Below are 72089 nucleotides of genomic sequence, written 5' to 3'. Positions count from 1 at the left end.
AAAAGTTAGTTTTTTATTATACGAATTTAATTAAACCCATATATAATGATTTAAAAATTGTTATATGAGCAGCAAAGTAGGAAAAATATATACATCCAAGTATTTTGTTCGATGAAGCATAAACGGACACATATATTAGATAATCCAATATATAATGATATTAAATTCCAAACGACCATTAAATGTATTCGTAGATTCCTATTTGAACAAATAATCAATCATCGAAGATCCATTTATATAAGCAACATCAAAGAATTAATCAATTTAGGAACCATTTACATGTCTGGGTTATTTTTTTTATTACAATAACCGTTATTCTGTCGGTGGTTTTTGTTGCAATTTCATTTAACAACGATGTCCTCTCTTTTGACCTATATAATTAGGGTTCCATAACTCATTTAGCTTTGCCAATATTTTATTTAAACCATCTAGAGGATGGACGAGAAATAGGAACTCAAAAAATAATCAAATTTGAATGTCTTTAACTTTTAGGTAAGTCCGTTAATTTCTCGGTTAGTTGAATGCATTTCTTTAGCGTATAATTCTTGCTTAGTATTAATGTAATTTTTAGGCAATGTTACACACCTTCTTTCCACTTTTCTACACTCCACTTTTATTTTCTTCTCTCCCTCACTTATGGCCTGTTCTGATTGAGTGAAATCAACTGAACTGAAATGAACTGAACTGAGCTGAAATGGAACTGAACTGAAGTGAGAACTTATTAATTAGTGATTTTTAGCTACGGATTAGTGCTCTTTGATTATATATTACGATATCTATGTGTATATTATTATTATTGTAATTATTATTGGTATAGTTATTATTATTATTTAGTATTATTATTATTATAATTAATTATTTATTATTATTATTAGTATAATTGTTATTATTATTATTATTTATTCATTATTATTATTAATAATATTTATTGATAGTAATAATAATAATAATTATTATTATTATTATTGTTATTATTATTATTTGTTGTTGTTGTCGTCGTTGTAATAAGAGCTTAAAAGAATGAAATTTGGCTTTATGTCATTAGCAATATCATTATACATAAGCGCAGAATTGAACTGAACTTAACTTAACTGAGACGAATTGAAATGAACTGAACCGAACTGAATTTCAACGGAAAAGAACAGGATCTTATACTTTAACTCTGTATACTTTATTTTCAATTGTACCTAAACTCCATTGCAATTCCGGCGTCTTGGTACGATTTATCTCTTAGTAAACTCAGTATTTTTATTCCTTCAATTCTATTGTTTAGTTACAATGATTTGTTTAACTTTAATCATGTCTGAGTATTTCTCTTTATAAGGTTAATGAGGATCTAATACTTAATATCATCAAGGGGTAATTTTATGATTAATGGTTGTTAATGCTTAATTAGTTTCCTATTGATTGTTTAATTGCTATGCCCTAGGCTTTAATATTATTGATTTCTTCGTTGTTTATTCTCCTTACTCTTATTATTCGTTGCATACATTTTACTCACAAAAAAATTGGTTACCTTACGAATTTAACTACGAATTTAACAAGTGTAATAGTTAATTAGGAGTACACAGACATGTTTCACTGTGGATTCGACACTACTTCCTTATCTGTATAAGCTAGAGGGCTTAGGTCATTAATTTTGATTAGATCGTCCGACTTTAGCCAGTTAATGACTTTCATTTGTGTGAAACAGCTTTGTTTGAAGTTGTAAAAGATTTAATTTTTGGACTCAATTATCTTTTTTCGATGCAACTGCATTTAAATTTATAATGCATTTCAGATAGTTGTATTCACAGCATTTCACGTTCCTTTGATTCTGAAAGCAACTTTTGAATTCGGTTGCCTCGTACATTATTACACACTCGGTTCGTTTAATGCATTTCCAGTTTACTTTACTACAACAGATTTATTTGACTAAATTTAACTTCCATTTATCTGATTTGGTTTGTTTACCTCGTCTTACTATCGATTGATTCGTAAAGCTCTTTGTCAATGGTTGCGTTATAATTAATGACCTCGTTCCAATGTTAAAATCAGTTTGGGTTTTTTATAAAATCTTGATGTAGATGCAATATAATTATGAATCCGTTGTTGTGATTGTGTTTACGTAATTATTGTTTACTAGTTATTCACATAAGGTTAGTTTGGTTTGTACTACTCCAAAATAAATTTGAGAAACTAGGTTTACTCGAAATTTTTTTTTAAATAAATGTGATGTAGTTAATGTTTTGAGGGGAAGTGCCTTTTTGTCAGAGATTTAGATACGTATCCTAGAAGCTTCAACATACCAGTTTTTTTTTTTTTTTTTTTGCCTTGTTCTTTTATTGGTCAATCCAAATTTTTATGCCATTTTTAAGTAACTTAGTCTATTGCAATCACCCATTCACCACCATTCTAATCAAAAGAAAACTAAGAACTTTAACCAACAAAACCAATTCCTCCCACATCATGCCTAACCACGGCCCTCCCCTAATGTACTGGCAATGCCCTTCCACCAGGCGTAGTGACACTGGTCTCATTCGTGGTGTGAGAATGCACCCGAAACAACCCCAAATGTATTTTAACCCCTTAATTCCGTTCCTTTCTCCCGAAATTGATTTCAATCATACACAATATTTCCAACACGAATTTGAAGCTTGTTTAGAAAAATCAAAAATTAGCGACGATGCCATCCGTGAAGAAATAGTTGCCGGTGATGATGCTAGGGAGCGTTCCCCATATGCTGCGAGGGTTATGAAGCTCCCGAACGGTAAAATTTTACCAGCCTACGTCCCACTTCTTAGTGATCTCAACGGTTATCTGCACAAGGGTGTGGGTGTTTTTGTGAAATGGTTGTACAAAAACCATGTATTTGCGGAAGGGGAGCTTGTACCAAAACCCATTGTTCCTATTTTTGACTTAAAACCCTCCTTTGAGGCTGAAATCACCCCAACATACACACTTCCTACAGAATTGAGACAGATTATGTTTGGAGCAAACACCAATTCAATTCACGTGATGAAAGTCCTCACACGGATTGCTTCAATTCAAATCAATGTGTATTCTGGTGTGACTACAAAAAGCTCAATAAGGTACTTTCGCATTTTCGTTTGTGGGGATGTGGATATGGTTGGACCTCCTACACCAGTGTTCCCGGAGAGGGGACATGTTGTTCTCTGGAATGCACGTGATGTGCAAAGGGAATCCTTCGTGGAAAATTTTAGATCTATTTATGACACTTACAATCCTTTCTTGATTGTGATTACTGAAGCAAGGGCTAGGTATTTTCAAAAATTTGATGTGGTTCGACGTGTCTGTGGGAATTACGAAATTCAGATAAGTGGTGACTGCGGAGCTGGTGGAGCAGTGATTATGTGGAACAAGGTAGCTCGACCACAAATCGTCACAAGATCTTCTTCAATGAACTCGCTCAATTTGGCAGCAGAAATCTTGGTATGCCCTTTAAGAGAATTGTAAATTTTTATATGCTTTTATTTTTTTTAATTAACGGTCTTTTACCACGTGTGACGGACGCTTAACTAAATCGCAAAATAGTTATATTCATTTTTATATCCATTTCTTCTAAATGACAGCCAGGGCCTGCCGTCGCACCACCTTCACCACCCGACAACGGACGATCACCACACTCGGATAGGGAGGGATGGTCACCCGGAACGGATGATGACTATGACTACATCGGAAATTGGTTGGTTAATTCCGGCTTACTTGATGATCCATCCATTCACGACGAGGGGTGGTGCTGATGTACTCAATTTCTACGTAGCGTGTCAAAACCTAGTTGCGGTCTTCTATAATCTATGATCTTTGTTTGGTAGTTAATTTGGCCTTGTTAAAATGTACTGTGACCTAGTAGTTTAATTTTGTGGACTCCTCATTGCATGTGGTCTTTGTTAATCTAATATAAAAGTGTATGTGTTGTGTTGTTCCGTAATTTCTTTAAGTAGTGCTTTTGTCACTGATGTACAATACATATAAAAAACTGAATATAATTGGTGCTAGTCTACACTTTGGTAATTAAAATAGTAATCTATAGTAGTATATAAACTGAAGGAACCTCTTGGTTGATAAACTGAATACAATTATTCATAACTACCCCTTCAATTTTTCTGTAGAAAACAACTACCATCCTTTAAAAAAAGCGCCATCTAAATACTTCCTTTTCCAAAAAAAAAAAAAAATACAAGTTTGATTTTGTTAAATTACATATATGAACATGCTTGAATTTTCGTGAGTCTCTTAACTTATATGAACACACATGAATCTATCTATAGTAATATATAAAGTAAAAGGTGGGTTTTGGGTGATAAATTTGACTTTCCCAAAATACCCCTTTAATAATTTTCTAAAGAAAACTACCATAAATAATTTAAAAAATATAACTACCATTTTTTAAAAAAATAAAAAATAAAAACTTACCATCCATCTATTTATAAACCCAGTAATATGACTTCTCGAGTAGCTTTTTGATGGCAAACTATTAGGTCCAGCATATCTCTTCCACCTCTTTTTGTTTCCACATTATATATGGGAGCAGATGATCCAAGGTTGCACTTAATAGTGAATTAGTTATCGCGTATGTCCTGTCTCCTTCCCAATTGTTGAAGATCGAATTTAAAATCTATTAGTTATCGCATATGTCCTGTCACATATCTTGCTTTAATCAGTTATATATGGCTTAAGTATGTGGTTTTACCTTCTAGTTTCCTAATACTAAGATTATGATTTAGGATATTCCCTCCTGCTCATTTTCATTTGTAAATAGGACCTATGTGCTATGTATTTTCTCAGTTGAATGTAATGAATCATAATTTGAATTAGTTGAGTTTTTTATTAATTGGTTTTAATTGTTTAAGATTTCTTTCATTTCCAATCTCTATCAAATAGTAAATAGGTTCTCATTGTGGTGCAATATGTTTTTATGTTGTGGGATTTTGTTTGCTTCTATGATGTAATTTTCTGATGAAAAGCTATCCCTAAATAGTTGAACATTCTCAGATCAGTCTTTTGTCAATTGTGAAATTCACTAAAACAGTAGCAACAGTTAAGTAGAATTGTCCAACCAGAACGATGGCCATAGTAAAAAAAATTGATTAATATTGCATCCATGCACAATTACATTTGTGCTCATATATAATTTAAGACCTTCCACTAATCTTCAACCCCCTGAACCCGTATCAATTCAACATAGAATTCCTGACATACTCTTATATGACACGTTATCTACGGTAGATAGTTGTGAGCAAGTATTTTCCTATTACTTAAATTTATTTAAAATTTTTATCATTTCAATTTATTCCTATATTTCTTAATAAGGTTTTGTTTGGAGTTAAAAAAATCACAACAAAGACGGTTGCGCGAAGTTCTTGCATAGAGATGGAGTCGTGCTCAATAGGTACGCTATGAGACAGAGTAGTAGGAGGGGGGTCCCGACACAGGTTGGAAACCCACTTTTTTCCCGATTTAAGTTCATACTTTAAGTAAACAAGTCCAGACTTTTGCAAAATAAAAAACCTTGACAAGCAAGCGTTGACTGAATTAAGGAAGCACGTTTACCATACTTAAACTTAAGATAAACATAATACATAAGCATAGCCTACAAATAAAACAAAATACACCAACTTTGAAAGTAAATGCTGTAAAAAGGAGCTGAGTGCAACGAACTTCAACCATCATTGAAAATACTCTTGTCAGTCCTTCAAGATAAATCATGCAGCATGTCCCTATCAAAAAAAAAATTAATTAGGATAGGTGTTAATAAAAGAGTACACTGCTAATAAAGTAATTGGCAATAAATAAAACCCATCTTTCTTTACCATTAAATTGACATCAAGAAGACATTGCACAGCGGGGCTTTGATACCTTGACCTTGCATTCACAGACTCTGCTCGCCAGAGTAAAGCGGCACCTCCGGCGTAACAAGTGAGAGCAGAGCTCACAACACGGTAATTGCCCGGGAGCATTCCTACCACCTCGTTTAGATTGCTCACCGTGTTCCTAATTTCAAATAAAATGACGATCAATGGCCTATACATTCCGTATATTGTGATGAAATTAGGAATGAAAGATGGTCGTGCTATGTCCCTAGCATTGAGACAAACTAGTGAACTATTAGGCGGAAGAGGGGGGATCTGAGGAGCCGGAGAAGTGCTGTAGGTCTGAACAACCGCAGTCTGGTGTTTCGGCTGGTCATTGTTGAACTGACTTAAGACCATGATGTGCAGCACATAGGGGAAGGCTGTGGGTAGCATAACAGCTTGTACGACGTCTGCAAATGACCCCATTTCAATTCTCAGATCACCATCATGTAAGAAGAACGGTGGGGGGGTAAGATCGAGAACAGGTTGAGGGTCAAGTAGATGTAGAAGGTAGGAGGGGAATAACTTGTCATCGTCATCCGGCTTTGCCGTGTGGTGATAGTCAACTAGATTGCTAAACTCTTGTGAAAGAGAAATGCAATCGTAGATGCTAGGGATGTGCCCTGGTCTACATGCACCACGGCCATCAGAACGCGCCATTCTTAGGCTAGTCCCTTCCTCAAACTGTGCGTCTGGGTTTAGGAAAATCTTCCAAAGGGATTCCCTAGTAGCCGGGTATGTGCGTTTGTTAGTTTGCCAAAAATAATCAAATTGGTTTGGGTTCATTTCGGGTGTTATATTTGGTGTAGCTTGTGGTGGTTTATAAAATAAAATACGAGGACTACCACCCACAGCGGTTGTTCGGTAAACAGCCATTGTTCTCTTTTAATTTTTTATTCTATTAGGATAATTTTTTTTTTTTTTTGGGTTTCACTAGGCTAGAGAGGGTTTTCACCGTTGGTTAGTGATATATATAATGTATTGGAACATATGATAGTTAGGTACTCAACCAGTAAATAGTTGACATGTGGGTAAATTTAAGTAGCTAAGATTGAATTTGAGGTACCCTTTAATTTTTATATATTTTTTTTCCCTACTTTTTATTACCAATCTAATATTATTCTACCTTATATTCGGGCGTACCTAAACAAATTAAAGTATTGACTTGATTAATTCTTTTGAGTTTTGACTTGGTTAAGGCCTTGTTAACTTCAGCTCAATTTCAGTTTCAATTTCGGTTCAATTCAGCTCTAATCAGTTTAGTCTAGTCATGTTTAGTTTAGCTCCTATCAATTTAGTTCAGATCCTAATTTCCTTGACTCATAAAATATGCATTTCTCAGCTATATTAAATTACGAAGGCGGTCCCTAACGAGTAGTAGTTAGTCCCAAAGTAGAATGTTGAAAAAGTATAACCTTATTTCAGATAACATTTGAGGTGTAACTATTTCAAGGCCGTATTCACTATAGCTTATTTTCAGTTCAGTTCAATTCGGCTGCAATCAGTGCAGTTAAGGTAAGTTCTGAACAACCAGTTCAGTTCAGGTCTGTTAAGCTCTCACAAAATATTGTGGGTGGGTTCTTAATCTTTGAATAACATATTTTAATTGTACAAAGTCAAGCATCGGATTCGAAAATAGCGATTTAAGGTATAAGAAATAAAAAAATTTTAAGTTTTGAGGTAATATATGTTCGCCATAAAAATCTGAGAAGAAACCGTAACACATTTTTTCTCACAACTTTGTTTGATCCAAAAAATCGAAGATCGAATTATAAACACAGTTTGTGATTAATGTATTGACCCAAATACGAATATGACATAGCCGTAATTGAATTTTATTAATTATAAAAAGATAATGACCAAACGTAACATTGGACATTTCCAATTATTATAACAGAATTTACGTCGATGGCAATTTATAATACGATGAACCTGGACATTGATTCGAACTAATCAATAAACAAAAATTATGGAATCGATATATTTTAATTTTAGAAATTGCATTTTAATATTGGAAATCACTTATTCTAATTATGATCTTTTCCTAAATTTCTATCTTTTTAAATTTTGAATAGATTATATATTGGAAATTCGTTTGCGCAAACTGTGAAACAAATTTGGTTGAAAAGAGTATGCGAGGATGATAGGCATGTGAAGCAAAAAACCCTAACGTTGTTGTTTGTAAAGAATTTTTAAAATTTAAAAGACAAAAACCATTTAACTTTTAAAGATAATAAATTAGGGAAACATCCTATTCTGATTTCCAATGTATAATCTATTTAAAATTTAAAAGATAGAAAATTAGGAAAAGATCCTGATTAGAATAAGTGATTTCCAATATTAAAATGCAATTTCTAAACTTAAAAGATATCGATTCCATAATTTCAAATAATTGATTAATTCAAATCATTGTCCAGGTTCATCATATTGTAAATTTCCATCGAAGTAAATTATATTATACTAATTGGAAATGTCCAGTATAACGTATGGTCATTATCTTTTTAAAATTAATAAAATTCAGTTAAGGTTACGTCATATCGTATTCGGGTCAATACCTTAATCACAAACAAGTTTTATAATTCGATCTTCGATTTTTCGGATCAAAGAAGGTTGTGAAAAAATGTGATACCGTTTCTTCTCAGATTTTCATGACGAACATATATTACTGAAAAACTTAAAATTTTTGATTTCTTATACATAAAATCGCTATTTTCGCATTCGATGCTTGACTTTGTACAATTAAAATCTATAATTCAAAGATTAAGAATCTCTTGCGAGAAGATGATAGAAACCGATTATGTGAACCAGAAAATTGCACAATGGCTGTATATATCTAGCCTATTTTTCGATTTCCACTGATGCGTGATTGAAATTAAAGTACATGGAACATAAATTCGTGGTTGATTTCATTATGTTAATTTGGTGTGGTGTTGTTGTATGGAGATGCGCTGGAGCACCAGTTGTTCGTATGCTAGGATGTTTTATGTTAATTTCCCAGTTGAACTTCTCTAACTACCTACAAATATCGTTTAATGTAGGCTTTAATTGAACTTCACTAATTAGTGATTGTTCTTTGACTATTAGCCACTTTTGTTAACTAAGTAATTGTACGACCTTATTGTTGTTATGGTTACTTTTGGTTATTATCTAATTATTATTATCTAATTAATACCTTGTTACGCTACAAAATTTGATGCTCCTTTTAAATATATTGTCGTCTAGCTTAAATTGAAGATAAAAATTAAGACTATGAAAATAGGTTATGCAAACTGGGAATAATATGCGACAACTACAAGACAAAGGAAAATGTCAACGAATTTTGGAACATTAAATTTTGTTACAATCATAAATATGTTTATTTATAACCTTAAGTTCATTTCCAAATTACCAACTTAAATTTATATGTCATTACTGTTAAGGTGAATTTCTAAGACAAACTACTACCGCTACAATAAATTTTCCTATTGACGGACTAATTTAATCATTCGCAAGTAGTATAAAATAACTTTATGTAGTTACTACACCTATACTGTCGTCGTCTAACTCTAATTAAGTTTAGTATTTCCCTCCGGAGTGGCGTAAGTTGAGTTTTGTAGCGTTATTTTGCTATTTTAATCAATAACTTTATAATAAGTTTGATAGTCAGTTTATTACTATTCGCCAAAATTTCAAAACTGTTGAATTAATCAGCTAGACTCCGTGAGAATCAAGGTCATAAAGCAAACTCAACCTATCTAGGAAACTAATAAGCGTTCATAAAATTACACCCGAAAATTAGGAAGCCTCACACAGAATATCGAAACATTAACCTTTGATTTTTTTTTTTTATAAAATGTGTGATTATTATTATTCGAATTATAAAACGTTTTCAAAAGAAAGGTAATATATAATTTAATTATCATAATTATAACCGAACAAAGTTAACTAGTAATTGCATTTTTTTTTTATAAAATGTGTGATTATTATTATTCGAATTATAAAACGTTTTCAAAATAAGGTAATATATAATTTGATTATCATAATTATAACCGAACAAAGTTAACTAGTAATTGCATTTTTTTTATAAAATGTGTGATTATTATTATTCGAATTATAAAACGTTTTGAAAATAAGGTAATATATAATTTGATTATCATAATTATAACTGAACAAAGTTAACTAGTAATTAAATATGTTAACTCCCTCTGAATAATAATTATTAGCCACCTCCTATTTTATATTCCAGTAAGTGTAGGGAGGTACACTATAAAAGGTGTGATTTGTATTTAAAGTTTTGATTATGTAGATTCCAGAGCACGAATTTTTTTGGTACTTTAGATATTGAAAATCTTTTGTCCAACACACTAAAGACTCTGCTAATTACCCTAAAACCATGGTATGGGTGAGCAAAGTGATGTGATACGGTTATCCAATCAAGGTTTGAATTTGCTCTTGTCAGCAACTTTACTTCAAAGAGCATGGAATTTACTCCAAAAAATATGGTATGGTTAGACGAAAAGACTGCATATGCCTAGTGTAGGGTGGCTGGTTGATGTAGTAGTTGTTCTATATGCATTGAATTGTCTTTTCTTTGAGGGACTCGGTGTTTTTAGGGTATGTACTGTTGCCTAAACCTATAGGTTCTTTAGAACGAGACACTCTTATTCACAGTGGCATGTCAATCAAAATTATATGGGTAAAAGTGTTCTTAACCAATGCAAGTATGATGAATAAGCATGTGTAAAAAATGTTTAATACCGTACTTAAGTCACCAATAGACCTAGAAATACAACACATTTTAAAGTAATGTTTTGGTTATATCTCCTAACAATAAAGGTACAAGTAAAAATCAATCTCATACTAAATTAATTAATTGTGATCACAGCTTACTATAATGCGTATTGGAAATGTAATAATCCAGCACACACAAGGCTATGAATCGTGTGTCAGTTGCTTTTTAATCAAGTAGGACGATTATCCACCTCAACTTATGGTATTGATATAGAATGAGACTGTATTTAGCTAGAGTAGGATTGTGATATTATTAGCTGAGTTGATGTTATGGTGCTTTGTATAGTCATATCATGGAGTAGGTAGAGCTGTTAAGGGGTTCTAGTGTAAGTCTAGTGTTGTGTTTGTAGGTCATTTGATTCAACCTAGGTAAGTGGAAAAAAACAAAATGTAATCGACGCGAAGTAAAATTATGTTTCCTCGGTTCTTTTTTACTTGACTTGTGTTTTTTGTCACGCTTGCCAATGAAAAATTTTAGCGATTAATAACTATATTGCTCCATTAGTAAAAATTACAACATTTGTATATTATGATAGTATTTATTGAGACGAATTATAAAAGATCACACATTAATATTTTTTTCCGTACATATCAGTTAAAAAAGATGGTCAAAGGAGGGGTGATGAATAGTGTACAAGTCAAGGCGGGCCAAGTAAAAATGAACGGAGGAAGTACTCTATTAAGGGTGTTTTTGTTACGAGACAAATACCGACTCACTCAAGGTATACACGGTTAAAACTCGAACAAAACTCGACTCCACTCAGCATAACTCGAACCCTTGATTGACTCGAAATATTTGGAGTTGAGGTGGTCATTACTAAACCCAAAAAGCTCGATCGTAAAACCAAGTTTTGTTATTTTGGCTATAACAAATAAGTAAAGTGATTTAGACTATATAATATAAATTTAGTCCAACTTATACATTGATATTAAAAAACAGTGATTTTAATTTAATTGCATTGATACGTTAATAATATAAAAAGTATTCTTTTAAACTATTTGATTTGAAATATACAATGGTAATTAAATATTTGTAACACCCTTAAATGACTGCTGATGATAATGAAAATAGATGTTAAAGAGAATGAAAAAATGTTTCTCAGACAACACAATTGTAACTAAAACAAATAAAAATGTAAGCACGCCTGTACTAGACAAATATTAGATTGTAAAATTGAACGTATATTAATAAATCTATATGTATCAAAATAACGAACCACATATGGCTAAAATTGATTTATTGTGCACACACTTGGTTGTAGTTAATTAGTTTAAAAACCTATTTCCAATTATTTGATTTAATATCGAAAGTGAGTGTGTTTAATAAATCTAATAAGTCTTTAAACTATGTACTCGTAACACCGTCATTAAGAGCATGGTTGCATATAAATGCCTTATGAAATGATTTGTAACATGGAGGGGTCATCTAATGGCAGTTAGTTATTATATGTCATAGGGTTATGAAATTATGTGTCATGTGGTTATTTATATGATAATTTTAAAAAATTTAATAGAGTTAATGAACTAATGTATTACATAAGACTTGTACATTAATTAATGCATTACATGTGTGTTAATTAATGCATTACATGTAACAACTACGAAAGTGTTGGCGGGTATGATTAAAAAAGAATTGGTGGGAAAAGCTTTTCGAAGGAAAAGGAACACATTTGTTTGGGTTAGAACCTCTATAAAAGGGTCTCCATATTAGCCTCCTCTATCACCAGTAAATGGTTTTACCTTCGCTTAATACACTCTAACACTCCTCTTCCCATCAAAAAAATAAAAAAAATGACCAACAACAATGACAATGGATCGTGTTCTAACCAACCACCCGAAAACACAACACCTTCAAAAAAAGACTATGAGAAGGCAAAAGAAGTTGTAAACAAGTATCGCCGCAAAAGGTCTTTACTTGAAAAAACCGTCACCCGTAACGCAGCATCTGTTCTTAAATTCCCCGACCATAGAAGGGAAATACCTTGTGTTAAGCCCTTTGTGGAATCCAATTTTCACCCTGCCCTGCACCGCACAACAAAGGTCCCATCAATTGAAGCTAATGATGTTTCCAAATACCTCCCTTTTGCCATCGACATTCAAAAGAAGCAGCATGTCCCGGTCAAAGAAGAGTTTCAAGGTCCGGTGGTTGAAGCGGACGTGATGAGTGCTCCGGTCGTGGAAGAAAACCTGAACTTGGTCCCAGTGGACATTGATCTCGATGTTGCGGATCCACCCGTGACTGCTGATGGCCAGACTAATCACTCGGTGGTCGTTCGAAGCCTTAAGCCTGGTGATGTTGGTGTTATGTATAACATCCACAACAACGAGACATTCCAGGCCATTTACTCTGACTACACGTAGAGAATTGATGTGCTACCTCGTGAGATAAGGCTCATGAAGTGGTCTGACGATCTGTTGATTCTTTCAACTGATAAACCGCAAGATGTTGGAATTAAGAGTAGTGATGTTATCTACGTCTTGGGCCAGGTATGAATTAACTCAATTATTATTGGTCTTTGTTGTAATTGATTTAAATTTAATATAATTTTTTTAAATGTTTTTTTTTTTTGGAATTTTAAAGCTCAAAGTACTTTCGTATTGATTGTTTTTTAGGAGTAGCTCTTAATATATTAAGCATGCCATTTGTTTTGTTTTGTGTGTGTGTGTGTGTTTTTTTTTTTTTTAAATAACACACACAGCCTAGTGTACTAAATCTGAACTCAAGGGTCAAATGCTTCTACATCACTGAGGTTGCTAGGGATCCTATTACTGTGAAGGTTTCAGGGTCATTGGATACTCGCTTGGTGGGGTTATTTCACAAATGGGCAGAAAGGGCAGGTGCGGATCCGAGCAAGGTGGTATTCATGCATGAGCGTAGGTACATCAATACGGTTGACACAATTGCAGATGCAAAACTGCAGAATGGAGATGAGGTGATTGCCTTTGTCAACCTCCCGTAAATGTGACAATCTGCAGAATGGAGATGAGGTGGTGATTAGGAACCTTTTGGGTACAGGTTGTTTGTGGTGTTGCACTTCATTTATCTGTTAATGCCGTCGTTATTTTAATCATTTACAACTACTTATTACATAATCCACTTCATTTTGTTGTGATATATATTGGGTTATGTATATGGACGGCTAAGGATGCTAGTATTATGGTAGTATTTTGTCTAGCTACACTTGCAGAAGATTGTAGCGTATAATGGGCTAAGGTTAATGTAAGGAATTTCAAATGGCCCATGACTATGCATTCATATGTGTTGTACTGTTTTAGCCACTTTTCTAAAAGGTTGGATCACCAGCCCACTTTTTAATTTCAAGTATTTTGAAGTTGAGTTAAGTAGTTAACATATCCTCTTAAAACATGTGTAAGGTTAATTAAGATTCTTTAAGATAATTTTGAAGTATATTGAATTTGAGTAAGTGTAGTTATCTTATCTTTTTAACATTTGTGAGGTTTTTTTAAATTAGGTGTAGGTCTATATGATATTCTTAAAAGAATTTGAACTGAATTCAAACTTAGGCCCAATGCAGTAAAGTTAGTCCAAATCATCCGATCCAATTAGAAATTTAGTTCGGTTTACAATTTTATCCAAAATCCAATCCGATCCAAATTTCTATCATTATCCAATCCGATCAAATCAAAAATTAAAATCGGTTATTTGGATCCGATCCGAATATCCGATTATAACACATAATTTTGTAGCCCCTAATAAAATTATTTTAAAAAAATATGTAATACAAATAAAAGTGTTTAAAATACTGAGTAAAATAAATCATTCAACGTCAGCTCATTAATTAATTAATACAAAGTCTCTATAATTTATTTTACGTAATAGTAAGCTTTCGGTTTGGATTGGATCCATTAATTAGGGTAAATCCGCTCCAATCTGAAAATTCGAATTCCTATAACAACTCAATCCGAGTCAATCCGATTTTGAAGTTCGGATACTATCCGCATTACGACACCATTACTAAATTGTAGTGGACAGTATTCAGGTTGGCCCAAAAAGGAAAAAACCTTGACTTGTGGACTAAACTCGCAATTTAAGAATATGTTGTTGTTGTTGGTAAAGCTATTTGACTTGTTGTTGGGCTCGGGCCCAAAAAAAAAGACCCTAAAAAAATTTAGATACATAGAGTACATGTGATTAAGTTAAATCATCTTAGAATTGCAAATTGAACTATCATTCAGTAATTGGTAAAGCTAATTGAGTATTGTGTCCTGCATGATTACTCTTCTTTAATTAAAAAAAAAGGAGGCCCCCATTGATCAGCCTTGATTTAGTTAAATGACTATAACTGACGAGAAACTACATCTCAAATGCGTATGAGTTAGTTAAACGCCCAAAATCACCCAGGAATTAAACATCAATGCAACTATAGTATACATAACCTACAACAAGAAAGGCATAGCTTATCCAATAGCGTTAACCTTCAAAACAAGAAATTCAAAAAAACACAACCATTTCAGTAACGCTTAAAGTCAACAACAGAAATAAGCTCAGTGAAAATTACATTAATTAAGGTTCTGATAACAAGTACAATCAAATGATAACGACTACAGTCTCTAATAACACTTACTGCATAGACCATACATCCCCCGCAAGTAGTAGCGATTAAACTAGTAGGGTCGGGGAACGCTACTAACAACATAACTGATCAGGGGTTTGTTTATCAGTACAGATACAGCAAATATCAAATCAATTGAGACATTGAAGAACATCCAACACCATTCCTGTCGAGGAGGTCTACATCTGCAGAGAGATCAACGCACCAGTCTTCAGGGGTTGGGTTATCATCGGACATTGGCAATTTGCGCTTAACCTGCACAGAAGTAATTGACAAGTATTTCAACTGTTGTTACTGCAATCTCCTTGGCTACAACACTAAATAACTGTAAATGCAATAACCAGAAATTTATGACCACTGACCGAATTCTTTTGAGGCCCAGGGGGGACTGTATTCTTCGGCTGCTTATATCCCATTTCAGCTAATGTTTTGTACCTAGTCGCCTTAGGTCGTCCACGGGGTCTTTTCCGGCTTTTTGGATCCTTGATACTTCCATTTTTCTGGTTCTGGCTTCCGGTCTTAGGGGGCTTAGTTATTGTTGTTGGATTGATCTCCGGATTGTTTGATCCTATCCCTGATGGGGATATGTTTGCATTATTGGGCATACTCGGTGGAGGAAGTTGGTTTTTCTGGAAATCAAGCTTGCTCTGTCTAACATCAGTAGATAGCTGATTCAACCTGGTTAAAACCAGGTTAACAGTTGCCTCATCAGCTGTGGAAGCTTCTTCACAAACGCTCTCAAAAAGGCTCATCATTTTGTTGAACTGTTTAACCTGTATAGTTTCAGTGGGGTCGTAGTATGGCACCTTCACACGTGTGTGTTTTCGAACAACATCCTTTCGCCAACGATCCAGTACATATTTTTGTGGAATCTCATTCACACGGTTCTGGTCTAGAACACGGATGCTATGCTTGCAAAGGATACCAAATGTTTCAAATTTCCTGCACTCACAAATGACTTCCTTTGTGATTGCGTTGAAAGTCACACGGTAGTACCTCCGCCGTTCAGTAAGTTTTTCCTCACCGCTTCCTTCTGAGATTATCCAAACCCTGTCCTCCAACGTGTACTCAACAACATTATCTTCAACCATGCGCTCACCCCTTTGATTAACATACATCATTCGTGAGCACTCAATTTGAATCTCTTGAAACTTGGCGTCCGTATAAATTTTCTGGAAAAACTCCTCCACCTTGAACCCACTAACTAGGCGGCGTAAGTACTTCGAACACCTAGCATCGGCATTGGTTTCATCCTTTACCCTCTTAGTCATGGCCCTTGTGTATTTGATTGGGAACTCGAACATCATCGTGCTCCGATTTACAAAGCCGTCAAAAAAGCTATTTATACTTTCAACACGTTGTGTTGTCTTCATTCCGGCCCAAAAATGCTCTTTCATGAAGCAAGGAACCCACATATGCCTCTCTTCGAAAAGGTTAGTTAACCATGGATTTTCCTCAAGCTTGTGTAATTCAATCAGGGTGTTCCATCGACTCTCGAATTCCTCTATTGTAAAACTCTCATAGACTATAGCCTTCAAAGGACTTTTGAACTTGGCATAACTGTAGAATGCATCCATGAACCAGGTTTAGGAAATTAGATCAGAGTTCTAACCGAATAAGTATTATAAATACACAGAGAAAACAATGCATAGTGATAACCACCATACCAAAAAGGGGTTTGTACTTTAACAGTCAGTTTCTACATTAATTGGTCAATCACATGCTTACATTACAGAAAACCATATGAACTAATTTTCAACAGACATATACGGGTGGCTTCCCTCACAATCGAGCTAGCCAATGTCGAAAACATGATATCAAACAAGTGTCCATAAAAAATAAAAAAAAAAAACAGGTCTGGGAATCATATGTTCAAATAGCAGAAAACCAGGTTTTAATGTAACTTCAAATACCTTTTCCACCATTACAGAGCATCGCTAACATACCACAACTGTCAGGGGAATATATTCAACTGTCCCAAAGTTCCAGAAATTTATACATATAAATTATTAAATACACTAGCAGGTTTATAATAATTCAAACCATAGTGCAGTATAAAACAAGTCCAATACCACTCCCACATGTAAACAAGAACACATAAGGTAATTTATAAGGAAACAAGGGGGAGGCAGATAACCTTAAACAAATAAAGTTATTTGTGACAGTAATATCAGTCCATAAAGATAAAAGTGTGTTGCTTACCCCTCACACTTGCTTAGCTTTTCTGGTATTTTTCGCATGATATGCCAAATGCACCATCGGTGACGAGCAGTAGGCATCTCCAGTTGCAATCCTTTGCGTATAGCAGCAGCTTGATCGGTGAGAATTGCATCTGGTGGCTTATTACCCATGCAAGCCAGCCATTGTCGAATGAACCAAGCATACGTGTTCGTGTCTTCATGTGAAACCAAGGCACACCCAAGTAGAATTGATTGACCGTGGTGATTCACCCCTACAACATTGATGAAAGGCAACTCGTACTCATTAGTGAGATACGTGGCATCCAAGCACACTACATCTCCGAAGTACTCATACGTTGCCCTACTACGAGCATCTACCCACATGACATCTTTCATGCGTCCGTCCGCATCGAGTCGGTGTGTGTGATAAAAATTGGAATTATCAGCTTGCATCTTCACAAAATACTCCATCATCGCAGCTGAATCACCACCCGCTAGCTGCAACCTCGCCTTCCTCTCTTTGTAGATCTCGTGTTGTAGATCCTTGACTGTAGGCATGTTCTCTTCATCATCCTTATCCATTCCAAGGCAACCGTGAATCTGAGAAACCTTAACTCCCTCTTCAAAATAGTCGATCAACTTCTTTTTCACATTGGTGGTGTAATGCTTCATACGGTATTCTTTGACTAACTTTGCTTTACTAGGAGACACGTAGTGGTTATGCTCAACTACAGCCTTTCTCAACACCCAAAGGCCCTCAGGATTCACACTAGCATATAACTTGGCTGCACAATCACATTTCTTTGAAATCCTCTTCCCACGCGCAAGTTCATCATCACCGATAACACCATCAACTGTCCCACCTGTACCACTCACATCCATAGCCTTGGCACGTTTCTTCTCCTCCCTTCTAGCTCTCATGTCAGGATGACCCCAACATTCACACCTCCATGTTGTCCCCCGCCTCTGCTTATCTTTCTTCGAATTGTATCCTTGAGCCCTAGTGACCCCAAAACCTTTTTGCTCGGCATATTGTTTGTAGTAGGATTCAACATCTTCCATTGATTTAAATACCATGCCTACTTTAGGTGTTTCAACCTTAGAATAAATTGATACCTTATTAGTTGACACAATAGTTTCAACGGTCTGTATTGTCTTCGTTGGAGTCATCATACAACTAGGAACACATTCCAGAGAAGGACCTGCCTCAAATACCATAGGAGCAATACTCTCCTCTTGAGAAGGACCAGCCTCACCAACCAAGGAAGGAGCCAGAGGACAATCTGAACTAGGATTAGTCAGAGTATCGTCCCCTGTCTCTTCCAAACTTGGAATAATATTTGTTTGTTCCATGAGGTTTTCCTGTTTTCATAGACAGCCATATTTGAATTTATGAACAAAACAAGAACAGCACAACAATATATCAATAGAATAACCATCAATCAATTATTCAATCAATTCAGATAACCATCAATTTGAATAAGGGAAAATAACCAAACAATTCAAATAACAGTCACTTCAAATACCAGTATACAAATAGTTCAAATAACAAAAACCATAACACCGGATCACTGCAAAATCTACAAATCAAGACAAATATATGAAACAACCAATAGTCCGCCACAGATTCAGAAAATCAATAATACCTAAGTAGAACAAAAACACGATAAAAATCATAACAGTATGAATAATTTTGACAATTTTACCATCAAATTGTCAAATCAACCACATACTAACATAATTATTAGACAATTTGTGAAAAAGTCGATTTCAATTTCGACACAACAAAAGAAGGAGTAACTTTATTGATTTGAACTCAGAGTTTGAACGAATTCACTTACCTTCTAACTGATCAAACAAATGGCGAAGCAACTTCAACTGAGGGAACGCATGAGATCGGCTCTGTAGGTGTAGGTGTTGGTGTTGTTCCAGCCTCCGAGAGAGTAGTGCTGGAAGAGAACTACGAGGACGACAGATCTACAGAAGAATTCCCCAGTTATTTTTTTCTAGGATTTTTTTTTTCTTTTTTACTAACATTGGGATAACAGCGACGTTACTAACTCTTTACTTACGTCCGTCTTGTTTGCCAACTCAGCTAATCTGCCAAACATTATTAAATTAATTTTTATCACTCATGATGGCCCACAACCAAGGCTGATTGACAAATTTTAGTAAATCAGGCTGATCAATGGGGGCCTCCTCCATATGGTTGAGAAGAAGACGCATGCCTACAATAGTACGATCAATTTCGTCTCATTTAATTAAGCCGATAGACACGACGTTGTTGTTAAATATAGATGTTTTTGTCTTGTACAGTCCTTAGAAGAAAGTCCTTGTGGAGAGCAATGCTTCATCAATGAAATTTTTTAGGCCTTATTTGGTTGACACGGAAAATAGATTCCCGTCGGAAGTTGTATTTTATGGAAAGTTATTTCCCTCATAAAATTCTTAAGAATTTCACAAAGTTTTTTGGTTATGACAATGGGAAGTTGAATTCCCATGAATTTTGATTGACCATGAGAACATAGGTAATTTAACTACCTATGTTTTGTGGGAAGTTGAAATTCCCATGATTTACTTCCTCCATTTTTTTTTTTGTGTCAACCAAAGTTTTCAATTTGTCAATTTCCATGATTTTTCAAAAAAAATAAAAGTTCCATGATTTTTCACTTTTTATTTTATTTTATTTTGTCAACCAAATAAGCTCTTAGTGTTACCAATATTAAAAATATATGTGTTTTAAAGGTTGTTGGTACTATCTTAAATGATGATTTCCATAGCTATTGAATTCGATTGAACTAAATCATTAAAATTTTGTTTAGAGTAATTTGTGGGTGGTGCCTCTCAAACAACCATGATGGAGTTTGTTAGTAAACTGGAATGAGATTCTAGTGTGGAGATCCAACGGAGTGGAAGATATCATTGAGAATTATAGTGCTCATATAATTGTGTAAACTATGTGGGATAAAAGAAAAGTTTTAGTTGATTGTTACAAAAAAAATTGTAATTAAAATTTAAGATTGAATCTTGATTATTATATTTACTTTTTTGATTTTGAATACATAAATGAGGTATATTGTACTTTTTGTGTAGGTGTTGAAATAGGTTTAAGGTGTTTAGACTAATTATCTAACATAATGTTGTAATAGCATCATTACAAACTTTTTACACAAAGATTTATACGATATTAAATGTTATGCTTCTACAAGACTACAAATCTACTTGCCTTCTTAGTTGCTCATCTACACAAAATTGACCATGACCTCCTTTGATTCAAATGAGAATACGAGTTCATTAAATTAACTAAATCTAACTTGAAATTAACGAGTACACCAGTTTGACCCAGAATTTTGATGACCAATCTTGTAACAAGGAAATCCAATTAAATATGAAATTATGAACCTAAATATCTATTTATCTAACTATCGATCCAATTCACCAGACTCAAGACTTAAGTTTAGCTAATACAAGCCGTTATCAACCTGACCTAGATAGTAATATACTCTATCTCAAGTGAACGGTAGTAATCCGACCTAAATTAACCCGATTTAACTCGTACCTTGTGTCTATGGGCTCTTTCACTCGAATCGATACCCAAAAACGATACTTACGGGCTGGTTAGTGTCAAGCTTACAACAGGCTCAGCCCAGCAAAACAAAAATGAAATACAAATGAATGAAATGATGGCTTGGAGCGCAATATTCTACTCGTAGTTTGTAGTTAAATTACAAGTTGAGAACTACTCCGGCGAGGCGGTTGTAATCGTCAACGGCGCCAAAACAAAGCCATGAACTCCGAATCTGGGGGAGAGAGAAATTCCATGGAAATTGCATCACCTTCGCAAGAGAATGATCAATCCAAGAATTTCAGAACCCTAACTTTGCTCTACTCCAACTATCTTTGGTCTCGATTCTCCAATTCTCCTTTTATCGGTAAACTTTCCAGTTTTTGTCGTCAATTCGGTCGTGCTAGGTCTCGTCGCCAGAAGTTGTGTTTGCCTCTTCCTCTTCCGTCCAAATCGGTTCATTCTTCACTGTAATTTTCTCTATATTGAACTCAGATTATGCTGAATTGAACTTAATTTTGTCTGTTTGATTACTTGATTTGAGCTAGATTACTGCGAGTTTTTTTTGCAATTTTTTTATAATTAAATGTTTCTGTTGATTTTGTTGTAGAAAACCAAGGATTTTTCTGGTAATTTTAGTGTGATTATGTAGATTGTTTAATTTTGTCTAAGGAGTAGGAATTTGAGCTAGGATTACTGAGAATTGTTATGAGATTGAGATTCTTTACAAATTAAGATGATATTTGAGTGGGAGACGATAGTGCAACATTTTCTGTTGGAAGTTGAGGTTTGCTAAATGTTGTGACTGTATATTTCAATGTTTTTGGAGGATATTGATTTGATTAAATGATGTTTGAAGCTCGAGAAGCTACTAACAATTGAAATAATATGCTCGTAAGTCGTTACTATAGCGTGTTTGTTTTATGTTGATGAATGATGATTATATTTTGTGGTAATGCAGGATACTAACAGAAGCATCTAGAATTTATGATGTTTTGGAAGATGTTTTCGAGCATATATTATCAAATATGCACAATGTTCAGAAGAATTTGCAATATTGGCAGGCTAAAGCAGAGGTTGTTAGTTGTTACATGAATTTCTGTTTTCTATGTTCCTCAGAATGTCAATGGTGTGTTTGTAGTGTCATTTTGTCTGGTTTTTAATGGCAAAAGATTAGATTCCAATGATTAGTGTTTTTTTGTACAGGGGTCTAATGCTCAGAAGGCCTATTTTATGATGTTTGAGAGAGGGCCGCGGGCTTTGATTGGTGAAAGTGTTGAATTTGTGCGGAATTTCATTGCCGAAGATTCTTCGTTTCAAACACTTTGCCATTCTGCATCTGGTTTTATATCCGATAGAGTATCTGTGTTGGATAGCATACGATGTGCACTTGCTGTGTTCTTGTCACAGGTTTGTTCACTTTTTTCACCCTTGCTTGCTTTGTTCAAAATCTGATAAATTTCCGCTCATGCCGAGTAGTATTGGAACCGCTAGAATTTTGGGAATGATTAATGTGGAAGGCATCTGATATGTGTGTGCTGATATAGATTAATGTTAGGTTCCTAGCTTCTTTTGAATGCTATTTTGTTGTTGCTTCTAGAAGTGGGACCTGTTTGGCAGAGAAGCACCTATGTCTTGCTTAATATATTTTCTTGTGTATTTTACCCCTGAATGAGGCTAAGTGATATCTGCCCTTATTTGAGAAGGGCATATACAGTGGCACTTTTGCATCCTATTTAGTACTTGTGGCTTGGGTGTGGGAGAATCCTTTATAGCACTAGACACTAATATATTTAGTGTCTAATACAAAATCATTTAAATTACATATATAAGATTTATTTTTTCTGGTACTTAGGATGGTATGGTGAAGTACCTTTCTGTTTTGAACAATATACTGTTGTTACTCAATACCTTGTTTAAAAATGCATATCTGACAATCTGTCGGCCTATGATTTTGACAGACCAAAGTTAATGCAATGTTTCCTCTGCCTCCTGTTTCTACCTCTCTCTAATTGCTACTTATCTTAGAGATTACATACAACTACAAGTCCACAACACACATGTAAATTATTGGAGGCCCAGATGCAACTTTTCTCTGTCAAGAAAAGGAGTTGTGCAGTTAGAGGTTGCATGAAGTACATGTATGGGACAGAGCTTACATGAATTACATGTTTAAGTGTGTGTCATGAAGTACAAGTCTGGGACCTTGTGGTTAAAGGCCTTAGAGCTTGCATGAAGTACATGTTTCTGAGAATGGAGAGGCAGACTGTCGACTATATTCATGCTCTTGGTTTATTGATTCTAAAAATGAAAGTTTGCGCTGTATGTTTCTATATTTTAATATTTTTGACCTATATCCAAGTTATCATGAATCTCATTCAGGTGTATATGGCAATTGATAAACAAGGAGAAGACCTGGTGGCTGATCCTCAAAAGGCATTGCCATCATTATTGATCACTATCAATGGATTATTTTCAAATCTTGAGAATTCCATTGCTCAATTGCATAATTCTTTGTCCCAGGTATATATTTTTGTTTGTTCTTCTTCCATTTCTTTTTAGCAGTATATTTTTTTGTAAAGAACTTTTGAATTGTCTTTTTATTGTAGTTCTGAATCTCGCTTGTTCTCTCTTTGCAAAATTATACAGATAGATTCATTTGCTGGGGAGAATAACTCATATGAACTCGTATTCAACAGAATGACTGAAGTGCAGTCACAGTGGACGGATGATGAAATTCGAGGTGCAATTGATATAATTTATCAGAACCTCCAGAAGCTCGACTCATATCTCTCTCTCATTGTAAGGCAATTTATGTTGTTTTCTAGAGTTTCTCTTTTCATGTGCTTAGGTCTATCATTTCACACTGTCTAAACTCGTATTGCAACATTTCCCTATTTGAACATGCTTTCTCTCAATCTCTCTCCTCATCACATGGGTCCTATCTTTATTCCTCTCTATCTTTCTCCTCTTTTTAAAATCCGTGTCTTCCCCCCATGTTGCAATATTAAGGGAATGGAGGAAGTGTTTTTTTTTTCGTTGTCTCTTTTGCATGGTGTATTTCAAAAAGTCTTGTTTGTAAAATTGATGCCTGATGCTCTTCATGTACTATGGTTCCCTTGAGCAGTGCATGGCAGATTCTAGTGTATGCTCACTCTGTCTCTTTAAGATGGACCCAATTTCTTTTTTTTGAGTTGTCCCATACTACTAGTGTTCACGAGGGTCCAGTGGTCCACACCAAAATTTTGCTCTTTGTGTTTTACATTTACTGCAATCGATCCGACCTATATTTTCTTTCATCAGCTCCACCCAGCCAAATACTTCAATCATTTCCCGATTCTTTTATCGTGTTATACAATGCATAAATTCAACTGTTGAAATCTATAATATCAAAAGTAAAAAATTTAAAGAGTTGATTTTTTGAAAATACACATTGAGACGATTCTAACAAGATCCCACTTGACTATGTTTGTCCTTATTGATAAATCACAAAGGCTAGTCAAAGTAAAGTTTGTGAATAGTGTCAAAAGTTATAATGTGTCAATTAAAAAAGAATGGAAGTATTAATACGTAACTATAGCCCCAATGGGCCAAACAAAATTGGACTGAGGGAGTAATTATGAACTATGTGCACTTGCATGATGTTAAGCTTGCTTATGGAATTAATCTTGAAAAAAAACTTTGCAGCCAATGTAATCTATTTATAATTTTTTTTTTTTTTTTTTTTTTTTTTTTTTTTTTGAATAGCATCTATTTATAAATTTGTAGTAAGCTAATGAGGTGTTTTTCTGATTGTATGGCTGTGCCTTCATTTTTTTTTGGTTCTCTCAGATTGCTAGGCATCGGAAGCCCAGGAAAATGACTCGGTACTGGATCCGGTATACATGCGGGGCAGTTGGCCTCTCTGTTTGTTCGCTGTGGATTGTACGTCATAGTAGACTGGTTGGTAGTCCTGACATTGATAACTGGATTCGTGAAGCAAAAGAATCAACAATAAGCTTCTGGACTGAGCATGTGGAGCAACCGGTATGACTCTGATGGTGATTTTCTTCTAGCTGACTGTGTTGTTTTGATTGGGATTTGGTCATAAATCTATGTTTGGAAACAAGAGGTTATACTGCTTACAAGATGCAAATGGTACTCTGAGAGTCTGAGAATATTAATACTTCAAGATGTGGTTTCTCTTGCGCCGATATTTTTCAACTTGAAAATGCATGTAAATATGTACTAAGGTTAAGTCGGTAAAAATAAAAATCTTTTTTATTTAGTACGGAGTAGTAATTAGTAAGCCTCATACAACCCAAAAAAAAAAAAAAAAAAAAACACTTATAGAAAAATTCTGTTAATTAATTTCAGTATGTAACAATCAGTGAAAAGAATAGGGCCTTAGCCATATCTGTCTGGGACAGTAGGCATTGGGAGAGTACAACTAAAGATGATACTTCATATATTTCTCAAAGCATCATTCCCCATGATGTAAATGAGTTTGTATTCTGTTGTGTGAAGTTGTGGAGGTGTAGTGCTTCAGAAATGGCATGCCATGTAATGTTTGAAGGTGTCATCTCTTGCAGTATATATAATTGTGAAGTTCTGCAGTTGTTGTAGGCATAGCTGAATTGAATTAATAATATTCCTAGTGAACCTTTGAGTGTATGGATAACTTATTGTTTTCATTTCTGTCTTTCCATATCTTTTTTCGTTTGATGGCAAACTCATCATCTTCTTAAATAATTACGTTGAGTGTTTTGTCTCCTGTAAATCTTAAATATTCAACTTAAATTACCTCATTGTTTTGACAGCTTATGTCAATTAGGGATGAACTTTTTGAGACGTTCAGAAAGAGACATAGAGGGGTAATGGATTCAGAAGAAGTGCAATTAACCGCTAATTCGCTGCATAGGTAAAGTTTCTTGACTCAACTCTCAAGTACAAGAGATTTAATCTAAAACTTTTATTCCTTAGATATGATCATGTTCTGTATCATGCCATAGACTTTGCAGGTTTTGTTACCATTTTTTTTTTTTTTTACAGAAATGATCCTTTATGTATATATCATCTTCTAATCTTCCTCCGTTTTTTCTTAAATACCAACTTAAAAAATTCTGTCATTGTCAAGCAAAATCACCCACAAGCAAATGAGTCAACCTACTACTTTTTTAAAAAAAATATTTTTCTTGAGAACCAGATATATGACTTTTTGGCCAGTTTCTGACGACAAGGTGCTAATGCTAATAAAAAATTGTCAAAGGTACTTAATCACCCAAATGAAAGATGCTATCTCAGAATTTTTTTGGTATATAAAGGTCTTTTTTTTTTTGACAATTTTTTGGTTTATTTTTTTTTAAACTTATTGTTTCACAGATGACAAGATGCTAAAGATTGGAATTTAATTTCTAGTCACTTTATGAGATTGCTATTTAATTGGAATTGGAACCAGGCCCTCGTAATGTCCATTATGCATCAGATCTATGAATTTTTGAATGGTTCTGAGTAATCCTGTTACATAAGACTCCTAAGCAGTTCTCCAATTCATCCACTCCACATTGATTCTGTGTATTACATTGCTCATTAATCTAAATTCTACAGGATGTGAGGTATTTAACCGCTTAATTAGTAACCACTCATCTTAGCCTTTATAGGTGATGTTGGACAAATTTGTTGGCGAATGAATTGTTACACTTGATCTATGAAGGGACTATTTTACCTGTTTTAGAAAGCTGTAGTGGCTTATAAAACGTTGAACCAGGTATATATGACTTGCATTCTATTTGGTGAAGAAAGGTATCCCACGAAGGTATGTGGACCTAGTTAAGGATATGTATCGGGAGGTGTCAACAAATGTGAGGACATGTGGAGGGTTGATAAAAGATTTCCCTATTACAATCGGATTGCATCAAGGGTCTGCATTAAGCCCTTTTCTTTTTGCAACGGTTTTAGATGAAGTAACTAGACCAATTCAAGATAAGGTCCCATGGTGTATGTTGTTCGCGGGTGATATCGTTTTGGTGGATGAGACTAGGGATGGGGTTAATGCCAAGTTGGAGCAATGGAGGCAAAGGTTGGAATCTAGAGGGTTTAAGCTAAGTCGGAGTAAGACTGAATATTTGGTATGTCGTTTTGGCACTCAGAGGGGGACAAGCAATGAAGTGGTGAGTTTGGATGGAAAGGATTTGACCATGAGTGAATGTTTTAAGTATCTTGGGTCGATCATCCACAAGAATGGTGACATTGATCAAGACGTGGCCCACAGAATTATGTCAGGGTGGCTTAAATGGAGAGCGGCCACGGGAGTGTTATGCGACCGCAGCATTCCCTTACAGTTGTAGGGAAAATTCTACAGGACTGCCGTAAGACCAGTGTTGCTCTATGGTACAGAATGTTGGGCTTCTAAGAAAGAGCATATTAAAAAGATGGAGGTTACGGAAATGCGCATGTTAAGGTGGATGTGTGGAAACACTTTAAGAGATAGAATCAGAAATGAGGTTATTCGCAAGAAAGTGGGTGTGGCAGGCATTGCAAATAAATTAAGGGAAAATCGTCTGCGTTGGTTTGGACATGTAAGACGGAGACCCGAGGGTGAACCAGTGCGAAGAGTGGAAGAGTGGGACCATGGAGGGATTAAACGAGGAAGAGGGAGACCAAAAATGACTTGGTTGGAAGGAGTGAGGAAGGATATGAAGTGCATGGATTTACGTGAGGATGAAGTTTTGGATCGTAAGGGATGGAGGAGAAAGATTTATGTTGATGACTACACGGAATAATCAAATTTGGTTCATGTTAGCCGACCCCACTTTTGGGATTAAGGCTTTGATTGATTGATTGATTGATTGATTGATTCTTCAAGATCTTCCCTTGAATTTTACTTGTGCTTTTATGAAATTTTATATGAGAATCTTTTGCAAATCAAATTTTTATTCACTTAGTTGTCAAAGCATAAAGTATGCACATTTCTGGTTAGAAATTGAATTCCTTATTGTCTGTTTAACGGTGCTATCTTTCTAAATTCTCTCTTTACTAGCTGGTTTGGTTTCTTTCATGCCTTGGTTTTTTTTTTTTTTTTTTTTTTTTTGGTGAACAGAATGTTGGTGGCTTTCTGTGAGCAGGCAAATGGCCAGAATTTCCCAAAGAATGCTACAGATCTAGAGCTTCTTCAGATAGTTATGGAGAGGTACATTTTTCCATTGTTAAAATTGCAATTGTATTTTTGAACTTTTGAACTGAGTCCCTAAGACAATTCAAATGAATCAGTAATTTTTTTAGCAATGAAAATCGATAGGCAGAAACAATCCTTATTCTTCGTTACTGATGTACCTGATTTGGATGAAATGAGGATTTTATAGTGGATACATCTCTGCTCTAAAAACTAAAGTAAGACTGCATTTCTTCTGAGTTGAAATAAATCAATGGTCAGTGCATAAACTGAGAGGAAGGGCATTTTGAGCTGTCTAGAGCTTGCACTTAAACCAAAAATGATTTACTGGTTAATTAAAGCCTGAGGACGAAGAATCAGCTAGCTGCTTTCATTTGGTTTGGAGTCAAGACTTAGCCATTGCTGCATTATTCAAGAAATCAGAAGCAAATTATACTCCTCAGATAGTCATTAACTTGGTATAGTTTACAGATAGATGGATTTATGTGTAGGGGGCTTGGGTGGTTTTCAGTTATTGAGGATGTTGGCAAGCCTATTTCTCGTCAGCTATTGATTTGCTTTCTCACCTTCGATATTCTTTTATGGGTTCTATGTGAATCTTAGATCACTTCATCACTCTATTTTTCTAGAAGTAGATCTGGCTAACAGCGTATTAGATAAAGAATTAGGTTACTATTGGTTATGTAGTTGCAGAGCCTTATCCCGTTGATGTGTATTTCTCATCTGTACTTGATTTTCAGATGGGCTTTTCTTGTCTGTAAGTGATAATGACGCTGATATCTGATGCAGATATGAGAAGGAGATGGTGCATCCCCTAAAAAGCGCTTTTGGTGGAGAGCTTCCTCGTGCTATGCTCATCCAGGTTAAATGTTATATATTTGTATTATCTTAGTGAAATATCTATAGAAAAAAAAGATGTCATCTTCACCTTTATTATAAAGCTCTAAATTGAGACTTGATGCTTTCTTGCAGGTTCAAAAGCTGAAATTAGATATTGAGACGTAAGTATAATCATTTTTGCAATCATGTGGTCTGCTAAAATCCAAGGACTCAAGGAGACTAATCTTGGTTACGCTGACAATCTACTATTTATAGGGCAATGCTTGAATTGAACCAGATTCTTAAGGCAAATGAAATCAACTTTGCCATTTTAGCTGCGTTACCTGCTTTCGCTCTCTTTCTCCTTTCAATCATGTTAGTGCGTTCTTGGGTTACACAGGTAATTTATTCCTTGACACCTTTATCTACATCGGGTTTGCATACATGCTTGACTGTCCCTATTACATGCTAACTTAAGACGCATTGAGATTTATCATTAATTCAAGAGGCTACTTCCATAACAACCAATCATTTCTTCTTTAGATGATTTGTATTGACCTATGATGTTTTAACCTAATTGGGTAGGTTTGCTGAACCATTTTGACACTCTTGATCTGATTATATCCATTTTATATCTAATTAGGTGTTCATGCTGCTAGATTAATTTCTTTGCTGTTTACTTGTGTTATATTAGGACAAGGGAGCAGAAGGAAGGGGCAGACTTGCTCGTCGTCAGAGGAGGTTGCTCATTGTGGAGATTGAGAAAAAAATCATGCATTATCAGTCTTGTATGGAACTGGGACAGGTATCATCAGTTAATTGGCTTAAAACACACTGCATGTTTGAGTTTCTATTTTTGAAAGTTATGACTTCAATATATTTTGGAGGTAATATGCCTAAGTTAAATGTGTTTGTTTAGAAAATGATAAATACATTGTACCTCTTTTATGTACTGATCATATATACACTGGAAATTCTTTAATACACAAATTGCTACTCGTATCATAAACATGCCCTAGTGTAGACACTGAACACCTATATATGGTAGTGAATCCCCAGTATTATACATGGTTATATCGCATGCTTATGTGTGTCTAATAATACGAATGAATGAATGCAAGGAAGCGAATAGCCAGTGAACACAAAAGGAGCTTTATTTGAGAATGTCTCAATTGGACTTCCTTCCCTATATTAACCATTCCGTACCTTCTTTCTTCTGTTTTTAGCATTATACCCTTTGTCTGTCATTTCTTTGTGTTATTCGGTCTTTGCTCTGTTTAAGCTAATGGCTTGTTGATAGGCAATAATCCTCATTCAGTCTTCCCCATTGAAAAGAGAGATTGAAATGTACAAGGCATTATAAACACGTAAATTTAGGCAGAGAATTTTATTTTCAGATAATAAATTCAAATTTAGAAAATGTGGTGATCAGTTTGTGCCTTTACTGTTGGATTATCCAGCATTCCAAGACTAAGTTTTGCTGAAGAAGCACTGTAATTGTTGTGAGGTGGTGAACCCCACAACAAAAAAATTGGTGAATAATTTTATTCAAGTCCATGATGTGCACAATAAAAGAAACTTTCCTAGTTATGATGCATTATAAAGCAAAAATCTTGGAGGTATGAGAGAGCAATATAATTAACACAACAATTTCTGAATCCATTCTTGGTTTTCATCTTATGGTTGTATCTATCATGAATACCTATGCTGGTGCATGCAAGCTTCATTTGGTTCTTTTCAGTTTGCAATAGAAAAGTTGACCGTTGCATTTTTCTGCAGGCACAAGATGCACGATACAGCTTCGGCTTGGTGTTATATACTTTAGATCGTCTATATCGTGCAGTAGAGAGACATGCAAAGATGACTGGAGAATGGTCATGGTAAGTTCCTTGGTACTTTGTTCCTTTCTGTTCAGTTTTCAATCTTTTCATCCATGCATAAATCAATATGTTGCATCCATGTACGGGCTACCTGGTAAAGCTGGCAGTACCGATGGTCCTTGCCTGGGTCACATTTTCTGAGTTTGGCATGGCACGGCATGAGGCGTGATAGATGGCCCCTGGGCCATGCTATGGAGTAATCCCTTGAAATGGCAGGCGTGGCATATTATGGCAGGTCATATCATGAGCTTTGCCTGCCTGGAGTTCAGGGCTCTCTGCCAGCTTGATGGAGAGGGATGGAAACTGGGAATTCCTTTCATGCAAGGTATTTTATACTATACTATTGACTAACAGCTGAATAACGTGTTTGCAGCTTGAGACAGGATATCATTGATTTGGCGAAGCCAGACCTTCAAACTACCCACAAATTGACTATCACTTCACGCATGGAACGAGTTTACGAATGTTTGCTTCCTTCGTTGAAGTAGTAGATTCAGCCATTTCTAATCACACAGTTGCATCCCCCAGTTTTCGCATCATATGTTTAATGAAAAATTGATGCGGAAGTTTTTGCTCATAGTTCAAAACTTTAATAGAATTGTTTTTGGTCATATTACTTGTTTGGGGACTAATCACATTTTTGTATTAGGTCATTGATTTACGAAATATATACTGTATAGAAAAAAAAAAAAAAAATACTGTTTGTATTACCTCCCCGTCTATAAGAATAAGACCATTATTGTTACTTAGATGGTCTGATCCTATGATTTGGTTTCTTTTTAGTTGAGGCTGATATTTTAGGCTTATTCCCTCTGGATTGTAACATTTACCCGTTACAAATCATGAAAAAGTCATTTTTCCAGATATTTCAAATATGGAAAGACCGCAGTGATCGAGGCTCTTTAACAATGGTCCATGAGGCCGCATTCAGTGAGTAGTTCTGGGCAGCAAATAGCAATTAACTATTATAATGATCACATTCACAGGGTTAAATCATCGAATCATATTTTTGGAGAACTGTAAATACTTTTTTAGCGATTAACTATTATAATGATCACATTCACAAGGTTATGTGAATGTCAACTACTTTCTCTGGTTTTTTTAGTTGCAAATCTGTAATACTTTTTTTCACATTTTTCTAGGCAATTTTTGTAGAACTGTAAATACTAAATATCAATGTTAATTGTTTAAAGTTTAGATGGCAATGTTTATGAAATGAATCAATCCCGTTTACATTTCAGCGATTTGGAAATAATAATTTCAATTCATATTAACTTGTTTATAGCTTTATATTAGTTCAATTGTTGATTGAATTGTTAAATTTTCCTTAGTTTGAAAGATAAAGTTTGCTAGCATTTGTTTTTATAACTTCCAAAATGTTTTCGTAAATCTTATCAAGTGTATTAATGGTAAAAGATATACATTCATAAACAATAACGTATTTGCAACAAGAGAATCTTTATCAATTTTTAAGATGAAATCATGTGCTTTTCCTTTAAATTACCTTAATTAATTGGGAAAACTCCAAGTACACCTACACCCAAAATATGAAAAAAGAACCAACATCACAATATAGCCTTCGAACCTTTTGATTAGCACATTATTTTACGTTAAATATAAGATTCAATTACATCATAATATACACCCTAATTTAATTGGTCACTTTATTTTGCGTTAAATATAAAGTACTAGTACATTATAATATACACCGTAACTTAATTGGTTAAAGTATTGTATCGTGAAAACATATGGTAGTCGGTAAGTGACAATCTTATAGCCCAAGTGCCCACCCGGCTGTAAGCGCATCTTTAACTCCCACCCCACCTCTTTAGTCTTGCATTTAGATGATTCAAAGGACTCATAAACATGGTTATGAAAGGTTTAACAATGAACCCTTCAATTTCCCACAACAAATTCAGCTCTTTTGTACCATTTGGTTCTCGCAAATACCCATTATTTGCTTCTTCTTGTCGTTGCCTTTCAACTTCAGCTTCAATTTCTTTGGAGAATGAATCTGTTTCACTTGGGCACTTCACCCGACCCGATTTTCCTATCCTTCATCAGGTTTATTTTGCTCAAACCTTTTTTTTGCTATTTTAATTACAAGTTTGATGATTCATTTTGGGAAATAATTCTTTTTTTTTTCTTTTTTTTTTTTTTTTTTTTGTTGGTGAATTGATTTCTGGGTTATTTGATTTTAGCTTTGTCTTTATCAAGATGGATTTGGTAATAATGGGTTATTCTAGTTTAGATGTTTTTGCCCGCTTTGACCATGGTTGTAATTGAGGGAAGCAATAATCTGTTCTTGTAACTTTGGTCTTTGGAAGTGATTAGGAAGTGGCAATGATATAGACGGGATTTATTGCTCGGTCTTAGATATCATCCCCAACCAAGCTAGTTGACATCCATGTTACGCAATAATATTTTGGAGTATTGCTAACCTTTTTAGTAGTAGTGCTTAATTAATTATTTAGTTAGGATATTTCTGGAACATTTTAATAGCTTTGTTTGGTATGACTTCATAATTTTCAAACTTTGAAGCTAGCTTCAATTCAGGAAGAAAGAAAAAAAAAAACTAGATTTTTTATTTTGGTTAACATTTTGCCATTTGCAACACCCAATATAACATGTTGAATTAGTGCTTGGTTTTGTTTGCTCTGAACTAGTGTTATGCTGTTTCAATTTTTAAGTGAAATAGGACAAGATTTTGAAGCGAAATGTGACAATTATTTAGGGACATAGGGACTGAGGGAGTATGGTGCATTTATCCATTTGGGGTAAGGTTATTCTTGAGGTTTACATGGTAATTGATTGAGGAGGATATGTAGTTTAACCAACAAACAATCCTAGACTAGCAAGCTGGTGCTAATATCTGACATTAATATACGCGTTTGATTTATTGGCACTTGTTTGGTGACGTTAGCTTTCACATCTTGATCTCAAGGTGATATTTTGGGCTGATTCTTGTTGATTTAGTGGGATTTACCATTTATACATCATGTCATAGTAAGACTGATGCTTTTGGATCTTATCAGCTATGATTGCAAACTCTGTAATCTAAGAGTAGTACTTTATGCCACAGGAAGTAAATGGTCACAAACTTGTCTATTTGGACAATGGTGCAACTTCTCAGAAGCCATCTGCTGTAATAGAGGCTTTAAAAAACTACTATGAAGCTTACAATGCAAACGTGCACAGAGGAATACACTTCTTGAGGTTTTGTAACTTAAAGTCGATTGAATTGTCATTTATGTTTCTTATTCTGATAAAACTTTTGTAAATTAAAATTCAGTGCCAAAGCAACTGATGAATATGAGTTAGCTAGGAGAAAGGTGGCCACGTTCATCAATGCCAAAGAGTCTGGTGAAATTGTATTTACAAGGAATGCTACTGAAGCAATTAATTTAGTGGCTAATTCTTGGGGCCTCTCAAATTTGGAACCAGGAGACGAGGTTTGTACTTCTTATACCACGAGTAGTTTTTTTTTCTGTATTATTTCATGCTCCTTAAATGTCAGAATCATCATTATGGGAATATGCTTTAATAAATGACAGCTGAATTATGACTACAATGGAAAAACTGCTTCCTGCTACCCCTTTACTTGAGATCGATGTAAATAAAAACGATAAGAGCCAAGTGTTAATTATAGAGTGACAAGACAAACAATTCATTACAGGTGACAAATGCTTGTGCACACTTAAGTTAGGTACTGCACTTGTCTTGTGCAAAAATATCATATACTAGCAAAGCTAGAATACATCATGTTTAAATTAATGACATATACTAGTTGGCTGGATTTTATTGTTTGTCCAATAAACTACATAGTCTGGCTTAACAATACCTTAGCTGGAGCCTGGAACACCTGGACCGCATTTGGTGAAAGTATATATGGCTTGCTTGAAGTAGGCCAAGCTTGGGAAAGAGCATTTCCTTATGCAGAAGCCTAATTTTTCAAATAAAGTTGAAAATTGGAGCTTTTACTACTGAATAAGCTTCTTGTCTTCTTGATATTGGGGTATGACAGGAATAATTTGCTTATTAAATATGTTCAAAACTTAATTGGATAAGTTGGCCTCTTGAAACTATATCTTATAGAATTAATTGTAGGTATTAAGATATTGAATTCTGTTCTGGTGCATCAAACAAACAGAAAACTACTGAATTCTGTTCTGGTGCAAGAGGAGTCTTTGATTATCATTGCCAATATTATCAAATATTAAAGATGTGTTATAGAGCTAATTGAAATTCTTGCTACTAAAATTGGTGGTCAAGTCTCGAGATAACAAATTCTAGGCCAATTGACATCTTTATGCTTCATAGAGATTGTCCTTTTTGGTTCATATTTTTTAATTTACATATCCGTAATTATTGCCTTTAACTCTCAGCATTTAGCTAGTTTAAGTAACTGCAAAATTGAAAAAGCTTTGATTATCATTGCCAATATTATCAAATATTAAAGATGTGTTATAGAGCTAATTGAAATTCTTGCTACTAAAATTGGTGGTCAAGTCTCGAGATAACAAATTCTAGGCCAATTGACATCTTTATGCTTCATAGAGATTGTCCTTTTTGGTTCATATTTTTTAATTTACATATCCGTAATTATTGCCTTTAACTCTCAGCATTTAGCTAGTTTAAGTAACTGCAAAATTGAAAAAGCTTTGATTATCATTGCCAATATTATCAAATATTAAAGATGTGTTATAGAGCTAATTGAAATTCTTGCTACTAAAATTGGTGGTCAAGTCTCGAGATAACAAATTCTAGGCCAATTGACATCTTTATGCTTCATAGAGATTGTCCTTTTTGGTTCATATTTTTTAATTTACATATCCGTAATTATTGCCTTTAACTCTCAGCATTTAGCTAGTTTAAGTAACTGCAAAATTGAAAAAGCTGTTTCCTTTTGCCCACTGAAAAATCTTCCCAAGTATGTTACCTGCTAAATTGCTGCTTGACATTGAATGCATGCAGATCATCCTCACTGTTGCTGAACACCATAGTGCTATTGTCCCCTGGCAACTGGTGGCTCAGAAAACTGGTGCCCAATTGAAATTTGTCAGTTTGACCAAAGATGAAGTTCCTGATACCGGTGCATTGCTGGATATGCTATCAAGAAAGACAAAATTGGTTGTTGTTCATCATGTCTCCAATGTACTTGGTAGGGCTGATTTTTGGGTTGATGGTTTTTTAATCGAGTTGTGATTCTTGAAATTGAGTGTGCTATCACGAAAAATGTTTTCTTGTGAAGTGTATCACAAGTGATGCTTTTATAATAAGCTATGAGAACTCTGTTTGTTGTTCTGAACTTTATTTCCCTGATACTTCCTGAAATCTCATCTCTTAGATGATTCTTTGTGTAGCCTCTACTCTACCAATTCACGATATTGTGCACTCGGCTCATGCTGTTGGGGCAAAAGTTTTGGTTGATGCTTGTCAGAGTGTCCCACACATGGCAGTTGATGTACAGAGCCTTGGTGCTGATTTTCTTGTTGCTTCGTCTCATAAGGTTAGGTTCTTCCTTTGATTATTCTTGAACAAATAGTATGAGCTGGTGTTCGAAGTCAAGGAATGAACAATGCTTCAGATGTGTGGTCCTACAGGAGTGGGATTCCTATATGGCAAAGAGGAGCTTCTATATTCAATGCCTCCTTTCTTAGGTAAAATTTGTTCCTTCTTTGACAAAGTAGTTCTATCTTGTCTGCACTAGCTTTTCATAGAGACGGGTTTATAATGCAAGAAAAGGCTAATGTTTGCTACTGCAAGTTGGAACTGGTTAGAAAGCAGATGCGTGTTTAACTTGTAGTACATGCATGATTTAGCCACATAACATCATACCAGTAATTATTCAATTTCATTTCCATGTATTTTCTTTCAGGTGGTGGGGAAATGATTTCTGACGTGTACTTGGATCACTCCACGTATGCAAATCCTCCATCCAGGTTGGTACTTGGTAGGCATCAATTTGAATGTCTGATAAGTGTTTGTTCATGTAAGATCTTGATTTAGATTCCATTCTGTTGGATCAGATTTGAGGCTGGAACACCAGCTATTGGTGAGGCCATTGGATTAGGAGCAGCTATAGATTATCTATCTGAAATCGGAATGCAAAAGATCCACAACTACGAGGTAGATTGTCTTACACCTGATATCTTCCTGTCTCTCATAGATTTCTGACATTGAACTCCAATCTCAATGTTCAAGTAGCTTCAATTTTTGAAAATTCAATCTTCAATATCGGTAATTATATAGAGCAGTATTGCTTTTATTTAGTCTGAATTATCCTATACTATATTATTTCTTCACATAATTGTGGGTACTGTTATGAACTTCCTCTAGGCTGAATTAGCTGATTATTTATACGAAAGGCTATCTTCAGTCCCTAAGATTCGGATTTATGGACCGGTGCCTTCACAAAATGTTGGTCGAGCTCCTCTTTGCTCATTCAATGTAGAAAATATTCATCCAACAGACATTGCCACGTTTCTTGATCAACAGGTATGATATGAATGTTATGCTACTATCTACCGTCAAGTTTATTCTCTAAATAGCAATTTTTATATATAAATTGCGCTGTAATAGTTGCACAGCTAACCATGTATACTCTTGAATCAGCATGGAGTGGCAATCAGATCAGGCCACCATTGTGCACAACCTCTGCATAGACATTTGGGAATGAATGCAAGTGCACGGGCTAGTCTCTACTTTTACAACACCAAGGACGATGTTGATCACTTTGTTCAGGCGCTAAATGATACAATCTCTTTCTTTACTTCATTCATGTAGATTTTACATAAATATTGTATGAGATACAAATTATTTGATTAGTCAGCCAAAAATAAAGGCTTGTTTAAATGCAGTTAATTGTAAGATAGTTGATAAATTATTATTCTAAGTAATTAAATGCAAATTTTCAAATGCATCCTTATTAATCTACATCCTGGACCATTATTATCATGTAAGTAGATCCAAAATGCCCTTCCTCTCAGTTTAATTCAACTCAGACGAAATACAATTCTAGTTCGATCAGTTCATAGAGCAGAGATATATGCCTACTATAACATCCTCATTTCATTGAACTACTTCTGTTATGGAGTAAAAGATAGAATCCGAATCATGTACATCAATAACGAAGAATAAGAATTGTTTCTAACTATTGAGTTTATGGATAAACATCGAACAAAGATGCACCATTACTGATTCATGCAGGACGCAGTTCAGAGGCACAGTTGCAAATTAACAGCAGAGAAATCCACCTTCCCTTAAATATTTGAAGATCGAAGCTCCGTATCAGTAGCATTCTTCGGGATGGAGCTTTTATCCATTTGCCTGCTCACAGAAAGCCATTAACATTCTATTCAGCAAATCAAAAGAAAGATCAAGGCATGACATACCAACCAAATGACGCCGTTTAACAGACAATAAGGAAGAAATGTGCATATTTATGCCTTGATAACAAACTGAAGAATGAAAAATGAAGAATACAAGTCATATACCTGGTTTCGCAATAAAAATAGAAAAAATATCATGATGTCTTTGATAAATCACCCCAAGTATCTAACAATGAAGAATGATTCCCATCCATCAGGAAGCTATTTGTGGAAGCAATTTCGTTAAAAGGATTAATAATCGAAGGGCTATTATCAAAGAACTCGTCGTGAACTTGCATCTTATTATCTGACTCGAAAAAATTTGTATGCAACAAACCAAAATCTCCATAAGGTACAAGTTGTTGCGGTTGTTGTTGTTGCTGCTGATGAAGATGATAATTTACTTGAGGTAATTTATTGCTTCCCATCAAATTCCTACCATATGGCATCATTCGAGGTTGTTGCATAATCACTTGACTAGGCCTAACTTGCAAAGGTTGAGGTTGTTCAACATGATTATTATTAATCATTGGAAAATTATTCATTTGCGAGTAGTTTATTTGTGGTGCAATTCTTGCTCTATCAGATGCATTCGCGACAGGAAGATGATGTTGGCGATTTGCTATAGAACTCGAGTACTGATGATTATTAGAAGAAACATGAGTCGGAACCATGAATGAATGACCATCGATACCTTTGTTGTTGTTGTTGTTGTTCTTCTTCTTCTTGTGCTTAGAAAGAGCTTTTCGATACTTTTGAAGGTGACTAGCAACTTGTTCTCTAGTAAGATTATTATGCCTTTCACTCAACACCTCTAGAATCTTCTTAGGTACCGCCTTATCAACCCCTCCAAGACTCTCAACCACGCCCACGAAATTGAGGTGAAGTTCATCATTCCATCGAACCCTACTCCCAGCTAATTTTTTGCCTTCCTTAACATTAGTCTTAGTCTTGTTACTTTGATCCTCGTTCTCATTATTATCAAACTTGTTACCTCTAGTACACTTTTTGAGATTATATCGAAACACATGTTGCCAAATAACTTCAACATCCGATAAACTAATAGGCTTAAGGAAGTAGTTGCAAGCACCATATGTAACACCTTTCTTGACTATCGCTTCATCACCATACCCTGACATCATTATCACCGGAATGTCGTGTTTAACACCAGTTTCGAGTAGCTTAAACCCGTCAATTTCCTCCATACGAACATCCGTTAACACTAAATCGAATTTTTCTTCATTTTTTTCCAATAGATTTAGTGCTTCAATTGGATTATTCTTCGAAGTTACTGCCCAATCAAATTATATTAGTATAACAATACAATCCAACAATAAATTTGCATTAAAAAAAAAAGCCATCAATTGATCAACTATTAATTAAGCATCATCACATACGTAAACACACGTACATAAACATTTAAGTATCATCACATAAATTAAAATCACACGGCATTAATTAATTAAACTACAGATTTGTAAAAATTAATAGCATTACTATTAATTTTTTAATATTACCAAAAATTGATAAACCCTAATCACAAAAGAACCACGGCACAAGAAAACAAACAAAACCCTAATCAGAAACTAAAAATAAAAAAATAAAAAAAAAAAAAAAAAAAAAAAACTTTATGAATAAACCCTAATGATATATTGATATACTCACTTCATCACTATACTAACCTTTTTTGTTGCTCGTAAAGATTCTGAATTGGAAGAACAAATAGAGACGAAAGAAGTACGTAATACTATACACACGAGATTAGGAAATTTATGTACAAACCTTGATATTGGCAGCGACTAAGCAATTTGGTGATGGTCGTAAGACAGGTAATATCATCATCAACAACCAAAACTTTCAATCCTTTTGAATTCGAAACAGTAGGACTAACAACTGAATTATTAGCCAAATTGTTGTTTTCTATTACGACTTTTTCTTCGTTCGACATGTTCACTGGAAAATCAGGCGTAGGAATAACGAGTAAAGGGTTGTTATTATCTTTTTGACGCCTTCGTTAGACATTTTACACAATAAAATTTAGCATAAGAGTAATGTGAGTAAAGGGGAGTAAACTGAGGGTTTAAAAGGGTTTTTTTTTTTTTTTTTTTTTTTTTTGAAAGAGAGGAAAAATAAAAAGGGAAGAAAAAAAATTAATGAAGGGTTGTATTATGGAAAGTTTGGAACTATAGTTGAAATTATGGGACTAAATTTGGAAATTAATGATATTGAGGGTATTAAATTCGGCAAGGTTGGATTAAGGGTTATTATATTCCTCAATTTTTTTCCTTGTGAGATGTAGTTTTCCATTTTTGAGACATGTGTCGACTCTTTCCTTAACGTGGTTTCGTTTTGGTACTGTTTTATTTAATAGTGATAGCAAGCTTAATAGTCGCTGTGTTTGATAAATAGCTCATTTGAGCAAATTGAGTTTATTTGACCAATATTAGCTTATTAACTATTAAATAAGCTAATTTAAGATGTTTATTGACTACTATTAAATAAGCTAATAAAATAAGTTAGTCAAATCAGTTAATATAATCTGCTAGTCAAAATTAAAATTGCCCGGCTAACGTTTCTTCAAAAAAAATCTGCTAGTCAAAATCAGCTAACACAATCAGCTTTTAGCTTTTCACCAAACTCCGTCAATAATAATAATAATGATGAAAATTTGACAAAACTATCAATTAACCGATTTTTTGTGAGACGCAACCTAATAAAAAAAATTGTTGCATAAAACCACCTAATAAAGTAGTTTCGGCTAGTGTGGACTCTGGATTTGATTTTTCACGAAAGGTGATCAATGGTGTGGAGCTGAGGCTCAATTCATGTGCTTCAATAGAGCTAGGAACGTGAGAAAAAAAAAGAGGTTTAGATGAGAGAAAGAGAGGATTGAAAATTTGCCTATGTTAAAAGTTCAAGTGACAAACACAAGACGCTTGCTGCGCCAATTGGTGATTTCCACGTCCTCTTGATTAGTTTATACAACTATTGCAAGCTAAGTTTTACTCATTCAAGTAAAATGGACAAGAATTACATGGAGTTGTGCTAATTTAATGATAGTGAAAATTTTCACAAAACCTATAAAACAAATCAGATATCTGTGACACAGGTAGAAGAATGATCTAATATATAGAAGCAAAACCTAAGCACAATTTGTGGATTATGGAGCAAAATTGATACTAGCTGGTATTCAGTTTCCTATTAATACAACAAAACTTAACCAAGCCCCCTCGCATTTGCCTCTGCAACAGCCTAGTATCTTAGTTTTCTAAGACAAGTGCCCAAAACAAAACTTGGGCAGAGACAGTTATCTATTTCTTTGCCAAAGACTCCCCTTTGATTTCGCTGCCTGCAGTGACCACGTAGCCTGCTCCAACCTATGACAAGTTCAACAAATTCAGAGTTAATAATTGAGAAACTGGTATAGTATAGTATGGGAAGTTCAAAGTTAGATGTGAAAAGAGTACAAAGTATGATATGAGTAGATGATAAGGAATACAAAAATGAGAAGACAAAGGCCCTTACTTGGCAGTCTTTCAAAACCGCACGCTCTTGTAGTTGTACATTACTGCAAATAACAGAGCTTTGGATCGAACAGCCATCACTGATAGTAATATGGTTCAAAACCACTGAATTCACGATCTGCAAGGGATGATGATTAAATAGATAAAAAAACATCATACTGTTCCAACTATAACTCAACAATGTGGATTATGGATGCATAAAGATTCTCACAAGACACTTCCCCCTTAAGGCCTTGTGGGATGTAGTCATCTAACGTGATACACAGCTAACTAATAAAAGTATGAAAAAATAAACAAGCATACCTTTACGTTTGAACCTATCCGACAATGACGACCGATGACAGACCGTTTTACACTACATTTATCACCCATTTGTGAACCTTCACCAATTATACAATATGGTCCCACCTGATTTCACAAAACAATATTATAAGCGTACAGGCAAATGACAATTATATATAAAGAATAGAAAAGAGAACAAAAACAATCATTCTCACTGTAGTCTTTGATCCAATCTCAGCAGAAGGATGAATGCTATTGTGCTGAGGAGAAAATGTGTACCCTGATAGATGGCTAGCCTCTCCAATGACCTGAAATTATCAAGTCAAGACCATTGAACAGAAGGTAAGTAACACGAAATAAATAAATTATACAAGCATTGAATGGAAAATTTTGGTGCTGTGTGGATAGAGTCTCACATCGCGATTGATGTCACTGTAAGCTTGAATGGAATTCAAGCGTGCACAATACTTGTCATTGCTGGCAATGTAAACACAGCATTTGTGTGTTTTTCTAGCAGTGCGAGCAAAACCATTAGGGCCCAAAGCAAACAGTTCATGGAAACTTGGGGTAGAAGCATTAGCCAAAAGTTGGGAGAGCATAACTTGGTTTTTATTTGATGGGAGCATCCCATTCCCATTTTCTTCTGCTTGCAGAGTCACAGTTGCCAAAACATCTGATCGCTACAATGTATCATCAAACAGCCATGTGTTAGGACAACTGGACAAACAATATAGCATGCGTCTCATGGCAAAATACCACACTCACCAGTTGTGTCCGGACAAGATAGGGCAGCACATCCTGCTTTAGGCTTCTAAATTTCTCTTTCTGGTCAAGATCCCTATCAAGAACTTCTTGAAGAACAGATCTTCAACAATAGCAAGGCAAAGATGATAAATGGACAGTCATTTAAAGGAACGTAATACAGCCTATTTAAACCCTCCCCCCTCCCTCCTCTCTCTCCTGTACAAAAGGAAAAGGGATGAAAATTGCAAACCTCTTGAAAGCATATAAATGGGCGTCCATAAGATCAGTTCGGATCTCCATCTATTAAGAGTGGAAGAAAGAAGAGAAAAATATTAGACAGAATCAATTCAATCAAATGTATATTACCAGAAAATATTTACTGTTTTTCTAATTTCAAGAAGGCAACAAGTTCTGAGGGTTCCTTGGCCAACATGTTTAGAGAAAATAACCAACAGTATCACAGGGAAAGAATACCTGTCCAGCTGCACGTAGTATGCTCTTCTGAACTCGCATATCTTTATTGACCTCAGTGCCTGAAAAAAACCACCCAGGACTAATGAACCAATATAAAAGCAAAATCTAACTAATATATAAGTGATCCAAGCAAGTAGACATCCAAAAGTCAAACCTGCAGCTATGTGCAGTAAAAATTGTTTTGTAACATCCAACCCTACAATATTACAACGTGCTGGTTTCTTTGCTTTATCCTTTCCGCTGGACGATACAGATTCTGTAGATCCACTAACAGGGGTTGAGCAAAGCATTGCAGTCACAACCGCATCATGTCGTCTATGAGCAGCAGCCACAGCCCCCGGAGGAACATCACAAACAAGGTCCCCACTTACCACCTTCAGAAATTAAAAAGTGAACAAAAGATTAACAACATTAAACAAAAACATTTTTATTAGGGAAATAATATCATACTAACAGAAAAACCTTTACAATATAACAATAGGGTATAGGTCATTTCGACAGAAAACTAATGTAGATCTCAGCACTGCAGCTAAAGACTGTCACAAGACTAATGCTTACCAAAATGTCACTGGCAGTCAAGTAGCGTGAAATAGCACGAAGAGCTCCAGCAGTTCCTTTATCCTCGGGAACTGCAACAACCTGAATAAGATCAAAATATCACATAATCTACTTGTTGAAAATTTGAAACAAACCACGCTAAGGTTTTCTTTTTCTTTTTTTTTTTTTTTTTTTTTGGGGGGGGGGGGGGGGGGGGAGGGAGGTGGGGGAGAACGGGCATTAAGGTGATCTACTTACGAATGCTAAATACCTTCTGTAAGCTGGAAAACTCAATGATGTCATTTACCAAAAATTTCTTCCCTATAAAAGAAAAAAGAAGGGGAAAAGGAAAAGAAGAATAGAAAGACCATTTATCAAACAACATAGATGACTCTCTTCCAACTGATTAAAAAGAAAGAAACTGGCAAACTGCACTTATGATCTGAGCCACTAAAAAAGGCTTGGAGAGATACACATTTGTTACACCTCCCCTCTAATACACACAAGTGACACAACCCTCAGCCAAAGGTACACCTTTCCACCCCCCCCCCCCCCCCCCCCCCAAAAAAAAAAAAAAAAAGTTTCTGGGAAAATCAAAATTCCATCGAAGAGAAGCTACCAGCCTCCCATGTACAATGTTTGCCATGCCTTACCAATATATAAAAAGTGCAAGGCTGCACAAAGGCGATATGCATCTGGAACCTAAGCGGCATTGGGGAGCGGCAGCTAAGGTTAGACAACGGTGAAGGTGGCAGCAGCTTAGGTACAGAAAAAAGGCCAGGTGGTGGTGGCCTGGTGGGCCTTGGTTGCTGGTTCAGTTCATTGAACAAGGAGAAGGGTAGGTGGGATAAACTATAAAAGTGGGATAAGGCCTTTGCTTTTCTCTCTCACTCCTCCTTAATATGTGCGCCAAAAGGAAGTCTGTCATCTAATAAGAAATGGAAGAAGTATATACTTGTGAATATTTTTTCTATCTACCAATTTCTTTTTATATTTTCCCCATAGAAAACCAGATCTGCAGCTCAAAGAAAATGAAAAATCAGGCAAAGGCTATATTATGAGATGTTTGAGTATCGAAGCAAGCAGTTTAATTGTTTGCAAAGATTTAAAGGAAATCAGTATGTCAATGTTGCCACTTGCCAATGTTTACCCAAATATGCCATCTGTGTGAAAAATGACAAAGGGTTTCATAAACAGATATACCAAGATATCTATAATGAACATCATCATCATCATTAACTGCATACAGCATTCAATCAAGATGTCTCAATGTCTCACGTGCATCACATACGATTATACTTGTCATTTACATTGCCAACAAATTCACTCTAAGATTTGATTGTCCTTTACCTAAGAAGTGGCACCACAAAATCTAGACATCAAGATAATCAAGATTATCCACCAATCACGTCCAAGAGCCTAAAATGATGAATTTGACCTCCAGTATCAGCAAACTGTCAAGCTTTCACCTCTATATCCACCACTAGAGTTGCAATTCTCTTCTTATCCCTTCATCCCACCCGTAACTTCTAAGAAAACAAAAAAGGAGGTCAAACCCTGAAAGTTCCACATTATAAAAAAGGGAGAAAATAGAAGCCATTTTTAAAATTTTGAAATCCTTAATAATGCTTGGATATTAAGAACTAGATAAAGCCATAGAGGGGACCGTATCTCACAGAATCCAAGCTAATAATTCCCTGATTCGCCTTCAAGGCTTCAACTCCCGCTAACCCAATGAATCACACAGATAAAGTTGTCTGTTGTAGTAGCATTATAATTATATATCAGATTAATCAGTGTATCAGACTGCTACTCCATTATTCTCATAACCTCAAACATCAAATGAGAAGAAATTGATGCTGCTCAGAATGTTCCCTGCATCTTAACGACCTCTGTTCAATTTAGACTTTAAAGAATGAAGGAGATTCGACCTTGTATTATAATGAAGGAGATACAAACTTGTAGCTCCAATATATATTGCAAATTTAGAATTCCTTAATGTCAGCCAAAACAGAGCTGTGTAAAAAAACAAATGACCCTTTTATTCCATTTCTTCAATGACTAGGTAACCAATAATCCAAATTTCAAACCCATAAACCAAATGCTCTACACTCCTCTTAGCCTCCATACCTACATCACTACAGAGATTCTAGAATCATGTTCGATATCAGAACCAGGGCGAGTATGTCAAAAGGCACCTTGTTATTACTCTCATTGATCTTATAAGATCAAGTGATCCATAAATTCAATACCCTCATGGAACATTCATGACATTCACAAGCATCCACAAAGAACTGAATTCTCAATTACCTAAAACAAATAATTTTAAACCCTAAATTGAAAATTCAAAACCTCACTAAACTGAAAATCAACACAGAACTATAAAGCTACTTCATTCATTCACATAAAGCTTCCACCAATACACCAGAAGGTAACTTTTGGCAACACTACAAACTGTCTAAAGTAGCATAATCACAAGCAAACATGAACAAAACCCAGAAATCATTACACGAGTCAAATGCATGATTCGGAATTAACCTCGACACGAAGACGATCAACATAAGCACTCGAAATCCATCCACCAACTTTAACAGCAGCATCTGCACCTCCAACCACCTGAAATATACAAAATCACCCTATCATTACAATCAAATTAAAGACAAACACAAAACCAAACATTTTGCAAACCCCAATTTCGCCAATTCCCCCAATTAATTTTGTAAACAAACAATCAATCAATTAAAGTTATAAAAACAAACCACAATAATATCCTTGAGATTGCTTTGCTCCAAAAGGTCCAATACATAAGACACTACTGGGCGATTCCCAACTGGAAGCAATGCTTTGGGTACCTCCTGAAATTGAATTTACAGATAAAAATTGAGAAATTAATCAAATTAAAAGTCAAAAAATGTGATTAAAAGAAAAGGGGTTAATTGAAAAACCTTAGAAACAAGAGGGGCAAGGTTTTTGGAAGTGCCACCAGCTAGCACAACCACCTGGAAATCCATGGTTGTTGTTGTTCTGAGGCTTCTTCAAAAATGGAGGAGAATTTATGAGAGAGAAAACAAGGGTTTTTAAGGGTTTTTCGATTTTTCAATTGAAAGTTTCGATTTTTATTGAAGATGATGATGCGAATGTTGATTAATGAATTCACGATCCCACCCCGAAGGTTTGGTGTTCAGGTTGTGCGACTTTGATTTGTAATTGTAAGGTTTGATTAAAAAATTTGTCGAGTTAAATAAGGTTATTGATCTTAGGACTCTAAAATTGGTTCTTTGCTACTTTATTGAGGGTAATTTGAGACAAATTGTCAAAAAATGCATTAAAAGAGACAATTAATTTCAAGGGGGGGAAAATATATATATATATATATATATATATATATATATATATATATATATATATATATATATATATATATATATATATATAGTTTCAATACTACGTATTAGAAGGCAGAACCAGAACCAATATTTAGATCAGGTGATGCCTCGGATCATTAAATTTTTTATAATATAATCAATCGCTTCATATTAATATTTTGTATTCAAATGAAATGATATAGCATGAAATATCACGTGAATTGATGGTAAGACACTTAGTTCTAAAATTAGAGATTGTATGTTCAAATCTTACATGTGGCGTTGAAGGAAGAGTCACGCGCCCAAGTGGTGTAATGAGAAGTTGAGTGAGGTTGGGCTAGCACAACTTTTGTTGATTGGAACTTGGGTTTTAGGTATAAAAAATGCAATTTTTGACAATATAATGGTAAAACCTAATTGCTTGTTCTCAGTCTTAAAAGTAGAAATCTATACTTAGTAATAAGTGGTTCTTTAACTCAATGTAGATATTGCTACGAAAGTATATACTACATACTCCGTAATACGGAGTACATCATATTATCACTCCTTCAATAATACTCGTATATACAAGTATGTTGCTTTTGTTTTTATGCAATTCTAAAGATGACCTATTAACATATCATGAAATAAATTAATAATTACTCGTCATAGCGGCTAATATTCTAATAATTACTCATTATAGCGGCTAATATTTAGTCATTATAGTGGCATTTAGTCCATTTGGATTTACCTTTTTGCAATAATGCAAAGGCTGTTTTAGTATATCAAGCATACAATAGTTCATTTAGTTGTACTAAGCACTTTTATCATAAACATAGCTTACGTAAAATGAAAAAATAGCATTCGGTCAACAACTTATAAAATCTATATCCGAGTAGTAAAACACGTCACTCCATAATATTATTGTGCAAATAAGTTACGGGAAATGACAGTGTTTAATTATACCCAAGGTGTTAAAATGGAAATAACGTCTACTTAAGTTCCATTAATCAACATTAACACTTAAGAAATCAACCAATGGTATGAAACAGTCACACTCGATTCAATTCTTACAAGTTACAATATCAATCAATCAATCAAAGCCTTAATCCCAAAAGTGGGGTCGGCTAACATGAACCAAATTTGATTATTCCGTGTAGTCATCAACATAAATCTTTCTCCTCCATCCCTTACGATCCAAAACTTCATCCTCACGTAAATCCATGCACTTCATATCCTTCCTCACTCCTTCCAACCAAGTCATCTTTGGTCTCCCTCTTCCTCGTTTAATCCCTCCATGGTCCCACTCTTCCACTCTTCGCACCGGTGCACCCTCGGGTCTCCGTCTTACATGTCCAAACCAACGCAGACGATTTTCCCTTAATTTATCTACAATGCCCGCCACACCTACTTTCTTGCGAATAACCTCATTTCTGATTCTATCTCTTAAAGTGTTTCCACACATCCACCTTAACATGCGCATTTCCGTAACCTCCATCTTTTTAGTATATCAAGCATACAATAGTTCATTTAGTTGTACTAAGCACTTTTATCATAAACATAGCTTACGTAAAATGAAAAAATAGCATTCGGTCAACAACTTATAAAATCTATATCCGAGTAGTAAAACACGTCACTCCATAATATTATTGTGCAAATAAGTTACGGGAAATGACAGTGTTTAATTATACCCAAGGTGTTAAAATGGAAATAACGTCTACTTAAGTTCCATTAATCAACATTAACACTTAAGAAATCAACCAATGGTATGAAACAGTCACACTCGATTCAATTCTTACAAGTTACAATATCAATCAATCAATCAAAGCCTTAATCCCAAAAGTGGGGTCGGCTAACATGAACCAAATTTGATTATTCCGTGTAGTCATCAACATAAATCTTTCTCCTCCATCCCTTACGATCCAAAACTTCATCCTCACGTAAATCCATGCACTTCATATCCTTCCTCACTCCTTCCAACCAAGTCATCTTTGGTCTCCCTCTTCCTCGTTTAATCCCTCCATGGTCCCACTCTTCCACTCTTCGCACCGGTGCACCCTCGGGTCTCCGTCTTACATGTCCAAACCAACGCAGACGATTTTCCCTTAATTTATCTACAATGCCCGCCACACCTACTTTCTTGCGAATAACCTCATTTCTGATTCTATCTCTTAAAGTGTTTCCACACATCCACCTTAACATGCGCATTTCCGTAACCTCCATCTTTTTAATATGCTCTTTCTTAGAAGCCCAACATTCTGTACCATAGAGCAACACTGGTCTTATGGCAGTCCTGTAGAATTTTCCCTTCAACTTTAAGGGAATGCTGCGGTCGCATAGCACTCCCGTGGCCGCTCTCCATTTAAGCCACCCTGACTTAATCCTGTGGGTCACGTCTTGATCAATGTCACCATTCTTCTGGATGATCGACCCTAGGTACTTAAAACATTCACTCATGGTCAAATCCTTTCCATCCAAACTCACCACTTCATTGCTTGTCCCCCTCTGAGTGCCAAAACGACATACCAAATATTCAGTCTTACAAGTTACAATAAACTTCCAAATTTTCATTCTATAAATGGAAAAACAATAGTAACATCATCAATTGGTTACCAAAAATGATCAAGAATTTTCATTCTATAAATGGAAAAACAATAGTAACATCATCAATTGGTTACCAAAAATGATCAAGAATTAGTACTACACACATTTACTGTACCACATAATTTAACATAGAATTTATGTAATTAATACTAGATTTTATAATTTAATTAACATTCAACACAAACACAAGCTGCCCTTTGAACCAATTCAGGTAAATCAGGCCCTCTACTCCACTCCTCAGTCACACAATCAAATATCAACACAATCCCTTCTTTATATCCTCTTACATTCCTCCCACTTCTCCTCAATAAATCATCTATACACCCCATCACTTGGATCAACACCACCTTATCCTCCACCCCTACACAAGTAAACTTCACGGTCCCGTCGAGCCGAACTTGTGCCGGTAGCGGCGGGCTCCTCATCCGACACCATTCTCCGAACCCGCCACCTCCTTCGCCTCTCCTCCGTCCATTAAACCGCCAAAATGACAACTCAACTGCGTGGCTCGCCAACACGTAAACACAACCATCCGCCCCACAAGCCGCCACGACACACCCACCTCCTGGGACAGCCCGGCTCCTCAACCACCCACGAGCCGCCACATCATACAAATCCATTGAGCTAGCACACACACGCGCCTCCGCTGTGCGTAACTCCGACGCGCCACCAATCATCAGCCCACCAATGACGTAAAACACGCCATCCACCCCAACACCAACACACCCATACCTCCTCCTCGGCGCGTGAGCCACAACGCGCCACTCATCCGCGTGGGGATCATACTCTTCCACGTCAGACGCCCTTAACGACCCTCCTGCCACGTAGATTCTCCCACAAACTGCCGCAGCAGCAAACCGTTTTCGCGGTACCAACGGCCCAGACCGGCCCTTCACGAGCCCGGTCCACGGGTCAAAAACCAACGAACTAGACCGAGTAATAATAAAAATCTTCCTCCCAATAACAGCCAACCGCGCGTGTGAGAAATCCGTGTGAAAATGAACACTACCACCACCCAAAACGGCGTCGTTTTGAGAAGGGAGCTTCCACTTCTGATCAACAAATGGACGAAGGGTAGAAACGGAAGACGTAGAAAACGCGAAAATGGTGCGGTGAAGAAGACGGTGGTTCCGACGGAGGAGAGAGAAAGAGGGGGAGTGAACAAGGTGGGCCCAACGACGGCAGACGGCGGAGATAGCAGGAAGAGAAGAGAGCGGGATTCGAGATAAGATTTCGTAGAGAAGATCATCTGGAAGAGAAGAAATGGAGGTTAGAATCGAATTTTTGGGGGATTTGTTGTTGTTGTTGGAAGGAGGTAAAGGGATGATAATGGAGTGAGAAGGGTTAGTGGGATTTGGGCAGCAAGATTTGATGAAGAGAGAGAAATGGCGGGAGTTGCAGGTGGTTTGAGGGTCTCTCTCAACGGCCGCCATTAATGGAGGAGGAGAGAGAAAATGGAGGTTTTGAGAAGGGGGTGGTGGTGGGAATTGGATTCGAATGAAGAGAAGGGAGTGATTTAATTGGGTGGAAAAAGAAAAGAAGGATTAATTATAATTATTTATAGATGTGATGAAATGGATGGTTGTTTTTGTTTGTTTGTTTGTCTCGTGGATTACTAGGAGGCTTTTTTTTTTTTTTTTTTGTTTTGGGGAAAAATAAAAATAACATGTGAGAGAGAGAAAAAGTTGTCAATGGTGAATTTAGATCTTTGAATTTCCAAATAGAGTGTTTGTTGTATTCGATGATTTTAGATTTTTGGATTTCGATTATTATTTTTCTTTGTACGGGATATACGTAGTATTAACTATTAAGCATAAAAAATTACAGTATTAATATTGACTGAATTTACATTGTACAAAGTAATATTATTTATTTTTACTATAGGTTGTATTAAATGGAAGTGAGTTCGTAGCAAAATTTAATTTTATCTTAAATTATTTGAACTTATTTTGTATAACGTAATTTGAACATGTTTAGATGTTGATAGCCTTGATACCAATAGATATCATTGATTTTTCTTAATGATCTTTTGACGGTTAAACCAGTTAGTTACTTGCATATCTTTTTGCATGACTTAATTGAACAAAGTAGAAAAACTGAAAAACACAATAAATTTCTATCTATACACCGTGATAACATGACTAGCTAAAACCATTGGCGGATCCAGGGGGGTACATAGAGTTACAGCTGTACCCCCATTCCGCTGAAAAAAAAAAAAAAACTGTTAAGCTTAGAGACCGCCTTTATGTAATAGGCGGTCTCTTAGGTACTGTTATGTAACACCAACCAGCCCCGCCTTTTTTTGTTTAATTTAAAGAGACCGCCTTTGTCAAAATTTGGTCTCTTAGGTTATTTTTTATATACCTTCCATGCTAGACGCCTAGGAGTTTCAGAATAGTACTTTTGATCAAAGAGAGCTACTGTTACAAAAACAGGTCTCTTAAGTGATATTGTTTATTTTTCCACAAGAAGATTTGTACATTTTATCAAAGAGACCTACTGTTACAAATAACAGGTCTCTTAGATAAAAAAATTCTCCTCACAATTTTATTAGTTAATTTTAAGTCTTAGTGTCGGAAGATAGGGTGTATAGTACACACAAATATTAATACAAATATACAATAGTAATTTTAATTATTAACTCAAAATTTATTAGTTAGGAAAAAATTATTACGCTCCACATATTACTTTTTATTTTGTAATTTGTTTTTTTTATTAAACATAATTTCGTACCCCCATTCCCCAATTCCTGGATCCGCCACTGGCTAAAACACTAAAAAAAAAAAAAAAAACTCATTACTACTTGGCTATTTGCTATGATTATTGTCACTTATTATTATAACTTTTTTATGAATTTCTAAACACTTTCAAGATAAGTAACTTTAAGTATTCTCTTTTTCCTTTATTCTATTTAAATTTGAAAAATATACTTTCTTACCATCATGTTTGTGATAGAGGTAACTAACCCAAAATGTCAAAGTTAGATAAAATGTTAGTTATGGCAAGATTAGAAAAGTTTATTCTACAATTATATCTAACACTTCAATTTATATACAAGTAATTGAATCATCAATTACATTATACTAAAGGCGAAACTTAGATAACGCAAAATATTATAAAAAGTTTTCCCTCCAAAACCACTTACTAAAAAAAACTTATTGTAATTAAATTATGACTTTTAGTTTGTATAAAATCTAAAATAAATGTTCTTAAATATCAAATTGCCCATTATAACTATTATATGTTTAATTAATTTCTTTCACAATATTTCATACTTTTTACTACTAAGTCTATTTATAATATTTATATCCATTATTTTTGGTAAAATTTATTGTTATTAGAATTATTTAACAACCGTGCATTGCACGGGGTTAATCTAGTTATATATAAAACATATGATTTAACTTACCTTTTCAAGAAGTAATATTTTTTACTCAAAGTACTACTCCCATAAGCTATTAAGATAGTGTTTAAGAGGGAGCCATCACTTAACTTGGATTAACATTTCTTGCATGCATGCACAATTTAAGTCAAGGCTTACAATTCCCATTCGTGGATGACAATAATATTTAATTATAAATAATATTAATTCATGCTTTCCAATCAAATAATCTGTGGAATAAATTGTTGGATTAGCCACCAACCAAACACAAATTAATGATATCCCATATATATATAAATAAAATATAATTAAGGAGATCATAGAGAATTATTTTTTTTGTTAAATAATAAAATAATAAATCCGATATATATTAATTTCTATTAGAGTATATAATAAGAAATGTTCTTGTACCAATCAAATTAATTTTGATCCTTTTAATTAAAGGTTTAATCCTATTTTTTTAAGGGCTTGGCCAATAGGAGTGCGAAGCTTGATTATTTAAATGAGTGATAGATTTTGTTGGCGAATCAGCCAAAATAATTAACATGGATCACAAGCATACATCAGATACATGCATGCATGTCTGCTAGGATTTTTTCAAGCTATGATTCAATAATCTACGGATTATTAAGGCATCTAATACGAAGTATAAAGTAATCCCTCAAATCAGAATTGTAGTAGTACTCCGTATAAACGAGTGTTGGCCAAATCGTCAAATAATATATTACCTCCGTTAAATGTTATGTGTAAGTTTGGAGTATTATTTATGAGATATAAAATATTTTAAAGTTGCACATAATATTTAACTTAGGTAGTATGTGTAGTTGTAAGCTAAAAATGACAATCGTTTGGTAGTCAAGATTAAACTTATGAATGGGCCGAAAGAAGCCAGTGATATCAATAATTGTGAATGCACTTTGCGTAAAAAAGCAGCATAAGATTGGAAAAAAGTGCCTTCTTTCTAGAAAAAAATAATTAAATAAATTAAAATTTATCAAATTAAATACTTTTATTTGCCCCTATATGACATACTTTTTTTGTCCCAATTTTTTTTTTGCCCTACTTAATTTTTCACGGTCACTAACATGCGGTTTAGAATTCATGCGCGTACTAATTATACAAAAACTCAAGTCTAATAAAATATATAATAAGATGAATCCAACAAGATTGACAATGAGGCAATTGTTGTCTCTTACAGATTAATGACAATTACGGTCAAAGTTTACAAGTTTGACAAAAAATCATATTCAACGATTCCAAAAGTTAAATCACCATTTAAAGAAATAATAATTGACTCACCCATAATTAAATTATGCCCCTCTTAATTAACTATAAAATTATGGACATGGACATCAAAATAATCAAATTATTATGATCAAATGTATTATGTAAGAGGCTATACCACTACAAGGATCTAGTTATTATATTGTGTAATTTCACGAATCTTGTTCGTTCGCACCTGGATCAACATGCATAACATAATACATTTGAAGCGTGAATTCCACGTTACAATTAACTACGAATTACAGGAGAAATAGAGCCTTAAGCGTTACTCCTTTACTCGGCACACATATTTCTATTGAACGTCCATTAATACTGGATTAGTCGGGTGAGAGAGGTAAACCACCGTGATCACCAACTTCCATGGACAACCAGCCACCACACGAACCACCACATACACGTGCAGTTAGACGAGAAGGAAAGAGTGAAAGTTGATTTTGTATTTGTTGATTAGGGTTTGTTGAATGATCAACCTTATTTCCAATACTAGGCACCTAATCTATCTATATATTATAATTATATTATATTTAGACTAGAAAGCAAGCCCAAACCCTTCAAGCTCCATATGGACAACCACTTAGGGGGAGGGCCCAATATGGATCTTTCTTCTTATGTTCAATAAACCACATAGTAAGAACTTATAGGATCCGTTTTAATGGGTGTTTTGGCCTATTTTACTAACTCAAAGATCATTAATACCTCTAGTTATAATATAACAAAGACCTAAAAGAATAAATTTAATTATCTCCATAATTCGATCCAATACATATATTAATAATTGCACTTGATGAAGACACAATTCCTTCAAAATCACATCCAATGAACAAGATAGATCATTCTTAATGTCGATCTTAAAACAACTTCACCATTCTTCCCTAGAAAATGAGGAGAGGAAAAGCCTTTTTCTTCGCTCTTTCGAAACCTTTCCCTCAATGTTTGGCTGTTTGGGGCATCCCATAACTAGTATTTGAAAAATATTCTTTCGTTATCGTTATGTTTGTGGTAGACACAACTAACCCCTATATATAATTTATTATAAAAACATAATAATAATAATAATAATAATAATAATAACAACAATAATAATAAATATTGTTTCAAAAAAAAAAAAATCGAGTGTAACACCCCCAAATCTCCCTCTACGGAAATACTAGTATAATACGTATAATTATACCGTAGACATAGAATTAGGCGTATTACTGCCGCGTGATTACGCAAGGCTACTCAAACTCACTAAATAAACCAATACTTTGCAGCGGAAACTTCAAAACTCTTCTTTATTAATAATAACTATAAATAGAAACCAATGTCATGAGTACTCAATTTAAATACAAGACCAAAACTCCTAATTTAGATGAAACCAAATCCGGGGACTCCAATGCATCAATTTATTGACTCCACCTGAAATTCGTCAACACTGCTTACCATAAGGTAAACAGGGCGAACCAAAACAAAATAAGAAATACGGATTAGCAAAATATACTAAGTACGATAAGTGCAAGATAATTAAACTCAATTTATTTGCAAACATGCTTTTTAAATCAATTCCAATAATTAATCCAATAATTCCAACTCATGATTCAAAACCGATTCTCAATATTCCAATATCAATATTCAATAAAATCAATACCAATTATTTTAAAACCAATTCCTCATATTAAAACCAATTCCTCCATATTAAACCAATGAAACCAATTTGTTTCGGGGTTTTTTGTGATTCCCTCGGATACTGGTCACGCTCTGCTGACAAAGACTCGGACACCTGCAAAATAACGAATATTCCGGTGTTCGGAATATTCGCCTCCGACGCTCAAGTTAGTGAACGGAAACGGAAAAGGCTAGAGAGAGAAAGTAGAGAGAAGTTGGAGCTCTTTAAGGCTCTATATTTATGTTATGTCACCATCCACCCCTCCCATCATAAATGATTGGGGTATTTATAGGGGTGGAAACATGTACCCCTCTAGGGTTTATGCCCTAGGATTCCGTGACATGATTGGCTGCGCAATCAGAGGTCGCCACGTGTCGTGGGGGGCGCCGTTTTACGGCTTTCAAGGTTTTCTCGGGATTTGGGCCTGAGGTCATTAGGGCCCTTTTCTCATTCTGATTGCAGCATTGGGGCATTTAGAGATGGCTGACAGGTGTCACCATGACAAGTGGACACGTGTCCCACTCTCATAGGTCCACGTGTCGCCTGTTTATTGGGCCACGTGTCACCATGATATTGGGCCACGTACCTGGGGTATTTTTACCCTAAACATTTGCCCCTCAGAGGGGGTGGCTCGTACATTTACTGGCCGCCTCCTCTGATCTTGCGCTCTGGACGTCCTGGTACTCTGGGTTGGGTTTGCTTCCCATATGCCCTGGACGTCCATATACTTTTGGCTCAAGGCTCTTTTTGCTACGTGGACGTCCATATATTTTGCCCTGGACGTTCTCGTAGTCTGGAATGAGCTTGGCTTTTTGCTTATCTGGACGTCCATACTTTGTACTGGACGCTCTCGTACTCTGAGAGGCTTAACCTCTGCATTCATGTGGTCGTCCACTTGTTTCAAGCTGGACGTCCTCATACCCTGGGAGGAGTTGATCTCCTAACTGCCCAGAACGGCCACATCAATGAGACTGGACGTTCTGATACTCTGGGAGGAGTTGATCTCCTAACTGTCCAGAACGGCCACATCAATGAGACTGGACGTTCTGATACTCTGGGAGGAGTTGATCTCCTAACTGTCCAGAACGGCCACATCAATGAGACTGGACGTTCTGATACCCTGGGAGGAGTTGATCTCCTAACTGTCCAGAACGGCCACATCAATGAGACTGGACGTTCTGATACCCTGGGAGGAGTTGATCTCCTAACTGTCCAGAACGGCCACATCAATGAGACTGGACGTTCTGATACCCTGGGAGGAGTTGATCTCCTAACTGTCCAGAACGGCCACATCAATGAGACTGGACGTTCTGATACTCTGGGAGGAGCTTATCTCCTAACTGTCCAGAACGGCCACATCAATGACACTGGACGTTCTGATACTCTGGGAGGAGATTATCTCCTAACCACCCAGAACGACCACAACAATGAGACTGGACGTTCTGATACTCTGGGAGGAGATTATCTCCTAACCACCCAGAACGACCACCTATCTTCTTTGGGGTAATCTGGGCTTCCATGATTTCAGACGTACTTCCTGGCTTTCTAATCATGCTTCGTACGTCTGAATTCCTGTTTTAGACTAAACGTCTGAGAACTGGGCGGACGTTTTTCCTCTTAGATTTTCTCAAGTTTTGGAGACTAAGTGTTGAAGGTGTAAAATTCTTGAATTTTCCACTTATTTCAATTCACTTTAACGTGCCGTTAATTGTCCGTCCGATTTTTTCACAAGTTAACAGAACTCTAACGTCGTTCTGTCCCTTTCTTCGAGTAATTTTTTCAAGAAATTACCGTTTGAATGTTTAGGCGGGAAAGACGGTTTTACCATTTTGCCCTCATGAATTCACTCTATAAATATGGGAGGTGAATTCTCATTTTCACACTTTACCCAATTGTGAATTCTAGAGAGAAGTCAGAGCGTTCTAGTGAGAGAAAGTTATTTTTTCCTTAATCTTCAAGAGCGCCGCCGTGAGTTTGAGTTTTCCGGGCATTTTTGAGTTTTCCGGTCAATCTTCAAGAACTTCACCACCACACTCAGAGCTTTCAGAACGTACAGAGGTAAGTCGTCTACATTTTCTCTTTTACTTTTACTTGTTTCCTTTTTCTTTTACTTCAATTCTGGATCCATACTCGGCTTCGTCCGACTCTTCTCATGAGGCCGGCCGTTCGCCTGGGACTGAGGAATCTAGAGTGGACGGAGAAGAGTTGTCTCCTCCTTGGAGTGAGTCTATGTCTGATGCGTACATACTCACCCCCACTTATTCTTCTCTGTCCCAACAGGCAATGGCAAGAACCATGCGTACGCGTGAGCTTCACGCGGCCAGGAACCCAGACGGAAGTATGGTTCATCCTAGGGTCCCTTATGACCCTAGTAACCCAAGTACAATGGTGGAGACTGACTCCACCACCCAAACAACGATCGCCTCCACTGGCTCTCATCATTTGGCCGTGGAGGTCACTTCTTCCTTCGAGGAACGCCTGCGAGCTGAGGGCGCCTCGTCCGCACCTGCTCCGGAACTTAGGTTCCCTCAATTTGCCAGTTCAGTCATGGATGGGGCCGAACTGGTAGCCTGTAAAGACAACCCTTCCAATCCTGGGGCGGACGCTTCTGGTTCGTCCGTCCCCTCTTCTTCTCAACCTCGGCCTCAACTGGGTGGGGCGGACAGACCCTTAACAGGAATCTCAATCCGCGAACCGTCCGCCCTGCCTATTCGCAACGCCCCTCCTTCGGGAAATGAGGTGGACACTGCCAAGGATAAAGGCAAGCGTCCAATGTTCGAGGAGGACGTTCCTTCTTCAATGGGCGTTCCAAGCTCAAGGGGCCGAAGCTCGGCCGAGGCAGCAGATTTGGACAGAGTGCTATCTTCAGAGTTTGGGAGTGCCCCTTCTCACCAAGTGGAAGAAGAAGAAGTTGAGAAAGAGGCCGTGGGTGAGACGGCCGAAGGCGAGGCGGCGGCCGAAGAAACTGTCGCCAACATAGATAACTTCAGGGACCCGTACGCCTGTACAGTTGGGGAGACAGCCCTGAAGTTTTTAAAGAAGGATTTTGAGAAGTACAAGGAGTCCCTCCATTTGGGGGAGGGGTTCGAAATTCAGGTCCCCAGGAAGGCCATTGCTGTGGCTACCTGGGATGAGGAGAAGCCGCGCAAACGAGCGTTTTGCGTCTACAGGGCCGCCTTGGATGTGGGGCTCCGCTTCCCTCTTCACCCATTCGTCCGGACTATCTTGGACGAGTACGACATCGGCCTCTTCCAACTGACGCCAAACAGTTGGTTGAACATTTTTGGGTACTTAGTGACGTGCATCGCTAAGAAATTTACGCCAGACTTTGCGGTCTTTTGTGAGATGCACTCACTCACCCGGCTGGAAAAGGAAGTGAATGGTTGGCTCATCTTGAGTGCAACCAGGGATTACATGGTCATGGTCGACCGTGTCAGTAAGTGGAGGGACTGGAAGCACCGCTTCTATCGTATCAAAACTCAGGACGCGGAGTTCAACCTCCGCATGAACAGGTGCCGTCCAGAGCCTATTCAACTCGGACGCGGAGACCTCAAGCCTGACAAGCCGCCCATCCACCCAAGCCACGAACACCAGCTCGAGTACTTCAAAGTTAATCGAGTCAGGCGGGGCAACAAAACTGAACGGGTCCCTAGCCATTGGGTTCCTCTTGCCAATTGGCTGAGGGACCCTATCTTCATGTCTGCGTACGGCCTGTACCAGAACATGCCCCAAGGTGGACACTTAGATATATAAACTTTTTTGTACGCACATAGAGTTTTTTAGAAAAATATTCTAACACTTTTTTGCTTTTTGTTTTTGCAGTAGAGGCGTACGCTATGCTTGACTCGGCCCAAAAAGCAGAGGTTGAGATGTCCGAGGTGGACTTGGCCAGATACAAGGCTCGTTTCGAGATGTACGAGCAACTCAAAGAGGTAAACACTTAGTTTATTTTTTGAATTCCTCATTCCTTAATGTGGTCGTTCTGCTATATTGGGAGGAACCTACTTCCTGAGTTTGCACGGACGCTTTATGTCCGTTCTCATTCCTTACTGTGTCCGTTCTGCTATATTGGGAGGAACCTACTTCCTGAGTTTGCACGGACGCTTTATGTCCGTTCACGCATGCTGGAAGGGAGCTCCTTTCCCAAATCGCACGGACACCATCAAATTTGTCTAACTTGGTATTTTTGTAGACCTCCTCCTCTACCCCGAAGGCTAGGCGGAAGCAGCCGGCCACGTCCACTCCTGATGCGAACGCATCCAAGAGGAGAAAGACGGTTGCTTCCAAGCCGTCTTCTCAGGCAGCGGCAACGGCAAAGTCGCAGACTGTTACAACGCAGTCTAAAGGAGAACAACCCCGGCTGAAACAAAGCGGGGCCTCCAAGCCCATGGAACCTGTTGCTGATCAGGTCCATGAAGAGTCCGTCCCTTCGGACGGTGGGGATAAGTTAACCCCAGAAAAAATGACCGGTCGCTGGATCGGAACGATGCTGGTCAACCCTCCGTCCAGCGATGCTGATGAGGGCCGTCCGGATGAGGGGGAGGCTCCTTTGCCGCCCCCTCCCATCAATCTTTCTCCTCCAAGCTTCTCCACTGGTTAGCCTTCTTTCTTTCTTTTTTACATCTTTATTTACTTGTGAATTTCAGCTAACTCTTCTTACACGGTCGTTCGCAGATATCTCAGAGGAGTTGCAAATGAGGCTGCCCGGCCAGTCACTGACTGGCGCGGACAGGAAGGCCATGCGCGAGGCCATGGTTCGCGCGGTTCCCCAAGCGCAGCGTGATAAGCTGCGGGGAATCAATAAGGGCTTCCTCGGCCCTATGCTCAACTGTACTGCTGAGGTACGTCTCCTTTTCTCTATACCTTATCTTTCCAACATTTAGCAAATTCTTCTATATTTGACTAAGTTTCCTTCTTCTGTCCGCAGCTCTTCCTCTGCCTGAACGCCTTCCTTGAATGGAAGGATAAAGAGAACGAGCGGCTGAAGTAGGCTTGGATCGAAATCAGGAAGGCCGAGGATGCTGTAACTGGGACGGCCGCCATCCAAAGGGTACACTTTGAGACCCAAATAACCGCGCTGTCCGACAAAGCGGCGCGGCAAACAGAGGACCTGGTCAAACTGGGCAAGGCACTCGAACAGGAGTCCTTGGCCAGGGAGGCCATGAGGGTTAAAAGGGATGAGGCCGTCCTGGAAAAGGAGAAGTGGAAGCTAGGCTTCGAGGCGTCCGAAGCCTTGAAAAGTGAGCTGAAGTTGGCCCAAGCCAACCTTAAGTCTGCCCTCTTTCAGGAGTTATACATTTAAGGTAAGGCTTCACAAAGGCTCTTTTGAATAGCTCCCCATCCTTCATCTCAAACCAGGCCGCCTTCCTCTTCAATAGCCAACTCTCTTTCGGATCGTCCGGAAGTATCCCATCCCTTAAGTAGGAAATAATTCCGTCCATCCAGGTTGAACTTCTATCTATTATCTGAACGGGCTCGGCATCAATGCTCCTTTTTTCTTTTACTTCCCAAAACACTGATCTTGGAGTATCACATGACGCCGAGGAAGCCAATTTGGAGAGGGCGTCCGCTTGATGATTCTCTGAACGGGGAACTTGATTGAGAGAAAAAAGCTCTAGGCCTTCGGCCTCATTTTTAACTAGCTGCATGTACTTCATCATGGCCGGCTCCCTGGCCTCAAAGCCACCATTGACTTGGTGGACTATTAGCCGGGAGTCCGAACATACTTCAATTTTGGTTGCCCCGGCCGCTTTACACATCCTTAGGTCGGCCAACAATGCTTCGTACTCAGCTTCATTGTTTGACGCTTGGAACTGAAACCTCAACGCGTACTCATACTTGTCTCCCTCAGGAGATTCAAATATAATACCAGCGCCACACCCGGTCGCTGTTGCACTACCATCCACAAACACTTTCCAGACTTGCGTGTCATTTCTGCCAAAAAATCCGCAAAGGCTTGCCCCTTGATTGCCTTCCTTGGTTCAAACACAAGATCAAAACCTCTGAGCTCTAAGGCCCACTTGAGCATGCGGCCACTTGCCTCTAAAGTTGAGAATGGCTTCTTCAAGGGTTGGTCTGTATAGACAACAATTGAATGTGCTAAAAAGTATGGCCGCAGCTTCTTCGATGCCATGTACAAGGCCAGGCCAAATTTTTCAATTGGGGGGTACTTTAGCTCAGCATTGTGAAGTACATGACTGATAAAATAAACCGGAACCTGATGGCAGTCCCTTTCAGCAAGAAGGACGACACTTAGAGAGTGTTCGGAGATGGCAAGATAGACATATAGCTTCTCATTCTTGAGTGGACTGACGAGGCGAGGCAATGTATGCAAGTGATTTTTCAACTGTACGAATGCTTCCTCGGCCTCCTTTGTCCACTCGAACATGGATTTCTTTTTAATGGTTTGAAAAAAGTAACGGCACTTATCCCCTGATCTTAACAAAAATCTTCCAAGGGCTGCTAAACAGCCGGTCAGTCTTTGCACTTCCTTGATTGTTCTTGGAGACTTCATGTCAAGGACGGCTTGAATTTTTTCAGGGTTGGCCTCGATTCCACGTTGATCAATCAAAAATCCGAGAAACTTGCCAGACTCAACACCAAATACACACTTCTTTGGATTTAACATCATCTTATGCCGCCTGAGTTCGGCGAACGTTTCTCGTAGATCCTTGAGATGGTCGGCCGGCTCTTTTGACTTGACAATCATGTCATCAATATATGCCTCCATGTTCCGGCCGAGCTGGTCTCTAAAGACTGTATTAACAAGCCTCTGAAATGTAGCAGGGGCATTCTTGAGGCCGAATGGCATAACCTTGTAACAGTACAACCCCTGCTCGGTCACAAAGGAATTTGATGGAATCCGGAGTATGCGTCCATGAAGCTCATAAGGGCGTGTCCGGCCGTAGAGTCAACCAAACGGTCAATCTTAGGCAAGGGGAGGCTATCCTTAGGACACGCCTTGTTCAAGTCCGTGTAATCCACGCACATCCTCCAAGTCCCATTCGGCTTTTTCACAAGAACTACATTGGCCACCCAATCTGGGTAAAAGCATTGCCGAATGAAACCGGCGTCCAGCAGCTTTTTTACCTCTGCTGCGGCCGCCTGATTCCTCTCCTCCCCGTGATTTCTCTTCTTCTGGCGGACAGGCTTTATCACAAGATTCACGGCCAACTTGTGCACGGCCAGGTCAGGGCTTATTCCAGGCATTTCACCTACTTCAAATGCAAACACATCTTTGAATTCCCTTAACAGCTGAACCAACTCATCCCCAAGCAATTCCAAGGCTATAGTGCCGACACTAACTGTCCGTTCTGGGTGGTTGGAGTCAAGCACTATATCCTGGTGGCTGCCGGCCGGCTGGGGCCTCAACTCATCTGGTCGGCCGACAGTCATTAGTTGCTAGGCTTCTTCTGCCCTGGTCGCCTTACGCTTCTGGCCGACCTGGTATGCTGGGAATGAGGTTCCTTCTTCCTTAATCTCGGACAATTTTGGGCCGCGTGCTGTTGGCTTCACGGCCAGCTGATTACATTCCTTAGCCATTTTCTGACTTCCTTGAATTGTTCCAATTTTTCCGTCCGACCTTTCAAACTTCAGCAACATCAAATAGGGCACTATGACTGCCTTGGCTGCATTGAGAGTAGGGCGGCCAAGGATTACATTGTACCCAGTCAACTCTTTTACCACAAGGAAACGGACAACCATGTCTCTTCCTTCTCCCTTCTGCCCGAAACGGATGGGAAGGTCAATCCGTCCGACTGGATGAATGATATTCCCCCCAAATCCCACTAAGGGGTGAGTTATATCTTGGAGAGCATCTTCTGGGAAGCTTAAATTCCTCAAGGCAGAGAGACTTATGATATCGGCCGAACTGCCCGTATCAATCAATATCCGTCCCACCTTCAAATTTGCTATTTTCATTACAAAGACCATGGGATCATTGTGCAAAGCTCTGACCTCTCCACGGTCAGCCTCACTTATGGTCACTTCAGGAAATGGCTCGGCCTTAACAACGTCCGTTTGCATCACATTTGACAGGTTTCGAGCGTCCTGCTTGATTCCTTTCATGGTAGGGCCGCCTGAAGCAAAGCCTCCTGATATGACGGCCACAAAACCTGAATCAGTGCTATTCCCATCATCTTCCTTGTCATTCCTCTTTTCACTTTGTTGCTTTTTCTCGGACGTGTTGTCTGTCCGCTTGAAGGTGAATTTGGACTTGGTCACATAGGGTTTCAGCAGACCCTTGTCGGCCAACTTATCCAACAGTCTCTTCAAGTTGATACACTCATTCGTGTCATGACCCACATCCTTGTGGTAATGACAATACTTGTTTTTGTTTCTGTACTGGGCCGAGCCTCTCAAAGGCTGAGGCTTCTCAAACTCAAACTTGTCTTTTATCTCCATCAAAATGGAGTAACCATCCTTGTTGAACTCATACTGAGGCTCGTATGTCTTGCTTTTCTTTGACTTGGGTTGCTTGTCATCAGCTACCCAGATTTCTTTTCTTTTGTTTCCTTCTTTCTTTCGACCGGCCGAGTCTTGCTGAGAAGATTGCTTCTTCTCATCCCCCTTGGCCGGCTGTTCTGATTTGGTGAGCGAACAAAAATCCGCGGCCTCAATATAGGCTTCGGCTTCCCGCAATACACCTGCGTATGACCGAATCTTTTTTCTTACCAAATCAAACTTAAAACCATTATGCCTTAATCCCCGGAGAAATTCTAAGTAAGCCATTTCGTCCGGAAGATTATGAATTTGGGCTTTTTCTTGGTTAAACCTTTGGACGTACGAGCGTAGTCCTTCGTTCTTTCCTTGGACAATTGTAGCCAAGTTGAGACTTGTCTTTCTTGGTGGGATGTTGTATGAGAAGTTTCCCACAAACAACAAACTGAGGGTGGTAAAGCAATTGATGCATCCGGCTGGAAGGCTGTTAAACCAGTCCTGGGCCACCCCTTTGAGAGTGGCCGGGAAGCATCTACACCATGTAGCATCATCTACACTTTGCAAGTACATCAAGTTCCTGTACGAGGTAACATGCTCTTCTGGGTTGCCCGTACCATCATAGGCACCCACTAGTACGCTCTTCACTTTTGCTGGTTGAGGGGATGCTAGTATATCTTGCGAAAACGGAGGCGGCTTATCTCCCAAATTCAACAAACGCATTTGCCAATCAATAGGCTGAGGCTGAGCGGACGTTCCAGCCAGGTAGGGAGTCTGGCCGAACATCTGACCATACGACCCATATTGCCCAAAAACTTGGGGAGTTGGTTGTATCAACCCATTGAGTACTTGAGGGGGCTGATATGGCAATGGCTGAATTGGACGGGGAGTAATAGTATGACTCTTGCTGGAAGCAGCCGTGTTGGTGTATTGGGAGAAAGATTGGTTGGAGACTTCCTCCGGCATGGTTGGGGTAGAGGCCGTGTCCGAGTATGCGGCCCTCTCCCTTTGCCTGTGCCGAATGTAATCCCTTGCGTCTTTGAAACGCTGTGACGGCTCAGTCTCAACTCTTTTTGGCTGTCTGCCCCTCCCCCCAGCCGACTGTGTTTTCGCCAGCAGGCTAGAGAAGTTGGTCCGTGGGACTCGGGGAGACCTTCCATGCGGACGGCGGAATGGGGTGTTACCAGCATCAGTTGCGTTGGTCTTGTTGTTGGCTTTCTTGGAAGTGCCTCCTCTCCCCTTTTGCTGGGTAGCCGCCAACTCCTTGCGGAGCTTAGTCAGCTCGGCCATTAGGGTAGCTGGGGTGACAGGAAGTTGTTCGGCCTCTTCAAATGAGGCAGTCAAAGGATTGCTTGAGTGTATGGTAGTACGTATGTCCTCTACATATCCATCCTCGCCTGGACGAGGTCCAGAATCAGGTGTCTGACCATCTATTGCCATAACGGACGAGTATCCCCACAGACGGCGCCAAATGTTTCGGGGTTTTTTGTGATTCCCTCGGATACTGGTCACGCTCTGCTGACAAAGACTCGGACACCTGCAAAATAACGAATATTCCGGTGTTCGGAATATTCGCCTCCGACGCTCAAGTTAGTGAACGGAAACGGAAAAGGCTAGAGAGAGAAAGTAGAGAGAAGTTGGAGCTCTTTAAGGCTCTATATTTATGTTATGTCACCATCCACCCCTCCCATCATAAATGATTGGGGTATTTATAGGGGTGGGAACATGTACCCCTCTAGGGTTTATGCCCTAGGATTCCGTGACATGATTGGCTGCGCAATCAGAGGTCGCCACGTGTCGTGGGGGGCGCCGTTTTACGGCTTTCAAGGTTTTCTCGGGATTTGGGCCTGAGGTCATCAGGGCCCTTTTCTCATTCTGATTGCAGCATTGGGGCATTTAGAGATGGCTGACAGGTGTCACCATGACAAGTGGACACGTGTCCCACTCTCATAGGTCCACGTGTCGCCTGTTTATTGGGCCACGTGTCACCATGAGATTGGGCCACGTACCTGGGGTATTTTTACCCTAAACACAATTAAACCAATTCCTCTCCCAAGTGTGCACACCCCCCAAGCTAGTCTCCTTATGTAACAAGGCTATTCTTGAGGAAAGACCCGGTCATACAAAGTCCAAGGCCTTATCAATAAACCAAATCCGCATAGTGGGATTACCAACATGCTTATAAAGCATAAATAGTAATAAATCAATGATTCAATAAATTCTCTTTTAAAACCAATAATTCAACCTTTAATAATAATAATCCAAACCTTTTTTTTTTTTTATAAATCCAACATGCTTTCAAAACCAATCCTTTTTTAAACATGAATAATAAATTAATTAATCAAAACATGTTATAAAAATCAATACTCCTATTTAATTATTAAAACCAATCTTTTAAACATACTTTTATTTCATAAACCATAATTCAAGTCAATTTAATTCAATCACCATAAAATCATTCAAACATGCTCATTCAAATCAATCTTTTTTTTTCAAGGTATCTAACCACCTAACGTACCTTAATCCTCGCTTAGCCAAAAACACTTCAAAAGAACTCTCAAGTAGCTTGATCAAAAACACCCTACAAATAAATATAACCTTAATTAATATAAGGTTAACAAATAATCACAACAATGAACACTAGTGGAAAAAAGTCTATTTCTAACGGGTTAATCGTAACGGACATGTTGTTGCCCGTTACAATAACATCATTCGTAACGGGCAAAATTAATGCCCGTTACAAAAAAATTTCAATCCGCGTAAAAAATGTGTATTTGTAACGGGCGGTAAGGTGTCCGTTACAAATAATTACTTATTCGTAACGGGCACCTTACTGCCCGTTACGAATAAATTTTTATTCGTAACGGACAATTACTGACAGTTACAAATAATAAGTTATTCGTAACGGACATTTTCTGTCCGTTACAAAAAGTAAAGTCAACACGAGATTGACCAACTTATTTGTAACTGACTTAAATTGTCCGTTACGATTAAATAACCCTCAAAATTAAACTTTTCAAGCCCTAAAAAATTTTCAATCCCCTTTTTTCATTTTCCCTCCCTCATACTCAGCTCGACTGTTCCCCATTGAAGCGCAATCTCATCTCCTTGAAGCCGGTCCTTTGTTTCTCCGTCGCCGGTTATTTGTTTCTCAGTCGCCGGTCTTCTGTTTCTCCGTCGCCGGGCCTCGTCTCTTCTCCCTTTCTCCTTCCAAGCTCCGGTGGCCGGCTCCTCGCCATTTCCGCCGTTTGCTCTGGTGGTTATCTCCGTTCGTTTTCTCAGGTGGTTTACTCCGGTCGTTTTCTCCGGTCTCCTTTGCAAGCTCTCTTCTTGAAACTCAAGAATCCAGGTATTTTTTTTTCTTTTTTCTTTTTTGAATTTGAGCTTGAGTTTTTGATTTTGTTTGTTATGAATTTGAGTGGATTTTTGGATAATTGATGTTTTTTTTTTTTTTTTAATTTTATTTTTAAATCTGATTTTTGAGTGAAAATGATGTCAACCCTAGGTCCCAGTATCTGATTTTCAGAGGATAAATGGATATTGAGTGAAAATAAAGAACTAGTTGAGAATTTCCTTAATTTATATTCTCTGGAAATTAATTGGGATATACCCAATTTCACATTTGGTTGCTGCATTTAGGATGTTTATAGCAAATGAATATGTACAATTGTAAAGTTAGATGCTGGCTTTTTACTCTTTTAAATTAGAACTGTAATTTTTTTTCTTTTTTTTTTACTGATAAATAGATTGATGGGTGTTTATGGTGACTTATTTGATGGCTTGTAACTCTGTAAGTCTTCTTTTTGGTGTATGATGACAAATTCGACCTGGTACGCTACTCGAATTTAGTTCGGCCGGATAACTATTTTCAGTAATTTATTTACTTAACTCCAAATTTGATAGATGCTTATTTGATGGCTTGTAACATGTTTTTTTTTTTTCCTTGGCTGATGATGATTTTGACTCTTATAGTCAATAATCTGCCCAGTTATCGAATACAGAGTATTATGGAGTAGTAATAATTCTCTTTCTTATCGAATCACATTTCTCTTTATGAAGTGCACTATTGTTGTGTATTCTGCTTAGAAGCTATTTCACTGAAGTTCATTGCATTGGTCGTTCAGTTGCCCCCTCTGGCAACATTGTTTGGACAAATATCAGGCGAATGCTCATTTCCTCTTTGATAAGTATGGACACGAATCGTATCTTCATTGCACTTACCTTGTGGGCAGTATATCATATATTCAAAGGGGGTGGAACGCTAGAAAAAAAGAGCCATTGAATAAATTGAAAAGTATATCATATAAATAAATTGAAAAGTATATCATATAAATAAATTGAAAAGTATATCATATATGTGACCAACAAAAGCTTACAAGAATGAAGTTCATTGTTGCTTGTCTAATAGCCACAGTAGACATATTAGTTCATGCTAACATGAGCTGAAACAGTTGGACTACGAGTCTAGGAAACAATAAAGAAAAAACCCAGTGAAACTCAGCATCAATAAACTACTTCCAGACCAGAGTAAACAGCAGTTAAAATGAAGACAATGAAAAAGAACATTCACGAAAATCAGTTGATATCTTATTTCATCAGTAGTTTGCTTCAAAATATCTTTGCTGAACTAGTTGATAAATAAAGATTATAGCTTTAGGGAGAAGTTCTGCAGCTTTAAAATTGCTGTCTCTTTTAGTTCTGCAATTATTACCTTGTCTTCAAGTTGATTAATATTATCCATTATGAACTATTGTTTGTCTCAATTCCGATCAGCTCTGAAATTTCAGTTCCGATCAGTTCTGATCAGTTCTGAAATTTCAGTTCCGATTAGTTCTGAAATTTCAGTTCTGATCACTTCCAATCAGTTCTGAAATTTCAGTTCCGATAACTATCGATCAGTTCTGAAATTTCAGTTCCGATCAGTTCTTAAATTTCAGTTCTGATCAGTTCCGATCACTGAAATTTCAGTTCCGATCAGTTCTGAAATTTCAGTTCCGATCAGTTCTGAAATTTCAGTTCCGATCAGTTCTGAGATTTCAGTTTCATCCTAAATTAGGTGTGTTTTGATTTTGGTTGATGTACATTCAACCTACTGTTTTGATATCTTTTTTTTTTCAATTCAGGTTCTGCCATATCTTATATATGTTTTTTTTTTTAATAGTAAATGTTAACTTTTTATTGATTTCAACTCATAGAAATCAAAATATAAGTCAATTAAGGATGTTATGTGTTTTGTTTCTGTATTATGAGTTTTATTTCTATAATTTGGTTCATCGCATTTATTCTAATGATTGTTTTTATTATGGATTGTTTTTATTTTGTAACCACTTTCATATGGTTTTTTTTTTCAATAGGATTTTTGTCCAAGGACCGCCCCGTATGATGTTGACGAGTTGAATTTGGTTCGAGAACAATGGGCGCAATACTTTAGAAGTAAATAATTATTGAATGCTTAACTATTAGCTTAGGTAGAACAACGTAATATTTTTAGTGTTGTATATGTTGGATAAATGTATACAAGTTTTTATTTGTAATGTGTTACTACTTCAGTTTTTATATTACGTCGTATTAATTTTTACGAAAGATTGTTCGGTATAATTGCTTTTTACAGGAACATGTATATTATAACAGGTTTTAATTAATATATATTAATTATATATAAATACATGCTGTCGAAATTAAATAAAATGAAAATTTAATTTAATAATTATTTGTAACGGGCAGCAAAATTGTCAGTTACAAATAACCAGTTATTCGTAACGGGCACTTTTGTTGCCCGTTACAAATAAGTGTTAAATTATATACAATAAAACTCTATTCGTAACGGACATTTAAGATGTCAGTTACGAATAATCACTTATTCGTAACTGACATTTTAAATGTCAGTTACGAATAATCACTTATTCGTAACGGACATCTGAAATGTCAGTTACGAATAATGGGTTATTCGTAACGGACAGTGCCCGTTACGAATAACAATGGCCATCCGTAACGGACGCTGCCCGTTACGGATGGCCCTTTTTTGCCCGTTACGGATGATGATTTTTCCACTAGTGGAAATTAAAACCCCCCAACTATATGTACATGAACCTTTTAAATTAATTTTCATAAACATCATTAAAAATCTAATTTTATATAATTAAAACTACTCATAATAATTATTATAAATCCCCCATAATAATAATAATAATAATAATAATTGAATAAGAGAAGAGAAGAAGAAAAGGTAAGAAACCAAGGAAAAGAGAAGAATTGGATTTTCGTTGGAAAGAATAGGCAGAACTTGCAGAGGCTATAACTCCGAATTGGGTGATTCTTGAGCCTAACCTCAAGGATTTTTCGAGAGGAACAATCTTCCGTGAAACATCAATACCCCAAAAACTGACCAAAAGTGCCCGAAAACTGGCTTCAAAGGTATACGGGATAATATTTGTATGAAAAGAGGAAAAGAAAAGTATGAAAAGGTTTAGGGAAAAAAAGAATAAGAGAGAAGAAGAGAATTGAGTTTTTGGTGTGAAGAATATGAGAGGTATGAAGGGTTATTTATAGGCTAGCTCATGCAAGAATTATGGCAAGAGAATATGGGAAGAATTATGGTAAAAAGAATTAAGGAAAGTTTGGATATTAATGTGATTGTGTATACTTGAATATGGAATGTATGTATGTCATGAAAAATAATAAGGACATTGGAATTACTTGGGGAATAATTAAGAAGAATGATTGGCAAGAAAATATGATGATTAGATATTAAAAAGATGGAGAAATAGAATTAAGGAAAATAAGAGATTTTGAGGAGATAATTAAAAATATAATTTACCAAAATAAGTCACCCAAAAATCCATCATGGTGGCTTTAGATATTTAGGGAATTAATTTGCTAATTTTAAGGAATTAAAAATAATTGTGTAAATAATATTTATTGTATAAAATAATTAATTAATAAAATTCCAATTATTCACTAAATAAAATAAATAAGAAAAATCAGATTTTCTACATATAGAAAATCCGAAAATCATACTTGATAATTTAGGAATTTTCGGCCATTTTAAATAAATAATAAAATATAATTTTGTTTAATTAAAATATCCGAAATATATATAAATAATCTGGTTTTTAGAATAAAATAAATGGATAATAAATCTTATCCAAAATCCAAAAATAATAATTGAGTTTTAAAATACTTTTGGCGCCAAAATTCAAATATCATTTTGGCTCCAAAATTCAAATAGTAAAATAAATTACTAAAATACCCTTTTTAAGAGAATACTAATTAGAAAATACGTTTCAAAAATACGGGGCATTAAACCGAGAAAATACAAGTTAATCTAATAGATCAACCTAAAATGTTAATCTAGAGGGCACTTTTGTTATTTCATCATTTATTAAGGGACACTTTTGTCCATTTACATTGAAGTCGTGGTAAATGTGCCATATCCAATTCGTTACAGGCGTAAATCAATTAGGAGGTTTTTTTTTTCCATTAAAAACAAAAAATTCTTAGATTTTTGGTTTCTTTTTTTGTGAAAAAAGTTAAATTCTCCACCTTGATTCTCTTTGTAGATCTTCGATAGATTTTTTTTTTTACGGTATGTTTTTTAACCTTCTGCCTTATTGTTGTTTTTTCTTGGTCAATTTGCAAATGACAATAATCTTGGGCAAAAAAAAGAAAAT

General features: G+C 36.7%; 4 protein-coding genes and 1 pseudogene across 4 annotated transcripts; 2 read left to right on the top strand and 3 right to left on the bottom strand.

Moving 5' to 3' along the window:
- Positions 1-15140: 15140 nt before the first annotated feature.
- LOC145575948 (protein FAR1-RELATED SEQUENCE 6-like) lies at positions 15141-19385 on the bottom strand. The gene is made up of 4 exons (XM_081633735.1): positions 19221-19385; positions 17402-18741; positions 15562-16759; positions 15141-15454 (listed from the first exon to the last, which is right to left on the bottom strand). Exons 2-4 carry the CDS (start codon positions 18730-18732, stop codon positions 15326-15328), a joined length of 2658 nt encoding a protein of 885 aa, XP_081489861.1. The 5' UTR covers positions 18733-18741; positions 19221-19385; the 3' UTR covers positions 15141-15325.
- Positions 19386-21081: 1696 nt separating this feature from the next.
- LOC145574242 (protein DGS1, mitochondrial-like) lies at positions 21082-31597 on the top strand. The gene is made up of 14 exons (XM_081631989.1): positions 21082-21414; positions 21906-22020; positions 22151-22354; positions 23327-23467; positions 23594-23746; positions 24776-24970; positions 25744-25844; positions 28023-28112; positions 28884-28956; positions 29067-29095; positions 29190-29313; positions 29608-29718; positions 30693-30793; positions 31167-31597. Exons 1-14 carry the CDS (start codon positions 21167-21169, stop codon positions 31279-31281), a joined length of 1800 nt encoding a protein of 599 aa, XP_081488115.1. The 5' UTR covers positions 21082-21166; the 3' UTR covers positions 31282-31597.
- Positions 31598-32566: 969 nt separating this feature from the next.
- On the top strand, positions 32567-37690 carry LOC145575947 (cysteine desulfurase 1, chloroplastic-like). Its single transcript, XM_081633734.1, has 10 exons — positions 32567-32857; positions 33876-34009; positions 34086-34245; positions 35768-35954; positions 36157-36302; positions 36381-36453; positions 36672-36735; positions 36823-36922; positions 37133-37291; positions 37409-37690. The coding sequence occupies exons 1-10, from the start codon at positions 32660-32662 to the stop codon at positions 37577-37579; spliced, it is 1392 nt and encodes a 463-aa protein (XP_081489860.1). The 5' UTR covers positions 32567-32659; the 3' UTR covers positions 37580-37690.
- Positions 37691-41244: 3554 nt separating this feature from the next.
- LOC145575946 (translation initiation factor eIF2B subunit gamma-like) lies at positions 41245-46989 on the bottom strand. Its single transcript, XM_081633733.1, has 13 exons — positions 46670-46989; positions 46484-46579; positions 46263-46340; positions 43746-43826; positions 43342-43561; positions 43188-43246; positions 42964-43013; positions 42735-42834; positions 42386-42649; positions 42185-42277; positions 41991-42095; positions 41689-41805; positions 41245-41540 (listed from the first exon to the last, which is right to left on the bottom strand). Exons 1-13 carry the CDS (start codon positions 46733-46735, stop codon positions 41475-41477), a joined length of 1395 nt encoding a protein of 464 aa, XP_081489859.1. The 5' UTR covers positions 46736-46989; the 3' UTR covers positions 41245-41474.
- A 2763-nt stretch (positions 46990-49752) lies between these two features.
- On the bottom strand, positions 49753-51188 carry LOC145575945 (F-box/kelch-repeat protein At5g26960 pseudogene; annotated as a pseudogene).
- Positions 51189-72089: the final 20901 nt, after the last annotated feature.

Source organism: Chenopodium album, chromosome 13 (genome assembly GCF_948465745.1).
Source record: "Chenopodium album chromosome 13, dcCheAlbu1.1, whole genome shotgun sequence".
In the NCBI taxonomy this organism is placed as follows: Eukaryota; Viridiplantae; Streptophyta; class Magnoliopsida; order Caryophyllales; family Amaranthaceae; genus Chenopodium; species Chenopodium album.
Note: the sequence above shows the minus strand (reverse complement) of the source record. Positions and strands in the feature narration are given on the sequence as shown.

Bases quoted from the DNA above. Each gene is read 5' to 3' on its own strand.
- LOC145574242 (XM_081631989.1), top strand. From the start codon at position 21,167: ATGAACTCCGAATCTGGGGGAGAGAGAAATTCCATGGAAATTGCATCA. The intron at 22,021-22,150 runs GTTGTTAGTTGT...TTTTTTGTACAG, and splicing joins ATTGGCAGGCTAAAGCAGAG to GGGTCTAATGCTCAGAAGGC. The intron at 25,845-28,022 runs GTAAAGTTTCTT...TTTGGTGAACAG, and splicing joins ACCGCTAATTCGCTGCATAG to AATGTTGGTGGCTTTCTGTG.
- LOC145575947 (XM_081633734.1), top strand. From the start codon at position 32,660: ATGGTTATGAAAGGTTTAACAATGAACCCTTCAATTTCCCACAACAAA. The intron at 34,010-34,085 runs GTTTTGTAACTT...ATTAAAATTCAG, and splicing joins AGAGGAATACACTTCTTGAG to TGCCAAAGCAACTGATGAAT. The intron at 36,303-36,380 runs GTTAGGTTCTTC...ACAATGCTTCAG, and splicing joins TTGTTGCTTCGTCTCATAAG to ATGTGTGGTCCTACAGGAGT.
- LOC145575948 (XM_081633735.1), bottom strand. From the start codon at position 18,732: ATGGAACAAACAAATATTATTCCAAGTTTGGAAGAGACAGGGGACGAT. The intron at 16,760-17,401 runs GTAAGCAACACA...TGCATTCTACAG, and splicing joins AAGCTAAGCAAGTGTGAGGG to TTATGCCAAGTTCAAAAGTC. The intron at 15,455-15,561 runs GTCAGTGGTCAT...ACTTCTGTGCAG, and splicing joins CTGGGCCTCAAAAGAATTCG to GTTAAGCGCAAATTGCCAAT.
- LOC145575946 (XM_081633733.1), bottom strand. From the start codon at position 46,735: ATGGATTTCCAGGTGGTTGTGCTAGCTGGTGGCACTTCCAAAAACCTT. The intron at 43,247-43,341 runs GTTTGACTTTTG...GGTTTTTTTCAG, and splicing joins TTTACTGCACATAGCTGCAG to GCACTGAGGTCAATAAAGAT. The intron at 41,541-41,688 runs GTAAGGGCCTTT...AACTTGTCATAG, and splicing joins CGGTTTTGAAAGACTGCCAA to GTTGGAGCAGGCTACGTGGT.